Source organism: Natrix helvetica, assembly GCF_964273705.1.
Source record: "Natrix helvetica genome assembly, chromosome: 5".
NCBI classification, from domain to species: Eukaryota; Metazoa; Chordata; class Lepidosauria; order Squamata; family Natricidae; genus Natrix; species Natrix helvetica.
The window spans coordinates 93,997,689-94,069,777 of NC_138551.1; the positions used below are offsets into that span (position 1 = coordinate 93,997,689).

A 72,089-nucleotide genomic window follows, 5' to 3' on the forward strand; every position below is an offset into this window, starting at 1 on the left:
TGAGATTTTACGCACATACACACACACACACATACACACCCTCTTTCTTTCTCTTTCTTCCTCTTTGCCTCCCTCCCTCTCTTTCTCTCTTTCCCTCTCTCTTTCTCTCTCTCTTTCTCTCTCTTTCCCTCCCCCCTCTCCCTCTCTTTCTCTCCTCCTCTCACTCTCTCATTCTCTCTATTTCTCTTTTTCTCTCTCTATTTCCCTCCCCCCCTCTCCCTCTCTTTCTTTCCTCCTCTCATTCTCTCATTCTCTCTCTTTCCCTCCCCTCTCTCCCTCTCTTTCTCTCCCCCCCTCTCTCATTCTCTCTCTCTCTCTCTCTCTCTCTCTCTTTCCCTCCATCTCTTTCCCTCCCTCCCTCTCTCCCTCCCTCACTCTCTCTCTCTCTCTCCTATAGATTCATTAGCTACTTAAAAGGTATTTTACACCAGTGAAGTTTTGGCTGCTAATTTATTCACCTGAGCTCTTAATGTTCTTAAGGGGGATATGGTTTAAAAATAAAAGAACTGTATGGTTATCTGGAACTGCTTTTTGGTAGTAGGGATGGCTTTTAATAAACTTTGATCTTGAAATAGCTTGTCTGTGCTTGATTGTTCCTATCGTGTTCTACTTAGGTTGGAGAGAGGATGTTTCAATGTCAGTGGCTGAGTCATTTGGAGCCAAGTATATGTCAAAGAGATTTGTCTCTTCCATCTGAGAAGATAAACTGTTTTATCTTCTCTTGGCTGGAGAGAATGCTCTTGAATGGAAGCTGAGTGCAAATAAAGGCCAATCGAGGCATTTCTTTCAAATGCACTAAAATTAGAATTACTCACTTGGATCATCCATCCATCTCAGGAGCTCTTAATTTCTCTTCTCATTTTCCTGGGTTTATTTAACTGGTGTGGCAAAAAGGCCAAATTCAACACCTTTGCAAAACTCAACCTCATGTCTTTCTCTGATCTGAGCTTACAGATAAATACATTCATGTTTTATTTATTTTATTTATATTACTTTTCATTTCCACCGTGAGATCTGGATTTTAGACAATCAGAATACTCATATTTGTTGTTATAGTCATCACAATAATATTAATAATATAACTATATATCAATATAATTACAATAATACATAACGTCTTCATCATTGAATTCTCGCCGCATTAACATTTTCTCTTTTTTATATCTCCTTTCTAACTTCTGTTTCTATTGTCTAACCATTGGTAAAATACATCCCACGTCAAAAAATATTGTTTCTTCTTTATCCTTAATAATGAGCATTAATCTGTCCATTTCTGTGCATTCTAACAATTTCTTAATTACACACTCATCTTGTATTTGCGCAACAATGGAAAAATGATGAAATACCGTCATGGTATTTCATCATTTTTCCATTGTTGCACAAATACAGTTCTAGCTGCAGTAAATATATGTAAAACCATATATATAGTCTTTTTATCGTACTTTTCCGGTAGAACGCCCAACAAAAATATCTCGGGTTTCAAATCAATATGCTGCTTTATCATTTTTTCCAACCAAGTATATATTTTCATCCATAGTTTTTTTTTAGCTTTTGGGCAGATCCAGCACATAGGATATTATGAGGTTCATTTCATTTCCAACATTGAGCAGATCTATTTTTATACATTTTAGCCAATCTTGCCGGTGCAAAGTGCTATCTATAAAACATTTTGTACAGATTCTCTTTATATGCAGTTGACAGATAAAGGCATTTTTGTGGGCCCCATTCCTAGAAAAAAAAATCTATGAAATGAGTAAATGGAATGGGAAGTTGGGTCTCTTTGTAATATCTAGAACATTGTTCTAGGTATTGGTATTGAACAGAGGAATCGGTTGGATCCTTTTCAATTTTCAACCATTTTTCACGACTCTTGCAGCATCCCCATGGTCGCATGATCAAAATTCAAGCACTTGGCAACTGACTCGTATTTACAACGGTTGCAGTGTCCCGGGGTTACGTGATCCCCTTTTGCGACCTTCTAACAAGCAGAGTCAACAGGGAAAGCCCAATTCGATTAACAACCATCTTACTAGCTGAAGAAGAACAGTGATTCACTTAACAACGGTGGCCAGAAAGGTTACAAAGTGGGTGACGCTCACTCAACAACTGTCTCGCTTAGCAACATAAATTTGGGCTTAATTGTGGTCATAAGTTGAGGCCTGCCTTTAAACAGAAGTTCTCATGCCAGAGAAGGTTGAACAGCCTTATCCTTTCTTTTCATTACAAAGTAAACTGCCTTTCCATAATCCAGATATAATTGTTTCTGGTGGCTCCTGTTATCTTCCTGATATTGCATCTTAGTCTCTTTTTTTCCTCTTTCTTATCTGCTGATAAAATACATTATTTTCTCCAAATTGTTAATGAACTAACTGCTTCGCTTATCTTCGGCTGCTTATCTGTCAGAAGAAAGGGGTCTTTTTCTGGAGGATAATGGGCAAAAAGAAAAAAATGCTATCTGAAGAACTAAAAAGTGAGGTCCTGCCAGGAATTCTTCAGAGGTGGAAGATTTCGATCTCGTTCATTGAAAATCCTAGATTTAGGAACAGGGCATTGCAAAATGATGGATGATGAGAAAAAAAAGCCAAAGGATCTTCAAAGAAATGGTAGAGTTTTCCCAGAATGGATGGGGAGTAAGCGAAGGGAGACACGTTGAGACGAAATATTTTAATTGCATAGATAAATGTTCCCCTCGCACATATGTGCTCATTGTTCCTGACTCTAGGGGTCAGTGCTCATCTCCGTTTCAAAGCCAAAGAGCCAGCGCTGTCCAAAGACGTCTCCGTGGTCATGTGGCCGGCATGACTAAATGCCGAAGGCTCACAGAACACTGTTACTTTCCCATCAAAGGTGGTTTCTATTTTTCTACTTGCATTTTTACGTGCTTTCGAACTGTTAGGTTGGCAGAAGCTGGGACAAGTAATGGGAGCTCACTTCGTTACGCAGCACTAGGGATTCGAACCGCCAAATTGCCGACCTTTCTGATCGACAAGCTCAGCATCTTAACCACTGAGCCACCGTGTCCCTCTTGAGCCACCGCATTCCTCTTTTAATGGCATAGTTCTGTGTAAAAAGATGAAGCATGATTAGCCCACAAGGATGCAAAATATTCAGGGAAAATTGTGCATCGAGAAAGAAGTCCAAATTGCTGTAGCAGAAATGAGGGTACTTTAAAGGGGCTGGAAGGGAAAGACACAAGCCACAAAGATAACTTTGTGCAAATGGACACTTCCTGCAAATCTACGTTTATTTATTTTTTGTACATGGATAAAACAGCCAGGCTATGTTTTTTGTTTTTGTTTAAGAAAATCATCCAAATCCATTCTGCAAAGACATGAGAAATCTGCATTAGAGGTGGTTTTTTCTCTCTCCAGAACTTAATAGATGTTAAATTATTCTGTCCATCATCTGGAGCAAAGTGGTGTTACAAGGGTGATTTCACATGGAAATATACCCTGGATTATTTTCTCAGCCTAAATCACTTCTAGTCATAGGCTGTTTTCTCTATGTGGCAGAACATTTGAGTCTCTCTTTTTTCTTCTTTTTCTTTTCTTTTTCTCCTCCTCCTCCTCCTCCTCCTCCTCCTCCTCCTCCTCCTCCTCCTCCAGAAATCTGCCCTGCATTAATGTATAGAATAGAATAGAATAGGATAGGATAGGATAGGATAGGATAACAGAGTTGGAAGGGACCTTGGAGATCTTCTAGTCCATCCCTCTCTCGCCTGTTCAATTCCCAAGGAAAATTTTCCCCAATTTGCTTCCTTTTGTAACTTAAAATGGTGTATTTGTAGCTGTTGGGGATTGATGCAAAATTAGGATACTGTATAGGTTAAACATCCATTCAAATCCATATGCCCAAAAGCACAGAATAAACTTTAAAGGTTAATAATGTCAAGGTGATAATTTATTACTTTAATAACATTTCTCCCTGGAGTTGGGAGAACATCTAGGCATAGAATAGAATGGAATAGAATAACAGAATTGGAAGGGGCCTTTGAGGTCTTCTAGTCCAACCCTCTGCTTAGGCAGGAAACCCTACATCACTTCAGACAAATGGTTATCCAACTTTTTTAAAAAAAACGTCCAATGTTGGAGCATTCACAACTTTTGGAGGCAAGTTGTTCCACTGATTCATTGTTCTGTCAGGAAATTTCTCCTTAGTTCTAAGTTGCTTCTCTCCATGATTAGTTTCCACCCATTGCTTCTTGTTCTAACATTAGGTAATTTGGAGAATAGCTTGACTCCCTCTTCTATGTGGCAACGCCTGAGATATTGGAACACTGCTATCATGTCTCCCCTAGATCGTCTTTTCATCAAACTAGACCTACCCAGTTCCTGCAACCATTCTTCATATGTTTTAGCCTCCAGTCCCCTAATCAACTTTGTTGCTCTTCTCTGCACTCTTTCTAGAGTCTCCACATCTTTTTTTACATTGTAGCAACCAAAACTGGATACAATATTCCAAGTGTGGCCTTACCAAGGCATTATAAAGTGGTATTAACACTTCACGTGATCTTGATTCTATCCCTCTATTTATGCAGCCTAGAACTGTGTTGGCTTTTTTGGCAGCTGCTGCACACGGCTGGCTCATATTTAAATGGTTGTCCAGTAGGACTCCAAGATCCCTTTCACAGTTATTACTATTGAGGAAGGTACCACCTATACTGAACCTGTGCATTTTGCTTTCCTTGCCTAAATGTAGAACCTTATTTTTTTCAACATTGAATTTCATTTTGTTAGATAGCGCCCAATGTCTTCACCCAGTTGAGTTCCATTATGAAAATGTGCTAGATTCAAATATTGAATGATTCAATTCTGAGTTTTATCAAAGACAGCATTGTAAAGAAATAGGACACTCACTCTGAAATGAATGGTTGTTAACAGAAGCAAAGCTAATAGTGTATAAAGCGTTAAAATAATACCACAGAAGTAGACTGATAGCATCTTTTCTGACTAAAACATTCATCAAAAGGCCGACAAGTTTGCAGCTCATGAAAGCTTATGCTTTTACGGTAGTAGCATTGGTTAATTGGAAAAAGTGCTACCAGGTACCTTCTGATCTTCGGCTATCTAACCTAAACCAAGATGCTTCTCCTCCTACATTGCATATAAAAAGACTCATCATTTGCCTAATTGGTTTAACAAAGTGAGAGGTCACATTTTCAGGTCAAGCAGGAAAGGCAAGTTGAAGAGAATGGGGTACTTAAGAAAGGGTGTGGGGAAAAATGGGGGGGAAAGGTGTCAGGAGTGAATGGTTGATCAGCAAATGTGGATTGAACAGAAAAGTGAATAGCCAGGAGAAATGAGTACATTAAGGTGGCTTTGTCATATAGAGATGATGTTTTAGCAATATTATTTCTCCTCCTCCTCCTCCTCCTCCTCCTCCTCCTCCTCCTCCTCCTCCTCCTCCTCTCTGTATACCCCACTCCCTTCTAGCACTGATGATGTTCCCTAGTTAGGTCATGAAATCTTTGCAAAAAAACAAGCAACCTCAGAGAGCACCAAGGACTCTCACAATTCTCCTCCTTCTCCTTCCCCTTCTTCTCCTTCTCCTCCTCTTCCTCCTCCTCCTCCTTTTGACAAGATTGACTAAAAAATTATTTCACCAGAGGGAAATCTATTCACCAGATTAATATACTATTTGGATAAAAGGATAAATAATTTCTGCACTGAACCAAGACAGATAGCCAGCATTTTAAAATGGGGGAAAAAACCCAAGAAAACCCACACCTTTTAAATCTCTTGTTTTGTTGCATTTACTTTGAAAATGGAACATGTGGTGTGTCTTACAACAATCATTAGACAATTATGGTCAAAAAGAGGGCTGTGAAAATATTTACAGACCCCTCACATCCTGGACATAAATAGCTTCAACTCCTACCTTCAGAACGATGCTATAGAGCACAACACACCAAGACAACTAGGCACAAGAACAGTCTCCCCCACCATGCCATCACTCTGCTAAACAACTAATTCCCTCAACACTGTCAAACTATTTATTAAGTCTGCATTACTATTACTATTAGTCTTCTCATCAGTCCTATCACCCATCTCCCCCCACTTATGACTGCAGGAGTGTAACTTTGTTGTTTGTATCCTTACAATTTATATTGATTGTTTCCTAATTGCTTATTTGTACCCTATGGCTACAATTAAGTGTTGTACCTTACGATTCGTGATGAATGTATCTTGTCTTTTATGTACACTGAGACCATATGCACCAAAGACAAATTCATTGTGTGTGTAATCACCCTTGGCCAATGAAGAATTCTATTCTATTCTATTCTATTCCATATTATGAAACATGTTGCTTGACTAAGTGTGGAACATGTCCAAGGGAATGATTTTATGTAGGGAGAGCTGTTTATTCTTCTGATGCTGATATGCATTTAGTTTCTGAAATATCTTTACAATTCTGCAAACAAGAAGATACAAAATGCGGAAGAAAGTGAACAAGACATTTCTGTATGGCTTTGATTTAATTAGGAATTTAAATCTTACTTACTCCTTTAAGGAGATTATATTTATTGATCTTTCTTATTTTTCTCCTCTTAGTTTTCTTTAATCATTGTAATGTTTATAGGAGTATATTTTAATTTACATTAAAGAGGGTTTTTTTCCGTGTATAGAATGGATACATCCTTTTTTGTCAGTTGCCTTTTACTATATCTTTTAGAAAAAGGAAGTAATTTTACTTCCATTTCTGTACCACTTTTTGTCCTCCCAGAAAAATAAAAAACAGCAAATTAAAAGACAAATATCTTTTACTGTTTTTATTGCCTTTTTTCTGCCGTTTACAAGCCATCTTTGAGTTGTTGGAAGTTGAGTGGCATAAAAGGTCAATAAAATTATTATTATATATAATGGACATTTACATCTGTGTTTTACAGTTTTTCTAAAGGCGGGATCCAGGGAGCAATAAAGGAGGAAAAGCAATCTATTCACATAAAAATGCCTTGTTTATTTATTTTATTAGTTTATCAAAATATAAAATGCAAAGAAAAATGAAAATAATACGAAAGTAAGAGAGGAAAGGAAAGAGAAAAAAAGTGAAGAGTAAAAGGGGGAAACATTGACTTTTGATTCTTTTTAGTGCAGTACAGTAAGTTAATAATGTATATCCTCAATATTTTACTTTTCTATGGTAATATATACTAGCTATTTCTATAACAACAAACCTATGTAATCACCAAAATCCAAAGTCAATGTTTCATTTTTTTCTCCTACATCAAAATTGCAAAGTCCAGAAGTAGTTTGGAAATAGCAACAATATTCTACTCTAATTTACTCTATATTCTATTCTAATTCCCTTATCTTTACTTTACTCTATATTCTACTCTATTCTGCATTCTATTCTACTCTATCTACCTTACCGTACCTTACTCTACTCTATTGTCTCCCCTCTCCTATTCTAAACTGATCTGTCTGTAATACCGAGTCCAACCAGGAGGGGGCTGCAGGGCGCAAACTACCAGCGATTGGGGGAAGTTAACCTGCCGGTTGCTATGGTTACCGCCGCCCCGCCCCGCCGCCGTTGTCACCAAGATAATCTTTCCCCTTGCGCGGAACGCAAATACGCGGGCCGCGGTTTCCGGATGGGACGCTCTAAAAGGGACGGACCGAACTAGGGATTTCCGGCCGGCGTTCCACGCGCAGAGAGCTAGTCCCTGGTAAGTTTGATCCGTGTCGGCGGCGCGTTGTCTGAACAAGGGTTGGGCTTGGGGGGAGTAGACGGGGTGGGGGCTGCGGTCATGGGAGGGCCCCCAGCTTTGAGAGAGCCTTGAGAAGTTCGTTGGCTTCGCGGGGGCGGAGGGGGGCTGTGAGGAATGGCTTTGAGCTGAGCCCCACGGTAGCCCTGGAAACGGGAAGGTGCTGTGGGGAAGGCAAGATGGGCCATGCCGAAAGGGAGGAGCGTTAATAGCAGGCTTTACCCCTCCTATCTTTCTCTCACAATGTATCTCTCTCCTTCTTCCTCTCTTTCTTTCTCTCTCTCTTCTGTGTCTGTCTGCTCTTTCGTTCTCTGTATCATCTTCTCTCTGTCCTTCTCCTCTCTCATTATCTATCTATTCTATCATCTCTCTCCCTTCTATGTCTACTCTTTCATTCTCTAATCAGTATCAGCCATGTCCAGTTCCTGCAACCGTTATAGCCTCCAGTCCCCTAATCATCCTGGTTGCTCTTCTCTGCACTTTTTCTAGAGTCTCCACATCTTTTTTTATAGTGTGGTAACCAAAATAGGGGCTCTCCCAAGTTATGCATTGAATGTGTAAAATTGTATAACTGGAGAAGTGACTTTGGAAAACATTTGAATAAAACACTCTGTTGCTTTGATCTTTCAGTTGGTGTAGGGCCATCTGTTGATTTATAAAAATTTACAGAACGAAAGATCTTTTCCACAAAGACAGAAGAGATTCAGAGTTCTATAAGCTGGGATGTATAAGTGACACACCTACTGCTTCCATGATGGCCTGTATCACATGTATAATGCTTTCTTTTCCTAACTTTACATCAGTTCCTCGGTGAAAAGGAAAGTCTTTTGCCTTATATGGTCACTGGATCCAAGGGGGAAAGATGGAGGAGAGCAACCAGAAACAACATCGCAAGAAACACAGCGGTCCCAAGGCTGGCAAGAAAAAGAAGCGTCATTTGAAAGATTTAGGGATCGAAGATGAAGAGGATGCCAGGAAGAGAAACCCCAAGGCCTTTGCTGTCCAGTCTGCAGCCCGCATGGCCAGATCCTTCCACAGGTCTCTCTATGACTAGATTTGCTCGGCTAACCCTGCCGCCATTATTGGCTCCAGACCAGGAGTATCCAACCTTGGCAACTTTAAGCATAGTAGACTTCAACTCCCAGAATTCCCCAACCAGCAAACCTGAAGTTGAAGTCCTCCAGGCTTAAAGTTGCCAAGGCTGGAGACTCCTGCTCCAGACAGTCTTCTATGGGGTGGGATGGCCCAATTGTATTACAGCAAATAAGATCTGTTTGGGTTGTTTGTAAAAAAATAAAAGCAGAAGGATAAAAATGAATATAAGTAAACACATATCCACAGTCTAGGGTAGGGATGGTGAACCTTTTCGGGACCGAGTGCCGAAAACGGAGTGCACCCACGCACTTGTAGGGGACACAACCAGGAGAATAAGCTGTCCAGTGGGCATGCGCGCACTGAGAAATGAACTTCTGGTTTTTGGCAAACACATGCACACTGGCCAGCTTCTCTTCTGTTTACTGAAGTGTATGTGTGTGCGATGATCAGCTGGCTGATGCGCATGTGCACAACGGAAACCAGCTGTTTTGGTTTCCAGCACTGCCGCATGTGCAAAAAACAGCTGATCGTCGTGCGCGCATGCGGGCCAGTGACTCCGTGTGCCACTTCAGGCATACATGCCACAAGTTCACCATCATGGGTATAGGGCGAAGCATAGGCAAGTGTATAGTTTACAGCACAATGAGAGAAATGAATTAAAATTGAGCAGATGAAGGCTTTCTGAAGAGATGGAGGCTCTCTTTAAGTTTGGGACGTATCCCTCTGATCCCCATAGCAATGTTCAGGGTCCCAAGAATACATCCTGTAATTTGGGGGAATGTGATCAGGCCCCAAGCTTTTCATTAGATGAAATGATGACTTCTGCCTGGCTAGAGGGATGCGGTGGCTCAGTGCTAAGATGCTGAGCTTGTTGATCGGAAAGGTCGGCAGTTTGGCAGTTCGAATCCCTAATGCCACATAACGGAGTGAGCTCCCGTTACTTATCCCAGCTTCTGTCAACCTAGCAGTTTGAAAGCATGTAAAAAATGCAAGTAGAAAAATAGGGACCACCTTTGGTGGGAAGGTAAAAGTGTTCCGTGCCCCTTCGGCGTTTAGTCATGCCAGCCACATGACCACGGAGACGTCTTCTGACAGCGCTGGCTCTTTGGCTTTGAAACAAAGATGAACCCTCCCCCCTAGAATCAGGAACGACTAGCACGTATGTGTGAGGGAACCTTTACCTTTATGTCCTGCCTGACTGAAGGATGGGATGTAAGAAAAAGCTAATTGCTGAGCAAAACAAACATCCAGTAATGCTGCTTTTTTCTATTTGTTTCTGCACTTCTGTATTCTCTGGAATAAGATCCATCTGAATGGCAGCTTGTTTCTGAAACTTTGCAATGTAAGAACGAGAGCCTTAGTTCCCCTCCGCAAGCTCACCATTCGAATCGAATCTTAGCTGTCTTTATTAAAACACTTTAATATGAATCAGCCATTATTTTCAATATTTGACTTTCCAGTTAGAGTATGTAGTATATTCTTTGCATGGATTGGATTGGATGGTGGGCGTTGCATATGAAAATGTTTGGAAACCCTCTCTTGGCCCTGGTAATAAGCCAGAGCCTACTACAGGTAGTTCTTGATTTACAACCGTTTGTTTAGTGACTGAAATTACAGCGGCACTGAAAAAAGTGACTTAGGACTGTTTTGCCCAGTCAGGTGATCAAAATTTGGCCACTTGGCAACTGACTCATATTTATGACGGTCGCAGTGTGATCCCCTTTTGTGACCTTCTCACAAGCAAAGTCAGGGGAAGCCAGATTCACTTAACCGGGTGACTAACTTAACAACTGCAGCGATTCACTTAACCACCGTGGCAAGGAAGGTCTTAAAATGAGGCAAAGCTCCCTTTAACAACCGTCTCTCTGAGCAATGGAAATGTCGGGCTCAGTTGCGGCCGTAAGTCAAGGATTACTGTGTTTTCACCTGAATGTAGTGGACATGATCACATGGTTTTGTTTTTAACTCCACTGCAACTCTTATCCTTAAAACAGGACACAGGATTTGAAAACCAAAAAGCATCACATCCCAGTGGTCGATCGCACTCCCTTGGAACCCCCTCCCGTGGTCGTAGTGGTGGTGGGCCCTCCCAAGGTTGGGAAAAGCACCTTGATAAGATGCCTCATTAAGAATTTCACAAGGCAGAAATTGGTTGAAATTCAAGGCCCTGTGACCATCGTATCAGGTAAAAAAACAAAAACTGACTTGTTCTGACCGAGGCTTCTCAAGAGCATGAGGCAAACTCCTTGTCCCCCCCAAAAAACCCTTTTATTAATAGACTGTGAATTCTGCTCATTCACATCCAGCAAAGTCTCCCAAGGAAGGATTTACAGTCACAGACCTTATCTGGCATAGAGAGCTGACAGGCCAATATCTGCAAAACTTGGCAAGGAGTCTCGGAGAGTCACAAACCAATTAAGCGAACTAATTATCTCCTGCAAATTCCCCTTTCACACCTCTTTTATTTCATCTGGGAGGGGCCATTCATTGTCCACCTGTGACCTTACTCCTAAGTCAACCCTGTTCTTTAACTGTTCCCTTCGTCTGGCAACTCTGTGCATGCGCACACTGGGAACAGGCTCCAGCTGTTCTTCTGCCTCACTGATGTCTGACTCTGAAGCCAGCTGATAACTGGCATACGGCTCTGGCCCCCTCTCTGCCTCTGACGCAGAGCCCTTATCAGAGCTTCCCCAGACTCCAGGACTGGCCCATGTTTCTCCCCAATCTCCTCACTGTCTGAATCTGCTGCCAGCTCTGCTGGCCTCAACACCACCTCTGTATTTGCACCCACCACTGCTCTCAGTTTCAGATGCTGACAATTTGGCTTTACTTTGAAAGAAAGATCAGTGCTGACAAGAGGCCTGCAGATTGTTTTCGGGTAAAAACCTTACCCCCAAAACATCTTCCTTCTTTCCCCTGTCCTTACCACTTTCTATAGAGGGACGATCGGGAACATCCTGTCCTATGGCATTATTGTCTGGTTTGGAAGAATTACTGCTTTGGACAGGAAGGTGATGACGAGAATGGTGAGGACAGCAGAAAAGATTATTGGTGGTTCACTCCCTTCTATCCAGGACACGGCATATAAGCGACTTGGCTATCCTTTTGTGTTGGAACTTATTCCATTTCCTACAGTTATTTTATATTTTATTTTTCCGTCTTTATCAATTTTACAAATAACTCAAGGCAACAGAGAGATGATAGGATAGATAGAGAGGACATGATAGAATAGATGAGAGAAAGATGATAGAATAGATGAAACAGAGAGATGACAGAATAGATGATAGAATAGATAGATGAGAGAGACACAGACACAGAGATGATAGAATAGATGATAGAATAGATAGATGAGGCACAGAGAGATGATATAATAGATGAGAGAAGGAGAGAGATGATATAATAGATATGAGAGAGAGAGATGATAGAATAGATGAGAGAGATGATAGAATAGATGAGATGATAGAATAGATGATAGAATAGATGAGAGAGGATAGAATAGATGAGAGAGAGAGAGAGAGAGAGAGAGAGAGAGAGAGAGACTTTTCATGGCTTTTATGACTAAGGTAGGATTTGAACTCAGGGTTGCCAGCTTTCTAGCCTGGTACCTTAACTACTAGGCCAAACTAGATCTCTAATTGGCTCACTTTATCTAGATATATCATCTTGCATATAACCATTTTTTAAAATGTTAGATTGCAATTTTTTAAAAAAGCAGCTTTGTATTTTTAAACAAAGTCTCCCTTCTTCTGTTTCTTGCCTTTGGCGGCCAGGTAAAAAACGGCGGCTAACCATAATTGAATGTGGGTGCGATATTAATGCGATGATTGATCTTGCCAAAGTTGCTGATCTGGTAAGTTTTATGGGTATATCATGAGACAGAGATAGGCTTCCTCAAGATAAAAATCCGATTGAAGAAGCTTAACGTTAGTACAGGTGGACCTCGACTCTAACGGCACTGAAAAAAAGTGACTCACAACCATTTTTCACACTTATGACCGTTCAGCATCCCCATGGTCACGTGGTTTACTTTTGGATACTTGACAACTGACTCACGTTTATGATGGTTGCAATGTCCTGGGGTCACTGATCTGCTTTTGCAACCTTCAGAGAAGCGATGTTAATGCGGATGGGGAACCCAAATTCATTTAACAACCATTTTACTAATTTGAGAACTGCAGGGATTCACTTAGCAAACGTGGCAAGAAAAATTGTAAAAGGGAGCAAAATTAACAAATTTCTCAGCATAAATTTTGGGGTCAATTGTGGTCGTAAGTTAAGGACGACCTGTATATTAACTTTCTGACAAGCAAAGTCAAGGGGAAAACCAGATTCAATTAACAACCGGGTGACTAACTTATCAACTTCAGTGATTCACTTAACAACTGAGGCAAGAAAGGTCGTGAAATGGGGCACTCCACAAATGTCTCACATAACAACAGAAATTTTGGTTGTGGTTGTAAATCAAGGACCGCCTGTATATGATTTTGGACAGTTTCTAAAGTCTAAGAGTTGTGGCTACTTTGTTGTAAAATACATTAAGAAATGGTTTGCACCCTAACCTTTTGGCCTAGGAAGAAGACACCTTTTAATTCAATATGGTTGTTTTTTTTTAGTCCATAACAGTGAACCCCAATTGCATGTTCTTCTTTGTTTCTTTCCACGTTCTTCTAGTAGTCAGAACAAATGATTTGCCATAATAAATATCAGTTTATTTTAGTCACATAATTTCATTAATAATGAGGTATATGTTGAAAGCCAGAACACAATGATTTGTTTTAATAACTACTGTGTTTCCATGAAAATTAGACAGGGTCTTATTTTCTTTGGACCCCCGAAATAACTGCTTGGCCTTACTTTTGGGGAGGTCTTATTATTTTTGAGGTACAGGAGGCAGCGAGGATGGTCACCTCATGGCTGCTGCTGTGTTGCAATATTTCCGGTGAGGGATTATTTTCGGGGGTGGGCTTATTCCAGCACATGCGCTCAAAAGCCCACTTGGGCTTATTATCCAGGGAGGTCTTATTTTTAGGGAAAAAGAGTAGGAAGGTCCGATAGAGTAAGGCCAGATCATTCTTTAAAGTTCAGAGGTCTCCCACCTTGGGAAGTTTTAAGACTTTTAGACTTCAACTCCCAGAACCCCTCAGCCAGCTGAAGAATTCTGGGAGTTGGAAATCACCAGTCGTAACATTGCCAAGGTTGGAGGCCCCAGACGTAAGTGATTTTTCCTTTTGGAAAGGCAAAGAACAGATTTTGTCCCTATCCCTTCTATGAACACATCTACAGTGCCAATCCTTTTTGGTGTAAGCAACGTTATGCTTACGGTGCTTAGGAAGCAAAAGAAATTAAAGATGTGAGGAAAAAAAGGGAATCTAATTTGATATAAGCATTGTTATGCAAAGCCCCCAAAAAGGTTTATAGGAAGCAAAAGAAATTAAAGATGGGAGGGGGAAATAATTTAAATTATACCAATGCATTCAATAGATAAGTGCATGAAAGTTGCCCTTTATAAGTGTTTACTTAGAGTTGGCATGTTTTAATGAGATTAAAAAGAAAGTGCAACAAGTTGGTTCCGGCCGCAGTCTATTTATTTATTTTCAATTTCCCTCTCAGGCTTTGATGCTGATCGATGCCAGTTTTGGTTTTGAAATGGAAACCTTTGAATTTCTGAACATTTGTCAGGTCCATGGCTTCCCCAAGATCATGGGTGTTCTTACACACCTGGACAGCTTCAAAAATAACAAGCAGCTCAAGAAGACCAAAAAGAGATTAAAGCATCGGTTCTGGACTGAGGTCTATCAGGTAGGACATGCGTCAACTTGCCTTCAATGACTGGGAAAATGAACAAAAAAAACCAAGAGGTGTTGTAACATTATAATTCCATTTTAAAATCACAGATCGACGGGTCCTGTTTTCACTAGTTTTCAGCTCGGTTTGATTTGAACCACTAGAGCAGGTTAGAAAGCAGGAGACTCAAGTTCAAATCCTGCCTTAGCCATGATAGCCAGCTGGATCAGCGGTCACCAACTGGTGGTCCGTGGATCACTGGTGGTTTGCCAGAAAATTTTGGTGGTCGGTAGAAAAATAATTTGCATTTTTTATATTGCACTAAATCAGAGGTCCTCAAACTACAGTCCCTGGGCTGGATACATACAATGAATGTTTGTGTTGCTGTAGACAGTCTCCCCTGTCTGGGTCTTTTTGTGTGCGTCGGGGGAGGGGGGTAGAAATTCAGACTTGGGGTCTGCTTCAGTCTCCTGGTGCTGGACTTTGGGCGAAGGCTGGAGGGAAGTGCCACTGGTAGCAAAGAGCCAGAGGACCTAGTGCATCATGGCCTAGAACTGGTTGACAATCTGAGCCTCCAGGCATCAGTACCTAGCCTTGTACTCCCGCAGGTCTTCCCTCTGCTTGGAAAGCCTATGATCGTAGTCCTCAGTGAGGTGAGCCTCCTTCTCGGTCAGATCCAATTTGAACTGAGGCAGCTGTTTTGCCAACTCTTTTTCATGGTGTCCTGTTAGGGCCCTAAAGAGCCCAGGCGGGCAGGCGAAGAGTGGCTGGGAGTGAGTGACACTGAGTGAGTGTCAAAGTGAGTGACACTGAGTTGGCCACACACACCCAGTCACATGACCACCTTGCCACGCCCACCCAGCTGGTCATTAGGCAAGATCATATTAGTGGTCTGCGGGATTTAAAATTATGAATTTAGTGGTCCCTGAGATCCAAAAGGTTTGGTGACCCCTGAGTTGGATGACCTTGGTTATGCTTTCTCAGCCCAACCCACCTCACAGGGTTGTTGTTGTAGGGAACTAAGAGCAGGAAGGTGTGTTGGACATGCTCCTTGCCTTGAGTTATTTGTAAATATAATAAAAGGCGGGAAATAAATAAATCTCATTCCATCGTTAGGTGTTTTTTTTTTGATAGCCAGGTTTTTTTTAGCAGATATTACAATGAGACATCATTGTTACTACATTATTATTACTAATGTTATGTAATATTATTACTAACTACACCCAGACAACACACTGTTTATATAGACATTGAAATTTTTGCTCTTTTTATATTTAATACAAATAAAAGCAATGCGAAAATTAAAAAGAGAGTTAAATAGATAGGACCTACAAGTAGAGATTGGTAGGACCTTGACTTACGACCACAATTGAGCCCAAAATTTATGTTGCTAAGTGAGACATTTGTTAAGCGAGTTTTGCCCCATTTTACAACTTTCCTTGCCAAAGTTGTTAAGTGAATCACTGCAGTTGTTAACTTAGTCATCCGGTTGTTAAGTGAATCTGGCTTCCCCGGGGACTTTGCTTGTCAGGAGGTCACGAAAGGGGATCACATGACCCTGGGACACTGCAACCGTCATAAATATGAATCAGTTGGCAAGCGTCTGAATTTTGATCAGGTGACCACAGGGATGCTGCAAAGTTCGTAACTCTGAAAAAGGGTCATAAGTCACATTTTTGAGTGACGTAATTTTGACTGGTCACTAAGCAAACTGTTGTAAGTTGAGGACTACCTGTATCTAGCTCCATGAAAGCAAAGATAAAAATTATAAACAGGTCCTCCCTATTTAGCAACCACAGTTGGGACAGTTGTTAGGCAAGATAGTTGCTAAGTGAAACCATGACTGTGCTTATGACCCAACTTCACTTTTCCTTTGCTTTACAGACTTGCAAAAGTTGTAAATAAAAGCCTAGGTCAGAAAGATATTTAAACCTCACTATTGTAACTGTGATCAGTCACTAAACAAGTCGGTCGCTAAATTAGGACTACTTGCATAGAATAAAATGTCCTGCAAAACTCGCATCGTTTTTGCCTATGTCCTTCTAACAATGTGACTTCTTTATTTGGGACAATACTGTGGTATGCGTGCATGTTTTCCTGCCATTCCCTCAGTTTCCATTGAGTTTTGAATTTTCATGTTAACAGAATAGAATAGAGTAGAATAGAATTAGGAATAGAATAGAATAAGGAATAGAATAGGAATAGGCATAGAATAGCATAGAATAGAATAGAATAGAATAGAATAGAATAAGGAATAGGAACAGGAACACAACACAACACAACACAACACAGAATTCTTTATAGGCCAAGTGTGATTGGACACACAAGGAATTTGTCTTTGGTGCATATGCTCTCAGTGTATATAAGGAGAATAAAATACACTCATCAAGAATCATAAGGTACAACATTTAATGATAGTTATAGCAGGTAATTAAACTACTCCTGCATTCAAGGAAAGAAATACCATTTCTGGAATTAAAAAAACAACAGTTAAAGACAGTGACTTGCTTAAATTGCAACTTAAGCATACCTGCGTTCTATGAATGTATTTAATTATTAAATTTAGGGTGCCAAATTATTCTACCTTTCCGGAATGGTGCACGGAGACTATCAAAAACAGGAAATCCACAATCTAGGGCGGTTTATCTCTGTGATGAAATTTCGTCCGCTGATTTGGCAGACAAGTCATCCCTATGTCTTGGTAGACAGGTAATTTATTTTATTCCACTTGACCTTCCTGGACTTTCCTCCCTCCCTTCTTTCCTTGTCCTTCCTTCCTTCCCCTTCCTCCCTCCATTTCTTTAATTTTTTTTCTTGTCTTCCTTTGCTTTCTTGATGTTCCTCCCTTCCTTGACTTTCCTTCCTTGGCTTCCCTCCCTCTTTTGCTAATAGCATGAAAATAGATTAAAAATGATTCCCGTCCTAGGGTCTAGCAAACTTGAGAGGATCTGGGCGAATGTAGATGAGCCTGAAGAAAAGCTCACTTTAAATGATAGGTCCTACAGCAAAGTATTCAAAGTTTCAGGTAGTTTGAGGGCGGCTAACCACCAAGAATGATATGTATTATAATTGTTATTTACTTATAGGCCACCCTTCTCACCTACTGTGCCAGTTTAGAGTACACAGAATGTTTTCCCTTTCCTTCTAAATATTCTAACCCTGATATTTTTATAATCTGCAGGATGGAAGATTTGACAAACCCAGAGGCAATCAGGGTTAATCCAAAGTGCGACCGGAAAGTTTCCCTTTATGGTTATCTAAGAGGAGCCCACTTGAAAAACAAAAGTCAAATACATATGGCTGGTGAGATAGAAAATTGGAAGGTTTTTTTCCCCCCTTTGCTACTATATTTTATTGGCAAATGACAGTGAAGTACTGTATTTTTCAGAATATAAGACACACTTCCCCCCCCCAAAAAAAGAGGGTGAAAATTTGGGTGCGCCTTATACACTGAATGTAGCCTCACCCACCTGCCGGCCCCCCACCCTTCAGCCTCCATGCATCCTCTCAAACGGAGCTGTCGGAGGGTGAAAAAGCAAGGCGCAGAGCCAAAATGGCAACCTGGAATAAGTGCTGCCTTGTTGGACCAGTTCCACGCTTCTCCTCCTGTACTCACTGGAGCACCCTGTGACTATCAGCTGCATTTTTAAAGCTGCATATTTGCTCCTATGATGCGTGTGCGAGCACTCACAACCAGCGAACCTGTTGCTAAAGTTCACCTCCGGGAAGAGCTGATTGGAGGTATTCTGGGAGGCCGATCCACCCGCCAATCAGCTGCTTGTGCTGAATCAGGTGAATGTGCTGAAGCTGACCAGGCTGTTTGCTAAGGATGCTAAGCCAGCTGAATACCGATGGATGCTAGTAGGCAGAGGTGGATTTTTTTTCTTCTTATTTTCCTCCCCAAAAATTAAGGTGCATTTTATACTCCGGAGCGTCTTATACTCTGAAAAATACGGTACTTTTAAGAGCCGTCAAGAGCTTCTTCCTCAGTGCCTGGGGAAGACTGCAAAGAGTCCTTTGAAAAGGGGCTTGTCCTGTTCCCAGTTAAGGTGGAAAATAGGGAGGTTGGACCGTGATTTGAAGGAAGGACTTTGAGCCAAACATGTCAACAAACCATCTCTCTGCGGTTCATGAAAGAAGCCCAACTATTTTCAGCCTTTCAGACAAAAAGAGAGAGATGTCACTGTTTTTTAAGAGTTGCATAAACCCGTGTCCTTTATCCTCAACAGCTTTAAAGTAGGTGAACTTCAGCTCCCAGAATTGCCCACTCAGCAAGTCCATATAACCTTTTAAAGTTGCTGAAGTTAGAAAACACTAGCCTAAAACATGAATGTGTGGATTCCTTAAAGCATTTGAGCTTTTCATGGAAGGCTGGTTAAGTTTGGCTGCTTGAAGAGATAGAGCGGGCCAATGCTCAGTTGAGATCCAAAGCCCTTCTGTATTTGGATGTAGGTGAAGCACCTAGATCAGGGGTCTCCAACCTTGGGAAATTTATGACTTGTGGACTTCAACTCCCAGAATTCCCCAGCCAGCACAAGTCATAAAGTTCCCAAGATTGGAAACCCGTGCCCTAGATGACAAGGTCTTAACTGTGGGGTTATCAGGAAGTGCCTTGTCTAAAACCAACATCAGGAAACCTGTTGTAATAAATATTTAATTTAACTAAAAAAAATTTGAGTAAAGTTTTTTTGATTTTTAAACATACACCAATATCAATATCATTGCATGGACTGTGGTGTCTGAGTATCGTTCATTTTGGTACAAAACCAATATTAATACATATAAACATTACTACGTTAATCAAACAAACATAGTCTAGTATTATTTTATATATATTGATATCAGCACATATTCCTTCATTTTTCAATTAATATTTACTACATCCTTCTAATAGTCATAACACTGTTCATGTGCATATCTAATATTTTTTCAAAATCTAATCTTAACCTCTAACATTCACTTTAAATATGTTATACAAAATCATGTATAACAACATTCCCCCTAATTCTATTTTTTAAAATCTATTTAATCTGTTCAAATTCTCAGTACAGTTATGATGATGATGATTGATGATGATGATGATGATGATGATGATGTTAATCTTTGGTGAGATTCACAGCCTTTGGGGCTGGTTGGTAGCTCAACAGCTCGAGTCCTAACCAAGGACCTAGGAACTGTTAAGGTAACGTCGGAGGATATAAGTTGTTCCAAGTAGGGTGGTTTTTTTATAGAATCAGAATGTTCAAGTCCGAAAAATTTAGAATTTCCAAATAGCGCGGTAGCCCTTTAGGTATTGCTCCAAGGCTCCAATTACAATCGGGACAACACTCGATTTCTTTTTCCACAATCACTCAACTTCAATTTGCAAGCTGGTACTTTGTGATTTTTTTCTTGTTGCTTATCTTCACCAGGTATTGCAATTTCAATGAACATTAATAATAATAATTTGGGCAAAGTTTTTTATTTTTAAACACACCGATATCATCAATATCATTGCATGGACAGTGGCATCTGAGTATTGTTCATTAATACAAATAAAAATTATTACATTAAACAAACGAACATAGTCTAGTGTTATATATATTAACATCAGCACGTATTCCTTCATTTTTCAATTAATATTTACTACATCCTTCTAATAGTCATAGTCTAGTGTTTTGCAATTTTTAGACCTCCATGTCAGATATTCATGTATGAAATCCAAAGCAAATTACAATAATAGCCGTGTTTCCCTGAAAAAAAGACCAGGTGTTATATTAATTTTTGCTCCAAAAGTCACACTAGGGTTTATTTTCCAGTTGGGTCTTACTTTTGGGGAAACAGGGTAACAGTTTTATAATTCCGTGTGTGTGTTATATAACTCAACAGATTATTTATGTTGTGAGGCAGGCTAAAGAAATGTTGGTAGCAGGGAGGCAAGGGTTGGAATTAAACTCATTTTGATCAACAATGAAGGTCCCATAGCTTTCTTCGCTTCAGTGATAAATCTTAACGTGTGATCTTTCATCTCTGAATCCATTTAAGATTGTGTGGACGTAATCTCGGTCCTTGTCATTTTGACGCCGGTGTGATCTCTTCCCCATCAGGTGTCGGGGATTTCACTATCAGCGATGTCAGCTTTCTGCCAGATCCTTGCGCCCTTCCTGAGCATCAAAAGAAACGAGGCTTAAATGAGAAGGAGAAATTGATTTACGCCCCGCTCTCGGGGGTTGGGGGCTTGTTGTACGACAAAGATGCTGTATATATTGACCTTGGGGGAAGCCACTCCCATCGGGGCAGAGAGGTATGGCTTTAGGCTCGGCGCTTAATTTTCTGTTTATGAATTGCTGTTAATTGTTGACGCATTTGTTGGGAAGCACTCAGCCTGGCAGGGAGGAGGGATCAAGCCCAGTGTTAGCCTGGAGTCAGTGATTAACCACAAGAGGGTGGGAACTTGACCACCCCTGAGTACCTTGGAGTCTCATCTATTTGTTCCCAAGGCAAGGATGGGAAGATTCCTGTATTATAGGCAGAAGACAATAAAGTAGTTAGCTTGCACTCTGCATGTGTAGCTCTGTGTCAAGATTGAAAAACGCTTAAGCTTCCTGTGACTATTATTGCTTTTCAACTTGCCAACGAACTGGGAGGGGGGAGGGAAAGGTGAGCTGGAATGCGGAGGCTACAATCTTCAACCGTGAGAGCCAAGGACACTTCTGTAGATGTCAGCCAAGAAGTGGAGTGTTCTCGAAACAAAAGGCTGATTCCCAATTGGACAATGGGAATCCCGTTCCATGGGAGCAAGGGAGGAAACTTGTATTTAACTATGCAGGGCTGTGCAGGAAAATTTAGAGTTGGTTTTGCTTTTCTTCAGTGCCGAAATGCCCTACTCAATAAAGTTTTGTTTTGGGGATTTTAAAGTTCCTGAAAAGTTCCTGCTTTTATTGGGTCCGTTAGTCGGACAGTTGACACACTGGCTGCTTGCACCTGACAGCAATTAGCAATAACATTTAGGTTTATATTCCACTGCATAGTGCTTTAGAGCCCCCTCTGAGTGGCTTACAAAGTAAAGCATTATTTGCATAATGCCCCCAACAACCTGGGTCCTCATTCTACTGACCTTAGAAGGATGAAAGGCTGAGTCAACCCTGAGCCTCATCAGGATCAAACTCCAGCCTGTGGGCAGATTTTGCCTACAAATTCTGCCATGGTGTTGCAGTGGTTAGAATGCAGTATTGCAGGCAAACTCTGCCCACTGCCACGAGTTCAATCCTGACTGGCTCAAGGTTGACTCAGCTTTCCATAATTTCTGAGATTGGTAAAATGAGGGTTGGAGTGGCTCAGTGGTTAGAGAGCAGTACTGCGGGCTCCTTCTGCTGACTGCCAGCTGACTGCAATTTGGCAGTTCAAACCTCACCAGGCTCAAGGTTGACTCAGCCTTCCATCCTTCTGAGGTGGGTAAAACGAGGACCTAAATTGTTGGCGGCAATGTGCTGACTCTTTAAACCATTTAGAGAGGGATGTAAAGCACCGTGAAGCAGTGTATAAGTCTTAAGTGCTATTGCTAATATTGCGTTTTAACCACTGCGCCATAAGGGCTCAATTACTTGATGTCTGTCCTCATTTTGTGTTGAAAAAAAAATGGCTTTAACTAATTCCCTATTTTTTGAACTAAGCTGGTGATAGCAGAGATTCTCAAGTTTAGATTGGCCTCTGTAGTTTTTGTCTAATATAGGACTTTGCCAATTGGTTGAAAAGCAGTTTTATTTTAATCTTTAAAAGTCTGGTTGGCCTTTGGGATGAAAGACTAAACAAAGCGGGAATGCCATTTTGCCCCTCTGGGCAGCCTTTTGCACTCCCTGAAATACTCAGTGATTATTGGCAGGCTGCTAAGACAGTGCTGTGATAAATACCTTAATTAAACAGACCTTAGAAAAGGGTCCTAGAAAAGTGGGACATGGTGGCTCAGTGGTTAAGACACTGAGCTTGTCGATCAAAAAGGTCTGCAGTTTGGCGGTTCGAATCCCTAGCTCCGCGTAACGGAGTGAGCTCCTGTTGTCTCAGCTTCTGCCAACCTAGCAGTTCGAAAGCACATAAAAAATGCAAGTAGAAAAATAGGGAGCACATTTGGTGGGAAGATAACAGTGTTCTGTGCACCTTCGGCGTTTGGTCATGCCGGCCACATGACCACGGAGACGTCTTTGGACAGCCCTGGCTCTTCGGCTTTGAAACGGAGATGAGCAACGCCTCCTAGAGTTGGGAATGACTAGTAATAATGATATGTGCAAGGGGAACCTTTACCTTTTTAGCAAAGGGTGACTGAAATGCTATTGATTTGTCAGGAGGAAGAAAGACCGAACCATGAGCTCATTCAGAGTCTCATCTCAGCACACTCCACCATTGATGCCAAGATGGCTTCCAGCAAAGTCTCTCTCTTCATGGACTCCAAGCCTTTAGACACGGAGGATGAGAGGTAAGCAAGTAGATTCACACACAATCTTTCAGAAGTCATGGGTGCGTTTTTAAGAAGAAACTGGACAACTGTCTCAAATGGTGTAGGGTCTCCTGCTTGAACAGGGGGTTGGGCTAGACTTCCCAGTCTCTTCCAGCCATAGTCTGAATTGAAAATTGAAAAGTTGTCGATTGTAGCAATAGCATTTAGACTTCTATACCACTTCACAGCACTCTCGAAGGGGTTTACAGAGTCAGCGCATTTCCCCCAACAATCTGGATTCTCATCCACGTCAGAAGGATGGAAGGCAGAGTCAGTTGCAGTACCGCTTAGACTTATATACTGCTTTACAGTGCTTTTACCCATCCCCTCTCAAAGCGGTTTACAGAGTCAGCCTATTGCCCCCAACAAACTGGGTCCTCGTTTTACCAACCTCGGAAGAATACGTCAATAGCAATAGACTTATATACAGCTTTATAGTGCTTTTTCAGCCCTCTCAACGCAGTATACAGACTCAACCTATTACTCCAACAACCTGGGTCCTCCTTTTAGCGGCATCGGAAGGATAAGTCAATAACAATAGACTTATATATCACTTTATAGTGCTTTAACAGCTCTCTCAAACCATTATACAGGGTCAGCCTATTGCTCCCAACAATCTGGGTCCTCGTTTTAGGGACCTCGGAAGGATGAGTCAATAGCAATAGACTTATATACCATTTTATAGTGCTTTAACAGCCCTCTCAAAGCAGAATACAGAGTCAGCCTATTGCCCTCAACAATCTGGGTCCTCATTTTACCGACTTCGAAAGGCTGAGTCAATAGCAACACAGTGGCCCTTAGACTTATAGACCGCTTCACAGTGCTTTTACACAGCCCCTCTCTAAGTGGTTTACAGAGTCAACCTATTGCGCCCAGCATCCAAGAAGCTTTTCCAGCTCTGACTGAACATCTTCGGAGCAAAAGCAGAAAGTCCAGTTGTCCCTTGAAAAAGCACCTTTGGGACAACCATGACTTGGATGACTGGGAATCCCCCACAAACAAATTAAGGAGGAACTTCTTAATCAGTGAGAACTGTTAATCAGTGGAACAGCTTGCCTCCAGAGATTGTGGGTGCTCCATCACTGGAGGCTTTTAAGAAAAGACTGGACAACCATTTGCCTGGAATAGTATAGGGTCTTCTGCTTGAGCAGAGGATTGGACTAGAAGACCCCCAAGGTCCATTCCAGCTCTATTCAGATAGATGATAGATAGATGATAGATAGATAGATAGATAGATGATAGATAGATAGATAGATAGATAGATAGATAGATAGATAGATAGATGACAGATAGATAGATAGATAGATAGATAGATAGATAGATAGATAGATAGATAGATGATAGATGATAGATAGATAGATAGATAGATGATAGATAGATAGATAGATGATAGATAGATAGATAGATAGATAGATAGATGATAGATAGATGATAGATAGATAGATAGATGATAGATAGATGATAGATAGATAGATCTCTGCTGCCTGGTATAGAAGAGATATAGGGAAGAGACGCACAAAGGATAAAGGATCTAGGGCAGTGATGGCGAACCTATGGCACGCGTGCCACAAGTGCCAGTTCACCTTTTTAAAAGCTATTTTTCGCCTTCCCCAGGCTCCAGAGGCTTTATAGGAGCCTGGGGAGGGCGAAAAGAGCCTCCCCCGCCCCCCCGGAGGCCCTCCAGAGGCTTCAGGAACCATCTGGAGGCTTCCATGATGCCTTCAGAGCGCTTAAAACCACCCTCCGAGCAAACCGGAAGTGACTTCCGGTTTGCTCGGAGGGTGGTTTTAAGCGTTCCAAAGGCTTCAGGGAAGCCTCCGGATGGTCCCTGAAGCCTCTGGAGGGCCCCCGGGGGGCAGGGGAGGCTCTTTTCGCCCTCCCCAGGCTCCTATAAAGCCTCTGGAGCCTGGGGAGGGCGAAAAAAGCATGTAAAAATGGCGGGGATCGCACGTTGCATTATGGGTGCGGCACGCCCGCACACGACCCCCCCGCGCTCCTCCCACTTGTGGCATGCGAGCCAAAAAAGGTTCGCCATCGCTGATCTAGGATGAACCAATGATATTATGCTGGCCAAGAATTTCCAACCATATCCTACAATATCCTACCATATCATACCACACGCAATAATACAATAATAATACAATAATACAATACAAGAGAGGATGCGTAACCTGCATGAATTAGTAACTCTATTTTGAATGCATTAGGTATCCCTACAATGTTGTAGGGGGAGGGGTGAATTTATTTATTTTGAAAACACCATTATTTTCCCTAAACTGCATTTGTAACTCTCTCAAACACAAGAAGAACAATGGTAACACTGACTTTTAAGGAGGGAAATAAATTGTGGAGTGTATGTAGGGTGAATTAAAATACAGGTGGTCCTCGTCCTATGACCACAATCGAGCCCAACACTTTTGTGGCGAAGCGAGACGTTTGTGAAGTGAGGCTCGCCCCCGTTTTAACGACCTTTCTCGCCACAGTTGCTAAGTGAATCCCTAAATATGAACCTGTTGCCACACCTCCAAGTTTTGATCACGTGACCATGGGGATGCTGCCACAGTCGTAAATGGAGAAAGCAGTCCTAAGTCACTTTTTTCAGTGCCGTTGTGTCTTCGAACGGTCACTAAACAAATCATTGTAACTCAAGGACTGCTTGTATTGCCAAGGGCTTTATGCTGACTTAATTCTTTTTATATATATATAAAAATACACATTAAAGCATTGGACACAGGGCAACCGTCCTGGCAATATAGGGTTTCCTGCCTAGGCAGGGGGTTGGACTAGAAGACCTCCAAGGTCCCTTCCAACTCTACTATTGTATTGTATTGTATTGTATGTCTTTGCCATACATACTAGAATATAAAGTTAAATATAACCACCATGCTTATTTGCAATTGGTCTCTTCAGTATTTACAAATATAAGGATATTGTATTTCCATCCATGTTGCTTTGTTCTTGTCTTACACATTTTCACTCTTATGGTTTCATACATAATTGTAATCTCCATTCTATAAATCTTAGTCATTGCTTATTTTGGGTCTTTCCTTTTTTGTTCCAACCATTGATAACATTTATCCCAGATCTTATAATATTCTAATTCGTCTTTGTTGCTCAATTCCCACGTCAATTTATCCATTTCAGCACAAATCAAATTTTCCTAATTACTCCCTCTTCTTGTAGAATTTCCCTATTTTTCCAGTTTTAGGCAAAGACCATTATTGTGGCTGTAATAATATGTATTTTAAGTAGGTTACCCGCTTGTTATGTTTATCATTTATGATTCCCAAAAGAAATAGTTCTGGTTTGAATTCTATTTCCTCTTCGGTTATCTCTATCAGCCACCTTTGAATTTTCTGCCAATATTCTTTTGTTTTTTGACACGACCACCACATATGATAGTACATGCCTGATTCATAATCACATTTCTAATAACTTGGCGCTAAATTTCTAAACATTTTGGCTTTTCTAGCGGGTGGGAGATGCCACCTATAAAACATTTTATATAAGTTTTCTTTATATGGTGTATGCTGACTTTATTCTTGAGAGGTTCATGAAGCTTTGCTAGACGCCTAACAGATGTTTTAATTTTCAGCGTTTTTGCCATGCCTAAAGAAGAAAAGGAAACAGACCCGCGAACTGGGAGGACGCGCCGGAAGGCAGTCTTTGAAAATGAAGACCAAAGTGATGATGATGATGATGATGATGATGAAGAGGAGGTGGAGGAGGAGGAGGAAGAAGAAGAGGGAATGTCTGTGGAGGAGGACATGGGAGAGAGGGACAATAATGAGGAAGGAGAAGATGATGACAATTTTCTACACCAGAATCTGGTTTCCAGATCTTCCAAGCGAAGCCGAAATGAAGCGGAGCCTGCGCTTCTAACAGAGTGGCCAGCCTTCGCTGACAGTGATGATGATCTTGAGATGAGTTTAGGGGAGGAAGAAGAAGATGACCTCGAAGAGACGGACGGAAGTGAAGAGGAAGAGGAGGCAATGCCTTCCAGATCTTCCGCCAGAAACCCAACTGGATTTAAGAAACCTTTATCGTGCGAAACAGACCACAATATGAGGAATGGAAGAAAGCTAGTTAAAAAAGCAGCCCGTAGCATATTGACTGAAAACGTGACTCTCAAAGAGGCATCAATATCAGATGTAGCTGGACCTTCATCTTCGGAAGAAGGTCCCTCGGAGGAGGAGGAGGACGATGACAACGACCTCAAAGGGTCAGACCAGGAAGAGACTCAACTACAAAGTGCTGATGTTAGGATACAAGATTCTGGGTTGATGAAGGATGAAGATGATGTGGAAGATCTCTTGAAAGAGGACGAAGACTATAAAGAGGCGTCTGATTTCTCTTCAGAAACAGTTGGTATGTACCTCTGAATCTCTCGAAATGTCACTCACAATGTTTTTATGGCGATATATTCGTTTCTTTTTGATAGCAATTTATCCAGGCATCTTACCTGTTTGCTCCACTGGTCAATTGCTTCAAACATTCACAGAAATATTCTGCAGTTGCACGTCTGTTGGTGGATATTTAATATTTTTCAATAGTTAAAGGTAAAGGTTCCCCTTGCACATATGTGCTAGTCATTCCCGACTCTAGTGGGCAGTGCTCATCTCCATTTCTAAGCCGAAGAAGAGCCAGCATTGTTCAAAGATGTCTCTGTGGCCATGTGGGCGGCATGACTAAATGCCAAAGGCACACGGAATGCTGTTACCTTCCCACCAAAGATGGTCCCTATTTTTCTGCTTGCATTTTTACATGTTTTCAAACTACTAGGTTGGCAGAAGCTGGGACAAGTAACAGGAGCTCACTCCATTACACGCCACTAGGGATTTGAACTGCCAAACTGTCGATCTTTCTGATCGACAAGCTCAGTGTCTTAGCCACTGAGTCACCGCGCCCCTCTATATTTCAGTAGTTACCTTAGCCTTTTCTAGCAAGGAAAGTGAGGTCGAGATCCTGTGCACAGTTACTTTGGTGTTAAGCCCAGTGAACGCAGTGGGGATCTCTGAGTAGTTACACACATTTGTTGTGCAGCTTGAATTAAGTAGACATGCACACATAAACATTCACCAAATGAAGTATTTATGCCTGGGCAATGTTTTTATGTAAGAAGTAGAGAAAACCATTGGCTGTTTTATCTGATTTAGATAAAGGAACAATCTTATTTTTTTCCCCTTCCTTTCAGGGGCTCTGAAATGGAAAGAAGGCCTCACCCAGAAGGCAGCCGAAACTTTTTTGAGACAGCAACAGGCTGCTCCGAACCTCCGCAAACTCGTTTATGGGCCAGGTAAAAATATATTGCCTGTATTAGAGAGAAGGGAGGGGAGGGAGGGAGGAAGGAACGCGAGGAAGGAAGAAAAGGAAGGAGGGAGGGAGTTCATGGAAGGGAGGGAGGAAAGTTAAGGGAGGGAGGGAGGTTAAGGAAGGAAGTTTAAGGAAGGGAGAGAAGGAGGAGGAAGGAACAAAGGAAGGTCAAGGAAGGAATGAAGGGAGGAAGGTCAAGGAAGGGAGAGAGGAAGGGAGGGAGGGAGCGAAGAAGGGACGGAGGGAGGTCAAGGAAGGGAGGGAAGGAGGAGTAAGGAATGAAGGGAAAGAGGAAGGGAGGGAGCAAAGAATTGACAGGGAGGTCAAGGAAGGAAGGGAAGAAGGAGGAAGGTCAAGGAAGAGAGGAAGGAAGGTAGATAAGTCAAGGAAGGAAGTGGGGGGAGGGAAGGAAGGAAGGAAGGAAAGAATGAAGGACCTTAGGCAAATGTCCAATTTCAAAGTTTGATGAGCTTGCCATAATCAGTTAACCATTAGTATGATGAAAGTGAGCAAGGAAAAAATCTAGCATTTCCCCTGCATGTAAACATTTTTCTATTTGAATTCTTAATTGCAATTCCTAACCAGGGGAAATGCCTTCTGAGTTTGGTTTAGCTTGGCAGAGGTCTTAAAGGCACTTGCATTCTTGGTCGAAATGCAGGCAGTGGAAAGAGGATAAAGGTGGAATTGGCAGTGGAGGACTTTGAGACTTGCAATAGTTAATTATTTTCAATATACTCACTTAGAGGGGAGTGTCTTTTGGGAGGTTTACTGGATTTAAAATGGTAAACCTCAACAATTATCTACCACAGTACTGCAGCCAAAACATAAACACAGGCCAGTTGCCTGTTTTGATCTAACTTCGTGGGTGCAGTGATGTCCATAAGTGCGAGGACTAGTTGCAAGCCACTTTTTTTCCAGCCCTGTCGCAACTTCAAAACAGCCATTAATTGAATGATTGGAAGTTGAGGATTACCTGTAAAGCATCCACAAAAACTTTAAATTGTAGCCCAAATTCTGCCTTGATTCTTCCTCAGTGACCGAGGAGGAGGAGGAGGAGGAGGAAGGAAAACAAGATGTGGAACTTGGTGGTTTGTTTCGTGTCAGTCGTCCTGACAAAGAATCGAAACGAAAGATTGATGCTTTGGATTGCTCCAAATTTCCCATGGAAGCCCCGCAGGACTGGGACTCGGACGAGGTACGGCTTCTTCTGATTTGTTGGGTTTTGGACTAATCTGGAAAAGCGATTTTCGGTTGCAGTTTACAGATTGTGAATCTGTAAAACAGGCACGTTAATTGAGACTTTAGAAAGAGTGCAGAGAAGAGCAACCAAGAGGATTAGGGGAGTGGAGGCTAAGACATAAGAATAATGTTTGCATGAACTGGGCATGGCTAGTCTAGTGAAGAGAAGGACCAGAGGAGACATGATAGCAGCATTGCAATATTTGGGGGGCTGCCACAGAGAGGAGGGAGTCAACCTATTCTCCAAAGCACCTGAAGGCCAGACAAGGAATGATGAAAACTAAACAAGGAGAGATTCAATTTAGAAATAAGGAGAAATTTTCTGGCAGTGAGAACTAATCAACCCATGGAACAGAAGTTGCCTTCGAAAGTTGTGGAAGCTTCATCACTGGAGGCTTTCAAGAAGAGACTGGATTGCCATCTGTCAGAAATGGTTTAGGATCCCCTGCTTGGGGTGGTGGTGGACTAGATGACCTACAAGGTCCCTTCCAACACTGTTATTCTGTTCTATTTTGCAGGTGATGGACAGCATCCGAGACTGTTTTGTGACCGGAAAGTGGGAAGCAGACAAAGATGCAGAAAAATTGTTAAAGGAAGATGGTAAATTAGAGAGTGTCCTTCCCTAATTATTTTCTTGGAAGCAACCGGGGGTGGGGGGTGGGGGTGGAAATAGTATTGTTTCTTCATACAAGGTAGTCCTTGACTTACGGCCAGTTGCTTAGCAACTGTTTGAAGTAATGATGGAGCCCCAGCCCCCCAACAGCTACTTACAATCCCGTTTTTTTATCAGCCCAATGCCCCATAGTTACGTGACTGCGGTTTATGATGGTTTGCTGGAAGCCAGCATTTAAAAGGTTATAGGATCAGGTCCTTTCACGGTGAACTGCTTTAGAACCACAAAGACTTAACGACCATAATGACCAGGCTCAATTATGGTTGTAACTCAAGGACTGTCACCCTTTCTATCAATAAAGTGGACATTCATGAACATCTATTCTATTCTATTTCTCTTTTCTCTCTCTCTCTCTCTCTCTGTATGTATGTATGTATGTATGTATGTATGTATGTATGTAGATAGACAGACACACACACGTGTACACATACACACACACCTCCCCGGATAATAAGCCCAATCAGGCTTTTGAGCACATGCACTAAAATAAGCCCTCTCCTGAAAATAAGTTCTCCCTGAAAATATTGTAACACAGCAGCAGCCATGAGTTTACCACACTCGCCGCCTCCTGCAACTCAAAAATAATAAGACTTTCCCGAAAATAAGGCCAAGTGCTTATTTCAGGGGGTCAAAAGAAAATAAGACCCTGTCTTATTTTCCGGGAAACACAGTATATAAAGAGTGAGTGAGTGTGTGTGTGTGTGTGTTCCAGCATAAATCTGGAACGCCTTGAGCAATTTCAACCAAACTTAAAATGGTTGTTTAAAAAACTCCTTAAAATGGCTTTTACTGTACAGTGGAGTGGAGTTGCCGTGGTGACAGCCTCACAGTACTCCACAAGGGGGCTCCCTCTGGTAAGGGGGAAAATCCAACATTAACAATTATGTTTGGTCCGGATATTTTCTCCCTATAAATAAACATCCAGGCAAAGCCAAGTTATCAGCTAGTTTTGAATAAAGCATGTCCTATCCCCAGGATATAGATGGGTCAGATGGCCATTTTAACGAAACTACAGGCAGCCCTTGACTTATCAACAGTTCATTTAGTGAACGTTCAACGACACTGAAAGAAGTGACTTATGACCACTTCAAACTTAAGACCGTTGCAGCATCCCTGTGGTCACGTGATCACAATTTAGACGCCAACTGACACCTTTATGACTGTCGCAGTGTCCTGGGGTCATGTGATTGCCCCCTTTTGCGACCGTCTGACAAGCACAGTCGACGGGGGAAGCCAGATTCGCTTAACAACCGTGCGACTAACCTAACCGCTGCAGCGATTCACTTAACAACCCTGGCAAGAAAGGTGGTGAAATGGGAGGGGAAAAAAAACTCTCTTTCACGAACATCTCACATAACAGAAATCTGGGGCTCAGTTGCAATCGTTGAGGACTAACTATATGGACGTCGGAAAGATGAATGATGGTTCTGATTTCTGCTTTTTATTTTTTCCAGAAGAAATCTACGGCGATTTTGAAGACCTCGAGACAGGAGCCAAGTATAAAGGCAGATCAGCTGATCCAGGAGACGAGGTTTGAGATGCTCTGATTATCTATGTCTGATTTCATTGATAAATGCTGTGTGATAGAATATAGAATAGCAGAGTTGGAAGGGATCTTGGAGGTCTTCTAGTCCAGCGGTCACCAACTGGTGAATTTTGGTGGTCTGCAGAAAAATTATTTGCATTTTTTATATTGCACTAAATCAGGGGTCCTCAAACTACGGCCCCTGGGATGGATACGTGCAATGAATGTTTGTGTTGCTGCAGAGAGTTTCCCCCTTTTTCTGTGGGTCGGAGGCGGGCAGAAATTCCGACTTAGGATCTGCTTCAGCCTCCTGGTGCGAGACTTTGGGCGAAAGCTGGTGGCGAAGAGCCGGAGGGCCTTGTTCCAGTGGGACTGCATCATGGCCTGGAACAGGCTGACCATCTCAGCCCGCTGAGACTCCAGGCACCGGTTCCTGGCCTTGCACCCACAGGTCCTCCCTCTGCTTGGAAAGCCTATGTTCATAGTCTTCAGTGAGGTGCTTCCGCTGAGCCTCCTTCTCGGTCAGATCCAATTTGAACTGAGCCAGCTGTTTTGCCAACTCTTTCTCATGGTGGCTGCTTAGCTCCAACAACTGCTTCCTGTTGGGGTCCTAAGGAGCCTGGGCAGGCTGGCGAGGAGTGGCTGGGAGGGGAGGGGCGAGTAGGGGCGAGGTGCCCCTCGACATGAGTGACAAGTTGGCCATGTCCACCTACTCACATGACCACCTTGCCACGCCCACCCAGACGGTCATTAGTCAGATCATATTAGTGTCCATGGGATTTAAAATTATGAATTTAGTGGTCCCTGAGGTCTGAAAGGTTGGTGGCCCCTGTCCTAGTCCAACCCCCTGCTTAGGGAGGAAACCCCATACCATTCCAAACAAATGGTTGCCCTAGCCCTTCTTAACCAATAATTAAAATCTCTCTGCCCCAGCAGCACTCAAGCTCTGAAAAAGTGTAAAACTTTCAAATTTAAATACAGCCCGTCCTGGACTTACAACAGGGAAGGCCACGAAAAAGTGACTTACGAACTATTTTCATGCTTAGTGACCTTTGGTTGTGTGATCAGTATTCAGACCTTTGGAACTGATTCATAGTTATGACAATCACAGTGTCCCAGGTTCACGGGATCACTTTTTACAACCTTCTGATAAACAAAGTCTGCAGTGATTCACTGAACAACTGTGGCAAGAAAGACTGTAATACGGGACAAAATTCACTTAGCAACTATTTCGTTTAGCAACGGAAATTTTGGGCTCTGTTGTGGTCGTATGTCGAGGACCACCTGCATTTACCTTCGAGTCACTGCCTGATAGGATGGAGGCTTATTGTTGTATGCTGGATTCCAACCCCTTCAGAGCAGAGCTGGTATTCAGCCGGTTCTCTCCAGTTCGGGCGAACCGGTATTGGCAGCTATGGGAGGCTCCGCCAACCCACCCCGACATAATGTGCGAGCACTGCGCATGCGCAGAAGGGGGTGCGCAGACGTGGCGCATGCGCTCACATTTGCGAACCGGTCGGGAAGGTAAATTAATCCCACCGCTGGTTCAGAGGCATTGCTGGGTGTAGAAGAAAGGGGAATCCATCAAGAATTTTTTTTTAAAAAAAATTATGTGCTGCAGATTTCATTGAGGGAAAAGAAAATTAAAAGCTTGAATGACTTGCATTATTATTATTATTATTATTATTATTATTATTATTATTATTATTATTATTATTATTATTATTATTATTATTATTATTATTATTATTATACAATTGTATCACAGCGGCCAGTTGATTCGCCGGATTTGGCATTGATTACTAGTCGGGCCCCACGCAGGGGCCTAGGACGTCATAACGTATTTTCGTAATATACGTGCAGATCCAAGCAGTGCAGCTTTTTGCATTTGACTGATGGTGATTTTGTCAAGTTTTAACTGTTTTAAATGTAATTCCAGTGCTTTTGGAATAGCCGATTACCACTGGAATTACCACTGCTGGTCTGTGCCATAATTGTTGAATTTCAATTTTTTAGTCCTGGTATTTCGCGATTTTTTTCATGTTCCTTCTCGTCGACCCTGCTATCACCTGGTATTGCGATGTCTATGATTGTAACCTTATTTTTTTCAACCAGTGTGATGTCTGGTGTGTTATGCGCCAGTATTTTGTCTGTTTGTATACGAAAATCCCATAGGATCTTGACCATCTGATTTTCGGTGACTTTTTCAGGCTTATGTTCCCACCAGTTTGTTGTTGTTTAAATATTATAATTTTTGCACAAGTTCCAGTGGATCATTTGTGCTACTGAATTGTGTCGCAATTTATAATCAGTCTGCACAATTTTTTTACAGCAGCTGAGTATGTGGTCAACAGTTTCATCAACTTCTTTGCAGAGTCTGCATTTGGCATCATCAGAGGATTTTTCAATTTTGGCCTTAATGGCATTTGTTCGGATAGCTTGTTTTATTATTATTGTTGTTGTTGTTATTATTATTATTATATGATACGATTGTATCACAGCGGCCAGTTGTTTCGCCGGATTTGGCATTGATTACTAGTCGGGCCCCACCCAGGGGGTTGTTGTTGTTGTTGTTGTTGTTGTTATTATTATTATTATTATTATTATATACTTTATTCATTAAAAATGAAACGCAGTCAACTGAATATTCAAAAAAGCATCACAAATACTATTGACTGGTGCTAATGGTTGATACAGTTTGCTGCCAGCATCCTAGGTATCAACCAAGTACCTTCTTAAAATATAAGATGTTCCGAGTAGCGCAGTTTTTTGCAGTTCCGCTGGTGTTATTGCAGGAAGCTGCAATTTGTTGATGTATCTTGTAAAAATTCTTGGACATGGTGCCAAGAGCCCTGGTGACAATGGGCATCACTGTTACATGCTTCATCCATAGCCATGTAGTTTCAATGACCAGGTTGCGATATTTCATTATTTTTTCTAGTTATTTTTCTTTGACTCTAGCATCTCCAGGAACAGCGATATCAATAAACTGCATGCTTCGGCCCTCTACAACGGTGATATCTGGCATGTTGTATTCCAAATGATGATCTGTTTGTATTTAAAAGTCCCACAAGATCTTCACCTTCTCGTTATTGTGATTGTTGTTGTTGTTGTTGTTATTATTATTATTATTTCATGCCATTAGGCAGCGAACGAAGAGGAAGAGGACAACGAGGGAAAGAACCCCAAAGCGGCGGCAGAGGAAGAGGAGCAGAAGAAGCGTATCGCGAAGAAACGTAAACTGAAAGAGATGTTTGATGCAGATTATGATGGGAACGCCACCTATTTTGACGATCTGAAAGAGGAGCTGCAGAATCAGGCTCAGGTAATCGGTTGAGGGGTTCAGAGGCCAGGATAATGGCCTGGCAACAGTTCTCCTTCAGACCTTGCAGAGTTAACTTTGGAAAAGGAGCTCAAATCAAAACTTGAATTAAGTAGAGCTGGCGTGAGACAAAAATGTCCCTTTGCTCTATCTTGACTTTCTCTGGTGCAAATAAAGGAGGAAGGGACATAAATGCTGTCAGGTTTATTATAGCAACAGCACATAGACTTTTATACCGCTTCACAGTGCTTTGAGCCAAGGTGGCACAGTGGTTAGAGTGCAGTACTGCAGGCTACTTCTACAAATTGTTGGGGGCAAGAAGCTGACTCTGTAAACTGCTTAGAGAGGGCTGTAAAACACAGTGACATGGTATATAGGTCTAAGAGCTACTGCTATTTACAGCCCTCTCTAAGCAGTTGACAGATCCAGCCTATTGCACCCAACAATCTGGGTCCTCGTTTTACCGAGCTTGGAAGGATGGGAGGCTGAGTCAACCTTGAGCCGGTCGGGATCGAACTCCTGACAACGGGCAGAATTAGTCTGCAATGCTGCATTCTAACCACTGTGCCAGCATGGCTCTATATTATAGCGTAAAGCAGTGGCTCTCAGTCTGGGGTCCCTGGACCCCTGGGGAGTGGGTGTCATAGGGGGGTCTGCTAAGGCTTGAAGAAATGTTATGATTTGACTTGAGTTAAGTCTTGGAGGGACCTTTGGCCACAAAAGGGAGTCCTTGGTGAAGAAAAGGTTGAGAGGCCACTGGAGTGAAGCATTATTATTTGAGGGCCAGTTTGGTATAGATAGGGACGTGGTGGCTAAGACGCTGAGCTTGTCGATCAGAAAGATCGGCAGTTTGGCGGTTTGAATCCCTAGCGCCGCATAACAGAGTGACCTCCTGTTACTTGTCCCAGCTTCTGCCAACTTAGCAGTTCCAAAACATGTAAAAATGCAAGGAGAAAAATAGGAACCACCTTTGGTGGGAAGTTAACAGCATTCTGTGCGCCTTCAGTGTTTAGTCATACCAGCCACATGAGCATGGAGATGTCTTTGGACAGCACTGGCGCTTCATCTTTGAAACAGAGATGAGCACCGTCCCCTAGAGACGGGAACGACTAGCACATATGGACGAGGGGAATCTTTACCTTTACCTTTGGTATAGTGGTTAAGGCACTAGACTTGAAACTGGGAGATTGGGAGTTCTAGTCTTGCCTCAGGTTGACCTTGGGCTAGTTACTTTTCTGAAAAGAAGGGGAGGGGAAGGGAAGGGAAAGGAAAGGAAAAGGAAAGGAAAGGAAAAGGAAAAGGAAAGGAAAGGAAAAGGAAGGAAAGGAAAAAGACAGGGAAGGATAGGAAAGGGAGGGAGGGAGTAAATTGAGTTCCAGTAATTCTTGTGGACTCTGTTTCTTGACGTGGCCTACCTGAAAGGGCTGCCTCTGCCTTCTCCATAATTCCTCAGTGAAAAGTGCAAGGGAGTGCTGTCACCATAACATATCCATTCTCCTGGCTGCATCAGATAAAGAAAATGTGATGGACATAACGTGTGTAAATTGTATGTCATTAATGTCTAGATTGCCATGAAGCGTTGGTTTGCATGGTAACCAAACAGCACAGTAAAAATACACACACAGGTACCCACAACTTAAACAAGGCAAACCATAAACCAGCACTTAGCATACCACAGAAGCACAGTTTTTCAGTTCACAAGAGCCATTCAACAGGATTGGCTCTGTGCCAACCAAAGGTCAGCTGTGGAATTGTCTTGATGGACCTCGGATTGAAAGAGACGAAATGTTGCGTTCCTTCTTCTATTCGCATTGCAGCTTAACAGGCTGGAGTTTGAAGATCAAGATGATGAAACCCGAATTCAGTACGAGGGATTTCGACCCGGCATGTATATCCGGATAGAACTGGAGAACGTCCCATGTGAACTGGTGCTGCATTTTGATCCATGTTATCCAATTGTCCTGGGCGGCCTCGGAAACACGGAAGGAAATGTGGGCTACGTGCAGGTATGTTAGGTTCTTGCATGCTTCTTAACCAGGGTAGAGAAAGGAAGGCAAACGTTTTCCCTGTCCACTTGTGTCCGACTCATCTCCGTTTCCTAATCAAGGGAGCCAGTGTTGCTCTTCCTCCTCCCTCCCTCCCTTCCTTCCTTCCTTCCTTCCGTGGTTAGAATGCAGTATTGCAGGCTGACTCTGCCCATTGCCAAGAGTTCGATACTGACCAGCTCAAGGGTGACTATCTATCCTTTCTGAGATAATAAAATGAGGACCCAGCTTGTTAGAGGCAGGATGCTGACTCTGTAAACTGCTCACCAACGGCTGTAAAGCACTAGGAAGCTGTATATAAGGCTAAGTGCTATTCCTTCCTTCCTTCCTTCCTTCCTTCTTTCTCAATGGTTAGAATGCAGTCTTGCAGGCAAGTCAAGGCAGTCAGTGCAATTTCTGCAGTGATTCACTGACCAACTGGCAAGAAGGACTGTAACACTGAGCAAAATTAAGTTAACAACTGTCTCATTTAGCAATGAAATTTTTTGGCTCCATTGTGGTTGTATGTCAAGGACTACCTGTATTTAACTTCGAGTCGCTGCCTCCCTCCCTCCCTCCCTTCCTTACCAGTGGTTAGAATGCAGTCTTGCAGGCAAACTCTGCTCTCTGCCATGAGTTTTCTCCTGACCAGCTCAAGGTTGACTCAGCCTCCCATCCTTCCAAGATCCGTAAAACAAGGACCCAGATTGTTGAGGGCAACAGGCTGACTCTGTAAACCGCTTAGAAACAGTGTAAAGCACTATGAAGCTGTATATAAGTCTAAGTGCTCGGGTATATTCTATGCATTATTGTTAAGTTGCTGCCAAGAGTTGTGTCCATTTCCTGAGGGTTTTGAAAGCTCAATCACACACATACTCCCACACACTAATTTGAATCAAGTCCCACTCTATGTCTTCCATACTTTTAATATTATGCAACTGAAAACTTCGTTCTCAACAAAGGGGAGGTAGGGATTGATGAAATGGCTTTGGAGACCAGAATGTTCCTTGTTTGTTTTTTAGATGCGGTTGAAGAAGCATCGCTGGTACAAGAAGATCCTTAAAACCCGCGACCCTCTGATTCTGTCTCTAGGCTGGAGGCGGTTCCAGACAATTCCGGTGTATTACATAGAAGACCACAATGGCCGTCACAGGCTGCTTAAGTATACACCACAACACATGCACTGCGGAGTAACTTTCTGGGGTAAGAGCGAACATCACGACTTTCAAATGTGGGAGGAGACACTGTGTAGGACTTCTAATCAGAATTGAGCTGGAAAGGACCTCGGAGGTCTTCTAGTCCAGTCCCCTGCTCAGGCAGGAGACCCCATACCATTCCAGACAAATGACTGTCCAATCTCTTCTAAAAAGCTTCCAGTGATTGAGTACCCATGATTTCTGAAAGCAAGTCATTCCACTTGTTAATTGTCCTCACTGTTAGGAAGTTTCTCCTTAATTCCAGGTTGCTTCTCTCCTTGATTAGTTTCCATCCATTGTTTCTTCTCCTGCCCCCCTGGTGCTTTGGAAAATAAATTGACCCCCTCTTCTTTGTGGCAGCCTCCCAAATACTGGAAGACTGCTATCATGTCCCCCCTAGTCCTTCTTTTCATTAAACTAGACATACCCAAATCCTGCAAAGGTTCTTCATGTTTTAGTCTCCAGGCCTTTGATCATCTTAGTTGCTCTTCTCTGCACTTTTCCCAAAGCCTTAACAACTTTTTTGTAATGTGGTGACCAAAACTGGATGCAGAATTCTAGGGGTGACCTTACTAAGGATTTACAAAGCGGTGCTAGTACTTCACATGATTTTGATTCTGTTTATATGGCAAGGAATCACTTGCCAAGCTGTTTTATTCTGGAGAGAAGCTGTTCCATTGATTAATTGTTCTCAATGTTAGGAAATTTCTTCTTACTTCTAGGTTGATCCTCTCCTTGATTAGTTCCCATCCAACCTCCTAAGATCATTGTAAGGATTGCTGATAATAAGAGATTTTCCCCTCACGGCAATATTTCATAAAAGCAGTGGTGGGATTCCCTTTTCTTTGTGGCAGCCTCCCAAATACTGGAAGACTGCTGTCATGTCACCCCTAGTCCTTTTCTCTAGACTACCCATACCCAATTCCTGCAACCGTTCTTCATATGTTTTAGTCTCCAGGCCTTTGATCGTCTTAGTTGCTCTTCTTCTGCACTTTTCCCAAAGCCATAACATCTTCTTTTGTAATGTAGTGACCAACTGGATGCAGTATTCCAGGGGTGACCTTACTAAGGATTTACCAATCGATGCTAGTACTTGACGTGCTTTTGATTCTGTTTATACAGCAAGGAAACATTTGCCAAAGCTGTTTTGTTGTGTTATAATAGTAAGAACAATTTGTTGTTAGTGGTTACTTCGATAAAGGACTTTGTGAAACACAGTGATGCTTTCAGTGTTAGTTAAGGCAAGACAGTTCTAAAGTTTGCTGCCTGTTTGCAAAGACACAAGATTCAGACCGCGCCCTAGTGACAGAATGTCAGAATTTGTTGCAGAAATCAAATTGTACACATTTATTTTTATAATCTCTTAAGGGAGGGCATTTTTATCATCTCTTAAGGGAGGGCATGGACATGTATAAACAAACAGATAAAGATATACTGTTACATCATGATGATTTCATTCAACCTTCTTTATAGGACCCATCACTCCACAAGGGACTGGGTGTTTGGCAGTCCAATCTGTGAGTGGTACAACGGTAAGTATGTTAGCACGGGTAGGTTTCCTACCCGCTTCCTACGATCGCTTCCTACGATCGCTTTATTTGTTGAAGATGAACCCAAATAGCTTCAACTTTGGCAGTTGGAAATTCTAACAAATGGCCCCATTCACAGCAGTAACCTTCTTCTTGTTTCATATCCGTCATCGGACATTGGCAATCATGTTGGCAATCCTTTTTTTGTCAACAGCCATACGAAAAAGTGCTGCTGAGTTTTGTCCAAGCCAGTCCCTAATATTTTGAAGCCATAATGTTCTTCTTCTGCCTGGACCTCTTTTGCCTTCAATCTTTCCTTGGAGGATTAAGTGAAGGATGCCGAATTTTCCTAGGTGTCGCATCACATGTCCAAAATATTCTAACTTTCTCTTTTTAATGGCTTTGATGATTTCCCTTGGCTTTCCTAGGCGGCTTATCACCACCTCACTTCTGATTTTGTCAACCCAGCTTCTACGTAACAGTCGCCTGTAAATCCACATTTCAAGTGCTTCTAGTCCAGTGATGGCTAGCCTTTTTGTTGTTGGATGCCAAAAATGTAAGCGTGCGTGCACAATATCCCATGCGCATGCCGGCACCCATAATGCAAAGTGCTCCCCCACATGCACATGCATGCGCAACCCCCCCACACTCCCCCCCCCTCCACACACACATGCCGCACTGCTCACCTCCAAACTGAGCTTGGTATTTCCTTGGGGAGGGGGGGGGGGAGGCCTCTGTAGCCTGGGGAAGGCAAAAAACAGGCCCAACAGGCCTACCAGAAGTTCAGGAAACTTTCCTGAAGCCTGGGGAGAGTGAAAACATCTGCCCCTGGAGGCCCTCCGGCAGCGGGAAATTGATTGTTTCCAAACTTCCGGTAGGCCTATTAAGCCCATTTTTCACCCTCCCCAGGCTCCGGAGGCTTTCCTGAAGCTTGAGGAGGGTGAAAACAGCCTTCCCCACATCCCTCTGGAAGGCAGAAAATCAGCTGGCCAGCACACGTATGCTTGCTGAAGCTTACAGCTTGCGCGCTGGCTGATATGGCTCTGCATGCCACCTGTGGCATAGGTTCATCATCATAGTTCTAGTCTCGTCAAGTGGTTTTCTGTCAGAGACCAACTCTCTTCTCCGTAGAGCAGGATACAAGAGATGTAACATCTGACAAGCCTGATTTTCAGTCTTAGATTATGTCCTGACTGAGGTAACATTAAGAAGAATCTATTCAAGTTGTTTTACTAAGCCCTGGCCCATACTGATTTTTTTTAAAAATGCCTATAAAAATGCTTTTTTCCCTCAAGAGTTTCCATGCAGGGAAAGAGAGCCCCCAAGGCTACTAAACTTTCTTTGTTTTTCCTTGAAGACGTTTCGCTTCTTCTCCAAGAAGCTTCTTCAGTTCTGACTGAATGGTGGAGGATCGAAGGGTTTCCATTGCTAGAAAAACCTCCATGTAGCCTCAACAACTCTCAGCGAGAGTACTAACGACCAGATGACTGCAAGGAATCTAAATCCTTCCATCCCTCCACCATTCAGTCAGAACTGAAGAAGCTTCCAGGATGAGAAGTGAAACATCTTCAAGGGAAAACCAAGAAAGTCCAGTTGCCTCTTGAAAAAAATGAAAAAAGCACCTTTGGGACAACCATGACCTGGACGACGGGGAATCCCCACAGAGATGCAGGGAAAGTAAACTAAAGAAACATAAGACTTTTCATAAAAAGAACTTCATACATCATAGATGGATTTCCGTTGTTTTATTTCAGCCTGATTTTCGGATAGCTGCAACTGGAGTTGTGCTGGACCTGGATAAGTCTATAAGGATTGTGAAGAAATTAAAGTTGATCGGTTTCCCTTTCAAAATTTTCAAGAATACAGCTTTCATTAAGGTACGAGTTTGAGCAGAAAATCTTTGCCATTTGGTCTTTGCAAGTCATGTGTTGTTCAGCTTTATTTATTTAAATTTATCAGAGCTACCCACCTTAGGAGACTCTGGCTATGAGTTCAAATCTTGGAGTGGTGTTTATGCAACGAATTTAAAAAAGACCAAAGTAAATTTGGGTACATTTGTGGTTTATTAGAGACATGCCTGTCTTCATTTGTGGCAGAAATGGCTCTCCCAAAGATACCTCTTAATAAGTTGCTGTTACTTAGTATGTAACAGAGGAAAGTGAGTTAGAAGAAACATTGGTTCTTTGACATTGAGCCATGGTGGCGCAGTATTTTGAGTGCGGTACTGCAGACTGCCTTCTGCTGATTGCTGGCTGCCTGCAATTTGGCAGTTCAAATCTCACCAGGCTCCAGGTTGACTCAGCCTTCCATCCTTCCAAGGTGGGTAAAATGAGGACTCAGATTCTTAGGGGCAATATGCTGACTCTGTAAACCGTTTAGAGAGGGCTGTAAAGCGGTATATAAGTGTAAGTGCTACTGCTGTTGCTATTAGTTTTATTCCTCTCTTGTTGATCTTCCTATATAGTAACCCTATTTCCTTTTTTGTAAATGCTGATCCTTTATTTCACAAGGTTGTCCTTTAGGATCGATAGATCTACCTACCTACCTACCTACCTACCTACCTACCTACCTACCTACCTATCTATTTATTGTATCTTTCTATCATCTATCATCTACTTGTCTGTCTGTCTGTCTGTCTCTATCTATCTATCTATCTATCTATCTACCTACCTACCTACCTACCTACCTACCTACCTACCTACCTACCTACCTACCTATCTATCTATTTATTGTATCTTTCTATCATCTATCATCTACTTGTCTGTCTGTCTGTCTCTATCTATCTATCTATCTATCTATCATCTATCTATCTATCTATCGTGGTATTGCAGGCTAACTCTCCCCACTGCTAGGAGCCAGATTGTTGGGGAAAATATGCTGACTCTGTAAACCACTTAGAGAGAGCTGGAAAGCACTGTAAAGCTGTATATAAGTCTAAGTGCTATTGCTATTACTATTGTTAATCCTGAGACACCATAAATAGAAATGTTCTTCCATGCCACGCAGGGGATGTTTAACTCGGTGCTGGAAGTGGCTAGGTTTGAGGGGGCAGCCATCCGTACGGTGAGCGGCATCCGAGGACAGATTAAGAAAGCCCTCAGGACCCCAGAGGGAGCCTTCCGAGCAACCTTTGAAGACAAGTTGCTGATGAGTGGTAAGTTGGCTTTTCTAGTTTTGCACATCTGAAACTGACTTATCGGAATCAGGAGGAAGAGCACTTCTGGGGCTGGAATGCATCTGTGACGGGGGAATTGGGAAGACAGAGAGTCAGCAGCTGTGACGAGGCATCCTTCACCTATCTGAGAATACAAGAACTACGAAGCCGTGGTTTAGCTCAGACAATTTTATGCTTAGATCTCCAAACAGGGAGCTGAATTAGTTTTCAGCTAGAGAGAGGGAAGGAGGGAGAGAAAGGAAGGAAAGAAGGAAGGGAGGGAGGGTGAGAGAGAAAGAAAGAGAGAAAAGAGGGAGGGTGAGAGAGAAAGAAAAAGAAAGCGAAAGAAAGAAAGAAAGAAAGAAAGAAAGAAAGAAAGAAAGAAAGAAAGAAAGAAAGAAAGAAGAGGGAAGAAAAAGAAACAAAGAGAAGGAAGGGAGGGAGAAAGAAAAAGGAAGAAGGAAAGAGAAGGAAGGGAGAAAGAAAGAGAAAGTAAGAGAAGGAAGGAAGGAAAGTAGGGAGGGAAAGCGAGAAAGAGGGAAGGAAGAAAACTTGCAAGAAACTTGCTCCCAAATACATAGAGCCCTTCTCTATTGTAAAAAATCTAGTGGTTTTAAACATGTTTAAACATGTTTTGTGGCTTTCTTTGGGGAGTTTTTTGGGGGGAGGGTGGGAAGGGGGGGCATTAACAGGAAGTAAAGATCCAGTGCTTATTGGAAATCCAGGTAGTCCTCATCTTACAACCACAATTGGGGACCTGAAATGTATGTTGCTAAGTGAAACATTTGTGAAGTCCGTCCCATTTTTGCAAGCTTTCTTGCCACAGTCGTTAAGCGAATCATTGCGTTTATTATGTTAGCGGCATGGTTGTTAAGGGAATCCGTCTTCTCCGTCAACTTGGCTTGTCAGAAAGTCGCGTGACCCTCCTGGACACCACGGCCATCATAAGTATGAACCACATGCCAAGCATCTGAATTTTAATCACATGACCTTGGGAGATGCTGGATGGATCCCCCATTCCATGCTCTTCCGCCGCCGCCTCCCCGCCCGAGCTCCCCTCAGCTCTTCCCCACCATGCACGGACAAAGGCAAAGCAGCCAGCAGCAGGGGAGAGGGGTGAGCCTGGCGGTGGCAGCTTCCCCATCCAGGTGGAGCACAATCAGAAGCGGAGGCAGGTCACCTTCCGCACAAACGGCTGTCATAATAAAGCTTTCCTATCGTATGAATGTAGGGAAGAGGGTGGTGGATCTTCAACCGGGCGTGCAGAAGGCAGCGGATCTGAAATGAAGGCGTTAAAGGCGGTGGAGATCATGGCAATTGCCTTACGCCCTCCGTGCAGTGCCCGCTTGGCCAACCGAATCCTGCCCCCTGTGCTTCGCAGGGCCGCTTTGGGAAGCAGCAAAGGTGTAGGGGGCTTGCTAGGAAGCCCCGCAGCGTGTTTATGAGATGGCAGCATCCAGAAGGACTAAAGTGCTGTGTCTCTATCGGGCTTGCTGCAAGAAAGCCAGGCTTTCAATGCCTACGGTTATAGGTCGGAAGACGGGGCATCTTGGGAGGGGAGCCTTCGGTGCCAAGTCTCTCGTCTGCCCCCATGAAAATCATACTCCACCCCACCCCCTCCAGTAAAATAGCACAGGGTGATAGGGTTTCTTTTAAATGGATAAAAAGATCGTTATCAAAATCCAAGTGGAAGTGAGGATCCACACCGCCTGGATCCACCTGAAAATGTGAGGCACAGAGGCAGTGATGGAGTGTGGCAATCCCCACAGCCTGGAACAGCTGATTGGGGGTATTCCACCTGCTGTTTGCTGCAAGGACACTAGCTAGATTAATACTGATGGATGCTGGTAGGCAGAGGCAGAAACTTTTTCTCTTGTTTTACTCCCCCAAAATTAAGCTGTGTCTTATACTCCGGTACATCTTATACTCCGAAAAATACGGGTAATTGTCTCCTGCAAACTCCCCTCCTCTTTTGCTTCTCTTTATTCCCTATGGGAGGGGCCATTCACCATCCACCTGTGGCTTTACTCATGAGTCGACCCCTGTTTCTTAGCTGTTCCCTTCTCCTGGCAACTCTGCGCATGTGCACACTGGGAACAGGCTCCAGTTGTTCTTCTGCCCCATTGATGTCCAACTACAAAGGCAGCTGATAACCATCAGACGGCCCTGGGCCCATCTCTGCCTCCAACACAGAGCCCTCATCAGAGCCTTCCCCAGACTCCAGGACTGGCCCATGTTCCTCCCCAACCTCCTCACTGAGTCTGTTGCCAGCTCTGCTGGTGGGCCACAACACATAGTTGTAAAATCCAGAGCTCTCCCAAACTGAGCAGTTAAGAGGAAAACCATTTTTTTACAAAAAAAAAAATTCCCAACCGTTTTCTCTTCCTTCAGACATTGTATTCATGCGAACGTGGTATCCTGTGTCTACCCCTGCCTTCTATAATCCGGTCACCTCTTTACTGAAGCCTCCAGGTGAGAAATCCTCCTGGATAGGAATGAAGACCACGGGCCAGCTGAGACACGAGAAGGGCATCAGGCTGAAGCAAAACAAGGATTCCCTCTATAAGGTAGGACGGTCTGGGTGAATGTTTGGGTGGCGGGTTTTTTTTTTAAAGTGATTTTTGTCTCTGGTGGGGTGGATTGGATACTGACCCCTTCCAAGCATCTGCGAGGTTTCTGCCACGTGGGTAGGGAGACTCTGAGTTGAGAAATCTAATTTTAGGTTGGGCATGTGTTCATTGTAGAGATTCCGGATGGGGTTTTCCCCCCCTTCATTTTATTGAGAAAATGATAGCTGGCCAGAGATAGGGAGGGGGGAGGGGACAGACAGACAGACAGACAGACAGACAGACAGAAGGTGATTAGAGAGATAAGGTGATTAGAAAGATTGATCAATCGATAGATACAATGATAGATTGATCAATGATAGATAGATAGATGATAGATAGATAGATAGATAGATAGATAGATAGATAGATAGATGATAGATGATAGATAGATAGATAGATAGATAGATGATAAATAGATAGATGATAGATAGATAGATAGATAGATAGATAGATAGATGATAGATAGATAGATAGATAGATAGATAGATAGATAGATGATAGATAGATAGATAGATAGATGATAGATAGATAGATATAGATAGATAAATAAGGTGATTAAAGAAATATAAGATGGCTAGATAGATAGATGGCTGGGAAAACAGAAAGCCTGATGGATTGCTAGATGGGTGGCTGGATAGACAGATGGGTGGCTAGGTAGATAGATATAGATAGAAGGATAGATCGATGGATGATAGATAGTGGACGTACAGACAGACAGATAGATACATAGTTGGACTAGTGGCTGAATGACTGGATGGATGGATGGATAAATAAACAAATACCGAGAAGGTCACTAGATGGCGTAATAGTAGAAAGAGGCATTAAAGGAAAGGGCAGAATTTTGCTGTTACAGGGGATGTTAGACATTTGTTTTAAACTTTTAAGCATATTCCAAGACTTCAATAATTATTTTTATGTATGGACTACTTAATTTTTTGTAGAATGATTTGAATTGGCTGGGGCCCACAGAAATTATTTTAGAGACTGCATGTAGGCTGTAGATTGCCGGTTGGTGGATTAAAGAAACTTATTGGCATTGGCAGTCATTTGTTTCAGTGCAAAATGAAGTGAGCTCACCGAAAGTAGCTCACAACAAAAAGGCAAGGGAATGCAAAATATTTGCCCTAAACTGAATTGTGTGTGTGTGTGTGTGTGTGTGTGTGTGTGTAATTGTGCAACTATTTGCATTTCAAATATGAAATATTCCACTGACATCATTCCTGAAAGCACCTGCAGCTTGAAACAAACAGGCTGTTTTGTTTTGATTGTTTTGCTCAAAGTAGGACATTCCGTCACATGTTGCGCCCAAAACGATTCCAAATGAAATGATTTGAATAGTCCCGGAAAAACAGGACTGACCCTTCCTTTCCTTTTCTCCCCTTTCTTAGCCAATAATGCGGTCGAAGAAACATTTCAACAAGCTGCATATTCCCAAAGCTCTTCAGAAAGCCTTGCCGTTTAAGAGTAAGCCCAAGTTCCAAGAAAGGAAAAAGAAAGTCACCAAGGATCAGTGGAGACCAGCTGTCATCAGGGAACCGCATGAAAGGAAGGTGAGAACTTTTATGGCCTTTATAAGCAGCTCTGCTCCTCTCATCAATTTCACCCAGAACAGTCGTGAGCATCCCAGTGGGTATTACAAAGATGCTTTCCCAGTTAAATTGATGGAAGGTTTGCCATGGGCTCCTTTTAGAGGTGGATTTGATCCTACACAGCTTCCTTTTGATCCACATCTTTGGTCCACATTCCACTAAGCATAATTGGAAGAAGGTCTGTGTTACGTGCAGCTGGTCCTTGACTTGCAACAGTTTATTAGAGTTTGCGGCTTTCATTCAGCACACAAGTAAATACTCATGCAGCTCTTTCAACATAGTAGCAAGTACAAGGATAAGAAGTTAGAAGCAGAACTCAGAATCAGAAGCACTAGAATCTATAAGTACATAATTTATATTTATACAGAACACTTAAGCTAAGCCACGCCCAGGCTCCAAACCGTCTCCCATGGCTCACAACAGATCCTGTTTCTTAGTCACAAAACAGTTCCCATTGGCTGACTTGTTGTTATGGCTATTCCAGCTCATAATTTCTTATACACCGACACAATTCACTTAGTAATGGTTTGTAGTTACAGCAGCACTGGAAAAAAAAGTGGGGGGACATTTTCCAACCCTTAACGATCCTTCCAGCATCCCCGTGGTCACACGATCAAAATTCAGATTCTTGGCAAGTGACTCAAACTTATGATGGTTGCAGTGTCCCCGGAGGGAAGGGGTGTCACACAATCCCCTTTTGTGACCTTCTGACAAGCAAAGTCAATGGGGAAAGCCAGATACACTTAAATGTCAGTTTGTTGCAGCAATCACATCCAGAAAGCACGCACAGGTAACTGATTCAGCAGGATTCATTAACTTCTCTTTATATATCATATAACACACGAAGTAAATATATAATACCAAAAGCAGGTTTTCCAATGTGGTAGTAAATGCAAGCAAACACAGGCAGAGGAGAGAACAGTTTCAATTTCGATTCAGAGCAGCAGACCAGTTTAGAGCTCAACACAAGGTCAGAGCGGCACAGCTAAGCCACGCCCAAGCTCCAAACTGTTTCAGCTCCCATTGGCTAACCTTGTTACTAAGCCCTATTCCAGTTCATGAATATATCTCACTGACACTTAACAACGGTGTTACTGTCTGAACACCTGCAGTGATTCACTTAATCCCTGTGGCCGAAAATGTCGTAAAATATGGCACAACTCATTTAACAAGCATCTCTCTTAGCGACATGAATTTTGGGCTCAGTTTTGGCCATACGTCCAGGGCTATTGGCGTTTACGCAATCCTTCAAATTTATGGGGAAGTTTTCTTCTTAAGAAGCTTCCTCGCTTTTTCAAGGCTTGAAATAGCAACTGCACCAGCTCCCAAGTTGTGTTCTACTCAGGTTGTAAACTCTGCCCTAGCCGTAAATGCTTTTTAAAAATCCGTGCAATAAGCCCCAGGTACACTCTCAGCTCTGATGAACTCTTTATCAGTGTCTACAGGTAGTAAATACAGCAACAAGGTTTATTGCTTTGAGTAGCTTTCCAATGTTGGATGAAATGACTTTTTATCAGACAGAATGGTAGGTAGTTAAATACAGATTTATCAGCCGCCAACATTGTTCGTGTTACCTTTTAATAGTTTCCTGATCCAAGGATGAAGAAAAATAAGAGTATATTAACGCCTGAGCTAATCATAGCAACTACCTTGGTGATTGTGGGCACAATAAAAGGAATTAAGCCAGCTTTTCTGAGACCTTTGAAAAAGGTGTAGGAAGCTTCTTTGCTAATGCTGGATGCTAAGGATACAGAGTTGACAATTCCTACAATTTAAACCCCAGCACGTGGTCATGTTCAGAGGTGGTATTCTACCTGTTCTGGTTGATTCGCCCAAACTGGTGGCAGAAATAGCGGGTGGCCCCACCAACTCTCTCCAGCTGTATGGCATCCCATTTAGGCCACTTTTTCCGCCAAAAGCACATGCACGGAAGGCTGTGCACCAGGGGTGGGTTCCGGCAGTCGCTACTGCTGGTTCGCTCATGGATGTGCTGCACACATGTGCGCTTGATGTGCGCCCATGCGCAGTACAGTAAAAATGGCACATGTCCAGAAGCAAAAAAAAAAAAAAAAGATGGCGGCTCCTACGGTGCTGCCCAGAGTACTAGTTTGGGGGTGTGGCAGGCCTGGGTCGCTGCCGGTTCCAGCGACCCAGGCTGCCAAACCACTACCGGCACTACCAGTTCAGCTGAACCAGTAGGAACCCACCACGGCTGTGCACATGCGCAAAGATGCACGCTCACATTTGCGAACCGGTAGGGAAGGGAAGTCAAAACCACCTGTGGTCATGTTGTGTCTAGAATTCCTTTTGTGTTGTGTTTCCCAATTTGGTCAACTTTGTGTACCTTCTTGTGTTAAGGTCGCCGCGCTTCTCTCGGCTCTGGGCACGGTGCACAACCACAAGGCGCAGAAGAACAAGGTGCAGCACCGCCAGCAGGTCAAAGTGCACCAGAAAGAGAAAGAGAAAGAGGAAGAGGCGAAGCTGAAGAGGCAGAAGGAAGCCAGGAAGAAGCTTTTCCGGATTCTCGGACAGAAGGAGAAGAAGAAGCAGAAGTCAAGCCTGAAGAGCTCTGTTGAGAAAGAGTAAGAAGCAGCGACACGCAAAAGCCGGATGAGAAGCCGTCTTCCAAACGGGGGCCTCCAAAACACCAAAGCCGTTCTGGTTTGGAGGACTGCATTCTGGAAAACTGGTGGGACCACTGCCATTGCTTCTAGATGGGTCTGGAGGAGAGAACAGAGCCTTCAGAGAAGGTTCTACTAACAGCCCAAGAGAGTTTCCCACCTATCTACCAATGCCTTTCTAATAACACCTGTCAGTAAGGATTGAGGCACTAAATTCTTGGATGACTAATGAACAAAGATCTAAAAATATTCCAGCTTGGTTCTGGATTTGGAAAGGCAATTGATCATATCCGAAAAGAGCTATACCGTTTAAAACTGTCTTTGATGATGTTTATTTGATACAATGTTGAAATAATCATAAATATATTTTATATTTTAGTTGGGGAAATGACCGATGTATGGTTTTTGCGGGCAATCCGAAAGGGTTTTTAACTTGTTTCTGGTGGAGCGGGAAATGCTTCGCCGAGGCTATGATCTTAGTGTTGCTTGAAAAACTCAGCTCGTTGAAAGTTGAGCCAGTTGACCCATTAAAAGGTAATTTCAACGGAGAATCTGGAGCTGTAGAAAAAAGATCATGTTACGCGGTGATATTGATCCATTCCAAGAAAGGAAGCAGCAGCCTTCATATGCAGGTTAGTCCCTGACTTAACAACCATTTGTTTAGTGACTGTTCAATGTTACAACGGCACTAACACACACACACACACACACCATTTATTACTGTTTTTCACACTAAACAGCCGTTGCAGCATCCCCATGGTCATGTGATCAAAATTTTGACACTTGGCAACTGGCGTACATCGGACTTGCTATACTTTATAAGCCATTGAAGGGGATTTTTTAAAAAAATCCTGAATTTGGAGACGCCTTCACATGAGTGGCTTCAATCGTAGGTTTTTCTGAACATTTTAAAATAAATATTGCTATTGCTTCTCCTTCAATTCAGGCAATCCAGATCTGCCTAATTTTGGAGGTAAAAGTAAACATTCCCCTCGCACATATGTGCTAGTCATTCCCGACTCTAGGGGGCGGTGCTCATCTCTGTTTCAAAGCTGAAAAGGCAGTGCTGTCTGAAGATGTCTCCGTGGTCATGTGGCCGACATGACTCAACATCGAAGGCGCATGGAACGCTGTTTGCAGATGGTACAACAAAATTGAGTTACATTGAAAGGAACTACATCATACTGATCTGATAACAGCAATTGTACATTGAAAAGATGGGTGTTTCCCGGGTATTTTATCAGGTAAGATGCCATGAGATGGGTACCATGAGTAGAAGATACAGTGTAGTAGTCCCAAAGGTTCTTTTTCAAGAGGCAACTGGACTTTCTTTGTTTTTCCTTGGAAGACATTTCGCTTCTCATCCCAGAAGCTTCTTCAGTTCTGACTGACTGCAGGATTTAGATGCCCATGCAGTGATCTGGTCGTTAGCACTCTCTCTGAGAGTTGTTGAGGCTACTTGGAGGTTTTTCTAGGAATCTAAATCCTTCCATCTTCCACCATTCAGTCAGAACTGAAGAAGCTTCTTGGATAAGAAGCGAAACGTCTTCAAGGAAGAACAAAGAAAGTCCAGTTGCCTTTTGGAAAAAGCACAACATGGGACAACCATGATCTGGATGACTGAGAATCTTCGTAGACATGCAGTATAGTAGGATGGGAGCTGTAGTTTATGTAGTCCCTTGTCCATAGGGGCACAATCTCCGCTCGTATGGAATTTTTTTTTCTACCGGGCCTCCAAAACAGCTGTGGGAAGTTCATTGCAGCATGCTAAAGTTAGCGCCCTTTGGAATTTGAGGAGAGTTATATGGTGGTTAAGTCTTCTATTTTGAGTCAAAAGCCATGGAAATATAGGAGTGAAAGATGAAAGCAGGCCTGTCATTGGTCAGTTCCAGTTTCAAGTGATACAACTCTTCTGAGTTTTGTTAGATGGTACCTTGTAGGTCATCTAGTCCAACCCAGGAGACCCTATACCATTTCTGACAGATGGCAGTCCAGTCTCTTCCTGAAAGCTTCCAGTGATGAAGCTCCCACAACTTCTGAGGGTAAGTTGTTCCATTGGTTGATTGTTCTCACTGTCAGAAAATTTCTCCTTATTTTCAGGTTGAATATCAGTCAGCTTCCATCCATTATTCCTTGTCTGGCCTTCGGGTGCGTTGGAAAATAGCTTGATCCCCCTCCTCTCTGTGGCAGCCCCTCAAATATTGGAATACTGCTATCATGTCTCCCCTGGTCCTTCTCTTCACTAGATTAGCCATGCTAAGTATTTGCAACCATTCATCGTATGTTTTAGCCTCCAGCCTCCAAATTATCTTGGTTGTTCTTCTCTGTACTCTTTCTAGAGACTTAGAAAAGGTAAATTGGACTCTCAGGTGCAATGATCACTCACACTCAAAAGTCTTGGCCATTTATCTAGAACAGGGGTCCCCAACCCCTAGTCCATCAACTGTCCATGGCATGCCAGAAACCGGGCGACGCAAGCAAGTGAAGACCCATCTGTGGGATACAGGCAGCCCATGAAACCACACCCCCTCTGGTCCATGAAAAAAACCTCTCCACACAACCAGTCCCTGGTGCCCAAAAAGTTGGAGGTCAATGATCTAGAACACGTTCTAGATCTAGAACAAGTTAAATCAATCAATGGAGATTTGAAGTTAGATAATTGGCTTGTCTTAACAGAATATGAGCGTTAGAAGGAAGCAGCTCAGAACATCTCCATTGTCCCAAGACCTGTTCAAAAAACCCAGTTTTAACAGGATAACAGGTGGAAGAGACCTCGGAGGTCATCTAATCCAACCCCCTCCTCAGGCAGGAGACCCCCATACCATTCCAGACAAATGACTCCAATCTCTTCTAAAAAGCTCCCAGTGATTGAGTATGATTTCTGAAGGCAAGCCATTCCACTGGTTAATTGTCCTCACTGTTAGGAAGTTTCTCCTTAATTCCAGGTTGCTTCTCTCCTTGATTAGTTTCCATCCATTGTTTCTTCTGCCCCCCTGGTGCTTTGGAAAATAAATTGACCCCCTCTCCTTTGTGGCAGCCTCCCAAATACTGGAAGACTGCTATCGTGTCCCCCCTAGTCCTTCTTTTCATTAAACTAGACATACCCAAATCCCGCAAAGGTTCTTCATATGTTTTAGTCTCCAGGCCTTTGATCATCTTAGTTGCTCTTCTCTGCACTTTTCCCAAAGCCTTAACAACTTTTTTGTAATGTGGTGACCAAAACTGAATGCAGTATTCTAGGGGTGACCTTACTAAGGATTTACAAAGTGGTGCTAGTACTTCACGTGATTTTGATTCTGTTTATATGGCAAGGAATCACTTGCCAAGCTGTTTTATTCTGGAGACAAGCTGTTCCACTGATTCATTGTTCTCACTGTTAGGCAATTTCTTCTTCTAGGTTGCTCCTCCTTGATTAGTTCCCATCCAACCTCCTAAGATCATTGTAAGGATTGCTGATAATAAGAGATTTTTCCCTCACGGCAATATTTCATAAAAGCAGTGGTGGGATTCAAATAATTTAACAACTGGTTCTCTGTCCTAATGTCCAGCTGGGTAGGTGGTGCTCAGTGGTCATGTGACGGTGGGCGGGGCTAATTCAACATCACTCATGTCGACGGGCGCTTTGCCTTAGTGGTTACAATGTAACAAGGGTTAACTGGAGAGGCAGTTTTTGTAAGCAGGGCAATCAAGATTAGGCTAGAAACAACACCAGAATGTCTCCTTCCTGCCTTCCTTACAGGATTAGTCCTGTAAAGTGTAAAAAAACAAAAGGAGATTTCTTCCAACAACCGGTTCTCCGAACTGCTTAGAAAGTTAACAACCGGTTCTCCCAAATAGGTGCGAACTGGCTGAATCTCACCACTGCATAAAAGCCAACATGCAGTGCCAGGGAGGTGTGCTGGCCAATTTAGCAAGCCAATTTCCTGTAATAGTTCATTTCGCCCTTCGAGTCCAAAGAGGCAACCTTCGCTCCTTCTTGAGCAAGAATTAAGACACAACAATCATTGCAAATTAAGATGGACCACCAACCCATGTAAGATGCTGTTTTGTTTCAGGGAATGGCAGATATATTTTCTCCCCTAGGAGGGTGTCAACGTCTCAGAGAGATGGAGGGGGGGGGGGTAATCCCGACAGCCTTAACAGATGTGTGTGGAGAGACGGGCCTCGCATCATTTTCTTTGAGCACAAAATGACATGTCATGAAACTGTCAGGATTCATCCCTAATTTGACAGTCTGTCAGTCGGTGCAGAAGGCAGCTTGAGAGAGAAGTATCTCAGGCATGTCGTAAAATCTTCCCCGTGTGTTTTTGATTTGGAGCTTGCGAAGGGAAGAAAAAAAAAGAAACTGGCTTTTGCTGATAAGGTTCCTTGTTATTGTAGAAATGGCTAGCCTAGATTAGCATGAAAGAGTACAAAGTTCAGGCCACGATGCTATTATCCTGTTTTACTGCACTAAAAAGGATCAACATTTTTTCCCCATCTTTACCCTACATTTTCCCCCATGTCTCATAATATATGTGGGTGCACACATAATTTTGCATTTATTTATTTATTTATTCTGTAATGGTTTTGTAGTGCATATTGGAGGTGGTAACCCTTTTGAGACCTGCATGCAAGGAATGTACATTAATGCATGCCGATTAATGTACATTCAAAGTAACAACAACAGCCCTTAGGTTTATATACCATTTTGCACTGCTTTACAGCCCTCTCTAAGCAGTTTACAGAGTCAGCTGTTGGGGTTCCAAGTAAAAACCCCCAACATACGAAGACTCCGAGGCTTGAGTTTCCTCAAAGTTCCATTTTATTAGAGATGTCATATTGGGCACCTCTGGGAAAACCCAAATCTGAAAGTTTCCAGGTTTTCCCCACCCAAAAGAAAGTCAAAGTCCTTGCCCACATGTCCATCACATGGACAATCAAGCACCATCTAAAACTGGAGATGCCTCCCAGTCACACCATCACACTGCACTTTTATGCACTTTTTAACATGCATTAACATTTTAATATGCACTTTTAACATGCAGAAAGGCACATCGCTTTACTCAACTGCTCTATCAAGCCTGTCCCAGTTTGGGCATTTAGGAAAGAAAGACCCTTGACTCCATTTGCAGTGTAAGAGATGCTTTTACTAAAACCAAGTGGTTGCAGCATAAGCAAAGCTGGATCTGAAGTATTCCTGCGTAAACCCAGTAACTTTCTCCTCTCCCAGCCCCTCCCTCCCTCTCTTCTTTGGTCACCTTGTTAGTGTCCAATAAGGGTCAAAAGTTGTTTTGATAACAGTTCTAAAATTTGGTGCCTCTTCAATGTGGGTTTGCACTCCATTCCCATGCCTGTGCCCTTTGATTGTTTAACTGTTGTCTCTGGTTGGCACTTTTGGTTCCTGTCATTCCCTTCCCCCTCCCTATATCTTCCCCTCCCCCCTATATTTTAAGGCAGGCTGCCATCAAAGGCGAAGCAGGGTTGCAGCGATGCGATGACGGATCTGACATGCATGTCCTTCCTATTTTGAAGTTGCAGGTAACCGTTGTTGGAGATTTCCCTGAATCCAGGCAAAATCTTCGAATTACCAATGACCTGACTGATGTAACCCATTTACCTGTAATTCTTTTGGAAACTACATGGAAGAGATATCTGTCAGAGTGCGCACAGTGTAACTATGTGAGACAATCCAGGAGCAAATGCTATAAACAGAGGTTTGTATTTAAATAGAGGTTTTATCTACAAAGAATATATACATACATGTACTTTAGTCAGACCTCAAGCAAACAGCAATTACAGCTCAGAAGCACACACAAAGAGAGAAAGATTCGCCCCAACAGGGCCTCTTTTTATTATAGGCTTTTAAAGTGATAGCAACCCAAAAACCTTACTGACTCATTCCCAGTATTACATCATCGTAGCAGCTGGCCAGCTCTTAAATCATTACCCTGACACTATCTTATGGGTTGACTTTTTATTTCCTTACTTTGGTATTATTCGGTGGTTTCCTGTCTAAATACGAACATTTTAAGTTTTGGAGAACAGCCAAGGTTGGTTAGATGCTGCCACCAGGATGGATATTTGCACGCATACCCATAATCAAAATTAATATCTGCTCCTGTGCCACCACCAAAGATTTAATTTAGAGACTTGAGAGGGAGGGCTGGTGCCTGAGAAAGATCTCTCTTGACTCTCACTAATGACATTTGAACAATTAAATGTCTGCAACATCTGAGTCAATGCGAAGATAAAACAGAGACTGTGTTTTCCATCAAGATATACCGGCTAACAAAAGAGACCGAACAGAAACATAAGCTTTTGGAATGCTAATGAATACCTTAACTGCCAAAATAATAATTAATTTGGGTTTTAGAATCTTGCATTTGTTGCTTTTGAAATTATTGACTGTCCGTGTTACTGCAAGAAGAGAAAATGTTGAATAGAGTTGGAAGGGACCTGGGAGGTCTTCTAGTCCAACCCTCTGCTCAAGCAAGAGGCCCCATTTCAGATAAATGGTTGTCCATTCCCTTTGCCTTCCACCAACACTGATTTTATAAAATCCCACCATATATCATAATTATAATTATTTGCTTTGATCATCCCTTTTTAAAATTTAATTTCTGTTAATTTATCATTTGTTGCCACATTTCAAATTTCATTACACCACTCATTTCTTTGAATATCCCAATTTTGCCCCCTATATTTAGTCATCGCTAATCTAGCTGCCATTATCAAATTTACAATCAATTCCTTGTTTGTTTCATTTATATCCCGTTTTTCCACCAGCAACAGTAATGCATCCTAGGTGACATATCTAAATTTACATTCAAGAGTGCTCAATGTTTGTCTAACAGTGTCAACCACTATTTCTAAAAAGTACCTATTTTGAAATTGTCTGTTTCTAACCTATCTATTTTTTCTTCTGTGAACTGAAATATCAGAACTATTATTCAATAGTGTGTATGTGTGTGTATGTATATATATGTGTATATATGTATATATATATGGGAGGGAGCTCACTCCTCCCTCTTTCTGTCCTTCGGCTCATCACAGAAAACCATCCAGGCAGAAACCCATATATTTGGGCATACCAGGGGTTGTAACACAAATACATACCTATTTCCCCTGGCTTAGCTGATAAAGGAGGAGAGCTGTGGTGTAGTGGCTAATAAATCTGCCTAATATGTAACACATCCCAGGTTCAAATCCCAGTAAGGGTATGGCTAGCTGATAAGAGCTAAATAGTTTGAAATGGATCCATACTAGTCTCCCTTTATTTATTTATCAGCACAAATACAACACAAATATAAAAAGACAACATTAAAAATAAAAATATGGGTTTCTGCCTGGATGGTTTTCTGTGATGAGCCAAAGGACAGAAAGAGGGAGGAGTGAGCTCCCTCCCATATTTGGGCATACCAGGGGTTGTAACACAAATACATACATATACATATATACATACACACATATATACATACAGTATACAGTATGTATGTATGTATGTGTATGTGTGTGTATGTATATATATAAAACAAACATAAAAACAAAATGTTCAATAATTACTCAACTACATAACCTATACCTTCCCTTCTCAAAGTCCTTGTGAGGGATAAGTAGCTGAAGCAGTTTTCACCTGAAGAGGGCAGTTTGACCATATCAGTTTTAAGGATTTAGAAACTTGACTGTTATTTTCCGACTCCCTCCTCTTATCTTCAGATAAGTGTTAAAATGTACACATTAATTTCTGGATGTCGATCCTCTCACTGCTACCATGGTGTGTTCCATCTGGCTGAATTAAGACAAGACAAATAAGAGATCAGATCAGATAACCTTTACTGTCACTTTTTCCCCCTGTGAAAATGGAGGTTAAATACATTTTAGGTTTTTAAACTTTTAAAATACATTTTTAAATACATTTTAAATATGTTTTTAAATACATTTTAGGTTTTTAAACTGTCCTAAGAATGTGGTGGTTCTTTTAAGAATCAGGGCTGAATTTGTTTTGATTGCCTTTTGGGTCGTTTATGGTTCTTCCATGTTTCCATGCGTATACATACTGTGAATTTCATGGACTTTATAGCTTTGTATACAGGTGTGGGGAAAAAGCCAAGTAGAACCGTAAGGATAAAAACTGCATCTGTTTGCATATGGATGTGCTTTATTAACTCTCTTGGCATCTTAACATTTTAAAGTACAGTAGGTAATTCCTACCACTTAACATCTATAGAATTCTAGTCATTTGTAGCAAGGATTTACGGAGCAAGATTAAATATTTCTGTATAATTTATGAAGGATCACTTAATCCCAGTTCAGCGTGTTCTTTCCACCTGGTTATTAATCTCTTTTTCCCTTACGTCCATCTCATGTTTACTTTTGCAGAGGCATTGATGTACTCTGAAGTGCAGCTTCCTACATCTCTTGTAAAACACACAACAGAAGTACTGTGACCTTTTCCGAAGACATTTGCAGAGCAGGGTCCTCGCCCTTAAGAGCAGAGCAAATCTGCACATTTTATCAGGCGGGGAAAAACAAATGGCTCCTAATAATAGAAAGCTATTGCTTGGAGCTGTTAATTTAGCTTCCGACAGAGTTGCAGCAAAGAATTCCCGGCTGCAATAGGGAGGAAGCTGAAAATGAATTAAAAAAAAAAAAAAAAAACCAGGAAGAAGCAACCTTTTCATATGGCAATCCTATATGTTAGAATAATTTTATTGTCACTTATTGGCATACGTTAAAATGAAATTTCGTTGCATACAGCTCTCAAAGGGTCACCACCCCTATGGCACAGTACATAAACATGACAAAATAGATAGATAGATGATAGATAGATAGATAGATGATAGATGATAGATAGATAGATAGATAGATAGATAGATAGATAGATAGATGATGATAGATAGATAGATAGATAGATAGATAGATAGATGATAGATAGATAGATAGATAAGATAGATAGATAGATAGATAAGATAGATAGATAGATAGATAGATTGATGATAGATAGATAGATAGATAGATAGATAGATAGATAGATAGATAGATAGATAGATAGATAGATAGATATGCATATACCCACATATATTATATGACACAGACATACATCATAGTCTAGTTCGGATGTATACATGTACACGGCGAGAGAAACATATCTTGCGAGTTTACCAGACGGATGGCATAAAGGAACAAAGCTGTTACAGAATCTGGGAGTCCTGCTGGAAATACTTTGAAACCTCCTCCCAGAGGGGAGCAACAGAAACAGACCGTGAAGTGGGTGTGTGAGGTCTCTAACAATGCTTTGAGCTCTAAGCACAGAACACTTATAAGCAGCATCCCGAATAATGGAAAGCGAGCTTCCTATAATCTTCTCCGCTGTCCTCACCACTCTCTGTAGGGACTTTCTTATCTGAGGCACTGCGGCCACCAAACCAAACAGGGATGGTTTGTTAAAATGCTCTCAATTGTGCCCCTGAAAAGTGCTCAGGACAATAGTTTTAGAGATATAAAATAGATAATATTTTGTCAGCTAGTCAAAATACACAGAGCAGACATACAACCAAGCTGCATAGTTCTTAAAACTGTTACAGGAGAGATATGTCCAGGACATCATTGATACAGATAGTCCTCAACAACAGTTCGTTTAGTAACCGTTCAAAGTTACAGCGGCACTGACTAAAGTGACTTATGACTGTTTTTCACACTTAACAACAGTTGTAGCATCTCCAAGATCATGTGATGAAAGTTCAGATGCTTGACTATTGGCTTACACTTACGACAGTTGCGTTGTCCTGGGGGGTCACATAATTCACTTTTGCGACCTTCTGACCAGCAAAGACAATGGGCATGCATTCTTCCCAGTGAGCATAGGCATCCTTCACCATCAAGCTCAGAGAGCACCATCTCCTCCTCTCCATAAACCCTTCTCTCTTCTAGCACTGATGATGTTACCTAGTTTGGTAACAAAATGTCTACAAAAAACCCACCAACCTCCAAGGTTCAACCTTGAGCCACGAATATTCTCTTCTGTCAGTACAGTTATAAGTGTGAGAACTGGTCATAAGTCACTTTTTTCCAGTATGTTTATAACTTCAAATGGTGGCTAAACAACGTGAGTTGATGACTAACAGAACAACAGAGTTGGAAGTAACCTTGGAGGTCCTCTAGTCCAACCCCCTGCTCAGGCAGGAAATCCTATACCATTTCAGACAAATGGCTGTCCAATCTCTTCTTAAAAACCTTCAGTGATGGAGCACCCACAGCTTCTGAAGGCAGCCCGTTTTACCAGTTAATTTTTCTTACTCTCAGGAATTTTCTCCTTAGTTCTAAGTTGCTTAATTGGTTTCCATCCATTGCTTCTTGTCCTGCCTTCAGGTGCTTTGAAGAATAGCTTGACCTAATGGTGAAGTCTAATTTTTTTCCCTACCTGTTCTGTGGGCATGGTTTGATGGGGTCATGTGACTGGGTGGGCGTGGCTATGTAGTTATGTAACTGGGGGATCAAAAGAGAGAAACTAACCGTGTCCTGCAGGAGCAGGGTTGGACTAGATGACCTCCAGGTCCGTTCCAGCCCTGGATTATCCTCTGAAGCTGTGTCTAGTGCCAGATTTGTAGTCCTTCCTTCCTCTCCTTTTTCTCTCCCTCCCACCCTCTCTCTCTCTCTCTCTCTCTCTCTCTCTCTCTCTCTCTCTCTCTCTCTCTCTCTTAGCCCCCTCCTCGTTTTTGGCCTAGCAGGCCTCAGGGAAGCCTGCTGGGAGCAAAAATGGACCCCCGTGTTTCTAGAGAACCTGTAGTAAAAGCAAATGCTTAAAAAGTAAAAAAGTAAAAGTTCTGAAGATCAGCTGTACGACATGTGATCATGGGAACTTTTTTGAAAACTTTTTTTAGTATTTTTGACTACCGGTTCTGCGAACCAGTAGCATTTTTTACTAGCGATTCAGGATGAACCGGCCCAAACCGGTAGCATTCACCCCTGGGTTGACCCTCTCTTCTTTGGAGCAGCCCCTGAAAATATTGGAACATTACTATCATGTCTCCCATAGTTCCCTCTTTTCATTAAACTAGACATACCCGGTTCCTGCAACCGTTCTTCATATGTTTTGGCCTCCAGTCCCCTAATTATCTTTGTGGCTCTTTTCTGCACTCTTAATATTATTAGACTCCCTGTATGTTGTGCGATGTGGCTTCGCTATATGGGAGAGGCTCTGAATAGGGATTCTTCTCTTGACTCCACATTTTTCAAAGAGGAAGAGTATTGTCCTTTGGGGGCCCCAGATAACAGAGAGGAAAACTTCAGGCATGCAGCAAGTGCTATCAGGAAAGAAGTGCTGATTAGAAAAGATGGAAGAACTAAGATTTAGATTCACTGCTTGAGGAAACTGGGCAAATCATATCGTCTCGACCGACTGCATCTCCATCCCATGTCCGAACCCAATTAAAACCAACCCATTAAGACAGCCACCCACCCTCTCTCCCTTGCTGCACCTGAGAGAACAGCTGTCAAAATGAACTTCCTAGAGGACGTAAGGAGTGACAAACTACTGGAATGGTGACTTTGTTGGCAAAAATTGTGCAGCCAGGAAGGAAGCTGCTGGAGGGAATCGTGTAGTTCTTTTAAGGGCTTTTATTTTAATTTATTGTCCCAAAGGTGCTTCCCTCCCTCCCCCTCCTCCAAGAAGCAACCTGACAATCTGGTTTTTCTTTGAAGACATTTCACTTCTCATCCTAGAAGCTTCTTCTGCTCTGACTGGATGGTGAGGAAATGGAAGGATTTATATTCCTTGCAGACAGCTGGTCATTTGCATTCTTTGAGAGAGCCACTTACAGCAACAAAGCCAGCACTTCACACCCACCCACCAAGATTTATAGAAAGACGACAGCTCCGACCACGCCTTACTCGCACAAGGACGAAGCCGAAAACACCAGCCTGAAGATGGCGAGTGGGACCTTGCCGAAACGTTGACAAGATACTCTCAATCTTACATGGGAAAAGACCTGAATACACCAAAACCTACATACCTGTACCCATGAAACAATGCACACACACACACACACACACACACACACACAGCCAGTTCTATCCACTTCAGGCGAACCAGTGGTGGTGTTGGCGGGAAGCTCCGCCCACACGCCCGGACGTTGTCATGTCCTGTTTTTGATGCTCTGTGCATGCGGAGAAGGTCTTGCACATGTGCAGAGGTGCTGCGTGCATTCATATTTGCAAATCAGTAGTGAAGGTAAGTTGATTTCACCCCTGGTTATATCCAGGAAATATGTTTTAAGATTTCAGCTTTCGTAAATCATCACGCTAAGTGATGGGTAGTTATAATTTTACTTCCATCCCAGATTCTGGAATGGAAAGATATATACTTTGATACTAGATCTCCAATGAAGTAGATTATTTGAATGAAATCAGCATTTCCTGAACTGAATAAAATGTAACCTGTTCATCACATGGGATTTGAAAGTTCTTGTAATGTTCATCTGAGGTCAGGCAGGAGTCAGGACACCATTGTGCAAACTTGTCCCTCTGCTAAATATATATACATGTGTGTGTGTATGTATGTATGTATGTATGTATATATATTAATCTTAGAAACAAATCATGACATTTGACAAATTGACAAGTGAACATCGTTGCAATTGGGCATTTAAAAAGGATAATTTGAAAATGTTTAGATGTAGAGGTTCATAATCCTGAAGGTACCACATTCCTGATCCAAGGCATATACTACATTCATTGTACCTTCACCTTTTCTGGAATATTTTGCTTCTCTGCAATCTAATTGTTTCTCTTATTGAGTCTCCATATGGCCATCACTGACTGATTATATGCAGTCCTGTAGTTGTTGACTCTTAGTGGACACATAAGAATTTAGGGGGAATTGTCTCCAACCTGTTTCTCTAGGTCAGGGCTGTCAAACCCACCTGGAGGTTTGTTTGTGTCTTCAGGGTCACCTGCGTGGTGCAAACGGGTGTGAAGCCTTCTTGGAACTGCTGCAAGGGCTATGTTGTGGAGCTGTGCTTTCCACCCTGTGTCCCTTCACAGGCGCAGGGACCTTGCATGTCATCTAGTCCAACCCCCTGCCCAAGCAGGAGACCCCATATCTGCCTCTACCTAGGATTGAACTCACAACCTCCTGATTGTGAGGTAAGAGCTCCACCTTCCACAGGGCAGAAACATCCTGCAGAAAGCACAGCTCTACAACACAGCTCCTTTCAACAGTTCCAAGAAGGCTCCGCACCCATTTGCACCACTCAGGTGACCCTGAGTACACAAATAAACCTCCAGGTGGCCTCCATGACTCTCTAAAAGGATGCAAATGATCAGCTGTCTGCAAGGAATATAAATCCTTCCATTCCTCACTATCCAGTCAGAGCAGAAGAAGCTTCTAGGATGAGAAGTGAAACGTCTTCAAAGAAAAACCAGAAAGTCCAGTTGCCTCTTGGGGAGGGGGGGGGGAAGCATCTTTGGGACAAACATGATCCGGAGGACTGAGAATCTCCATAGACATTTTAATTGATTGTAATGAAGACCACTTTGGTCACGAAAGACTCTAGGAAAGATTTCTGAAAATTTCAAAAAAGAAGAGCGATGCTTGGGTCCAGCTGCGGCAACCATGCCGTTTAGTTCCACTGAATATGAATCAGCCCCTCTGCGACTGAATAAACAATCAAATTGGAGATCGGTCGCGCACAGTAGTTCTCTGTCCGTTTTAAAGCTGTTTCATTTCTTTTGGCTTATAACCTCCTGCAGGTTGCTGATCGGGCTGCAGCAAGAGGCAGATTGTGTGCTACCAACCTCAAAATTTCTGAGCTAACCAGAGCGTTAAAGGGAACGGCCTTCAGAAATTAAAAGAGAACATGCCGTTTCTACAGATTGAAGGCCTTTGCTTCCACCTCTGCAGAATACGGGAACAAGGTTGGAAGAGATCTTGGAGGTCTTCTAGTCCACCCCGCTTCTCAAGCAGGAGACCCTATACCAGTCATGGCTGAACTTTTGGTCGTCACGTGTCAAAAGCGTGCATGCCCCCGCACCCATAATGCAATGCGTGTGTGACACCACCACCCCATGCTCCTCCCTCCCCTGCATATGCATGCGTGACTCCCCCCCCCATGCCCCATTTTGGGCCTAGTAGGCCTCCCTGCAGCCTCCTGGGACCAAAAATGGGCCATGAGGGAAGTGCCCCCCAGGCTTTCCCCACATGCGTATGGCACCCCCCCTGTCCCTGCATCTCCCACATGTGCCCTGCCCCTGTGCATATGCGGCAAAGACCTGAAAACCAGCTGGCCGGCAGGAGGTGTGCACTCATGGGCAGTGGAGCTGGGCCGACGGCTCGAGTGCCCGCAGAGAGAGGGTTCTGCATGCCTCCTGTGGCATGCATGCCATAGGTTTGCCATCACAGCCAGTGGTGGGATTCAAATTTTTTACTGTGGGAGTGGCTTGGTGGGCATGACAGGGGAAGGATGCTGTAAAATCTCCATTCCCTCCCCACTCCAGGGGAAGGATACTGCAAAATCCCCATTCCTTCCTCAGCTGGGACTCGGGAGGCAGAGAATAGATGGGGGCGAGCCCAGTCAGAGGTGGTATTTACTGGTTCTCCAAACTACTCAAAATTTCCGCTACCGGTTCTCCAGAACTGATTCAGAACCTGCTGAATCCCACTTCTGATCACGGGCATATACTATTCGGGACAAATGGCAGTCCAGTCCCTTCTTGAAAGCCTCCAGTGATGGAGCACCCACAATTTCTGAAGGCAACTTCCATTCCACTGGTTAATTTTTCTCACTGTCAGGAAATTTCTCCTGAATTCTTAAGGTTGGATCTCTCCTTCATAAGCTCCCATCCAAAACTTATTGTCTTGTCCTCAGGTGCTTTAGGAGCATCAGTTGAGCCCTTGTTCTCTTTGACCAACCCTCAAATATTGAAAGATTGTGATATCACCAGCATTATTAGATCGTGCTAACAGAAGAAAATGGAACAACACTTTTGCTGTACTGAACTATTTAGGGAAGGAAAGAATTCTACCCCAATATTTGTTTTTCTTCACTTTGATTTTTAGGGAAGGCTGTTGCTATCCACTCTGCTTTCGGAAGGAGAAAACAGAATAAATCTCCTCATTTCGTTGACAACAGCCAAGGGACTGGAAGTTAGCACTTATTTCAAAGCTAGTAACTGAGTGGCTGAATTTGCACAGGACTCAAGGTGAATATTTTAGGGGGGAAACTAGAAGTTAACGTGTTTTAAGACCGTTGTGCAAATCCATCCACTCTGAAGCTTTCACCTCTTGTGGAAGAACAGCGTGCCTGGAGCCAGCAATTTGCAACCTTATAAGAGAGTTATAAAAATGCCTCTTTCCTCGGAGTTTCCTATTAAGGAGAGAAAGAAATGGGATTTTTTTTCTACCTCGTGCACCAAATAATCTGGGGTTGTTGTTGTTGTTTACCACGAGTTCTTGGATAGGAAAGTCTTGTGGATTCCATCTGCCCTTGGTGGGGATTGCAAGGAACCAACTCCTGGAAGGAGACGGAAGAACATTCTGGGCGATGCCCAGAGATAGAATAGATAGAAGATAAAATATGACCAAGCAACCGTTCTCTTTGATTTCACACTGTTTTCACCGTCAGGCAGTGTTGTCAGGCAACATTAACTCCAAAGATAATTGAATGCTATCAACCTCATGCCATTCCACTGGGGAGGCCCATGCTTCAAATTTAAATTACATTCGGAAATAATCCATCCTTTCCCCCCACCCCCACCCCTAACATTCGGGAAGAAATCGATGGGGAGTCAGTAAAAAAAAGTGGATTTTGTGCCTTGTTCCAACTTGCCGTATCTGGGCTGCCATTAGAGAGGACAGCAACCAGACACACAAACTCAGCCACTTCCAGCATTCTAATAAAGATAATTTTTGCTTAGCGACCAAAAGTCGAAGTTACAATGAAACACTCCCCTCCGCCCCCCAAAAATGTTATTTATGATTTATCCTCAAAGTTATGATTGCTTCGCACCATCCCACAGTCACACGATCGCTTTTTGGACAGACAACTTGTATTTTACAACTGGTTGCAATTCCCGTTGTCGAAGGCTCTGCAATTGGTATCATTTTGTTGCTGTTGTTGGTGGTTTCCATTAAAAATTGTATCTATTGATAGCCGTGATGTTATACAGTTCCTGCAACTGTTCCTTGTATGTTTGAGCCTCCAGCTCCCTAACCATTTGTCTTGCTCTTCTCTGCACTCTTTCCAAGGCCTCAGTATATTTTTTGTGTCAGGGTGACCAGAACCAGTTGCAATATTCCAAGTATGGTCTTAACAAGGCATTGTAAAGCGGTATTATCACTTGTCATCTTGATGCTATCTCTCTGTTGATGCAACCCATTGGCTTCTTTTGGCAGCTGCAGCACACTGCTGGCTCATCCTTAAACGGTGATCCACCCGAACACTCAGATCCCTTTCAAAGTAACATAAAGTAACTCTTTCAGTAACTGGCATTTCATCCGCCAAAGTGAAAGACAAATAACATATACACTACTTACACATTGCTAGTCTTATACAATTATTTTTGACCAACATACTCGTTCAAATACATATATCATATCTCATTTCAGGTCTACTTAGTCTAATTTTTCTGTGTTCCGACTCCCATCTTGTGTTTCCAGTCATTGTTAAAATCTATTCCATGTGTCAAAATATTCTGTCTCTCCTTTGTTTTTTAATTCTAATGTTAGGGTATCCATTTCTGCACATGTTAATATTTTCCTTATTATCTCCGTTTCTGAAGGGGTATTTTCACTTTTCCATTGCTGTGCATACACCATTCTCCCTGCTGTTAGGATGTGAAGTATTAGGTATATTGACTCTTTGCTATAGCCTTCTGTAATAATACCTAATAGAAATAATTCTATATGTTGTCCAACCATTTTTTCTAGGCATATCTGAATTTGTAACCAAAATCTCCTTGCTTTTTCACAGTCCACCACAGGTGGGATTATGTGCATGGTGATTGTTTACATTTCCAACATTTTGGGGATATATTGCTAAACATTTTAGCCAATCTTGCCGGGGGAAGATGCCACCTGTAGAACATTACCCTGTTTCCCCGAAAATAAGACCTCCCCGAATAATAACCCCAATTGGACTTATGAGCACATACGCTAAAATAAGCCCTCCCCTGAAAATAAGCCCTCCCTGAAAATATTGCAACACATTAGTAGCCAGGAGGTGACCACGCTCGCTACCTCCTGCACCTCAAAAATAATAAGACCTCCCCGAAAATAAGGCCAAATGCTTATTTCAGGGATCAAAAGAAAATAAGACAGGGTCTTATTTTCAGGGAAACACGGTATATAAAGATTCTCTTTGTACAATGTGGCTAATGTCAATTTACCATTTCTTTCCCAGAGATTCTTTTACTCTCTTGATGGCATCGTATACTTTCCTTTGTTTTCTAATCCATGTGCAGGTCTTTCTGCCTTGTCTTGTGATGCTGAGCGTGGCTCTTTCTGTGGCTCTTTGCGCCACTTGTAGCTACAAAAGTACACATGCCCTTATATTCTGTTTCTCTTGGTGGAAACTGCTTCCTAGACATCTGTGCATTTCCCTCTGCTTTCTAAAAGGGGGGCCAGCGTGGTCTATTGGCGGAGAACCAATTTTTACATTTGTGCCTCTAAAGGAAACCTTGGACAGATGTGGTCTTGAGAGACCTGAGCCTGACATGTATGGGCTTCAGATGCTGAGATTCAGTGCTGGTTCAATAATGAACTAGCCGGGTGCTCCTGGCTAGTCATAGACCTCAGGAAGATGGTGACAGCTTTCTTGTGGCTTGCTCTCAACAGCTGGTAGTCAAAAGAATGCTAGCTCATGAATAAAGCTGCATGGAGCCGTCATGGATTATCACCATTTCCTATTCTTCTTTAAGGGACACGGTGGCTCAGTGCCTAAGACACTAAGCTTGTCTATCAGAAAGGTCGGCAGTTCGGCGGTTCGAATCCCTAGTGCTCTATAACGGAGTGAGCTCCCGTTACTTGTCCCAGCTTCTGCCAACCTAGCAGTTTGAAAGCACGTAAAAATGCAAGTAGAAAAATAGGGACCACCTTTGGTGGGAAGGTAACAGCATTCTGTGCGCCTTCAGCATTTAGTTATGCAGGCCACATGACCATGGAGACATCTTCAGACAGCGCTGGCTCTTCGGCTTTGAAATGGAGATGAACACCGCTCCCTAGAGTCGGGAATGACTAGCATCTATGTGCGAGGGGAACTTTATCTTTATTCCTCTTTTGTCAAATCCTTGTTTAAAGGTTGTTCTAAGCCAGACACCATAACAGGTTCTTGAAATCAGCACCCTTTGCAAAAGGAGGGCTGCATCCTGTGGGATCTTTTCCCACCTTAGCTCAGAAATGGCTGACAATCATAATTATCATGACTAGCATCCTAAACGTTGGATATTAGAAGAGAAAAAGGTATTCATATGGAAGTATTCAATGACCTCCTGTGAGTGGAGAAGGCCGAAGGAAGTTTTGGGCGTTTTCACGCATGGAATACTGCATCCAGTTTTGGTCACCATATTATAAAAAAGATGTTGAGACTCTGGAAAGAGTGCAGAGAAGAGCAGCCAAGGTGATTAGGGGACTGGAGGCTAAGATATGAAGAGCGGTTGCAAGTACTCACTATGGCTAATTTAGTAATGAGCCGTGGTGACGCAGTGATTAGAGTGCAGTGCTGCAGGCTACTTCTGCTGATCACCAGCAGTTTGGCAGTTCAAATCTTACCAGGCTCAAGGTTGACTCAGCCTTCCATCCTTCCGAGGTGGGTAAAATGAGGACCCAGATTGTTGGGGGCAATAGGCTGACTCTGTAAACTGCTTAGAGAGGGCTGTAAAAGCACTGAGAAGCAGTATATAAGTCTAAGTGCTATTGCTAGTGAAGAGAAGGACTAGGGGGTGACATGACGTCTATCTTTCAATATCTAAGGGGCTGCTACAAGGAAGAATGAGTCAAGTTATTCTCTAAAGCACCTGAGGGTAGGACAAGAAGCAACAGATGGACACTAATCAAGGAGAGAAGTAACCTAGATCTAAGGAGACATTTCCTGAGAGTTAGAACAATTAATCTGTGGAACAACTTGCCTCCAGAAGTTGTGAATACTCCAACACTGGAAGTTTTTAAGAAGATGTTGGATAACCCTTTGTCTGAAGTGGTGTAGGGTTTCCTGCCTAAGCGGGGGGATGGACTAGAAGATCTCCAAGGTCCCTTCCAACTCTGTTATTCTGTATTCAATGTCCCTCACCACTGCTGGGAAGCTCGTTTTTCATAGAGTCCTTAAGAAACTGGAACAGTCTGTCTTTTTCCCAGCAGAGGGATTTATTGAGAGTACTATTTCAATTCAATTTGGAAATTACACTTCCTGCATCTCTGAAATTAAGTTGCTACTCACATCAAAACATTTGTTATGACAGCTACTGTGATGGCTGTTTTTTGTCTTTAATCTAACCTTCATCTTGAAGGAAAGTTCTTTATAACCTTTTATTTTGGTACCTCCTAATAAGGGTGCTCAGTGGCTAAGATGTTAAGCTTGTCGATCAGAAAGGTCAGGAGTTCGGCGTTTCGAATCCCTAGCACCACGTAATGGAGGGAGCTCCCGTTACTTGTCCCAGTGTCTGCCAACCTAGCAGTTCAAAAACATGTAAAAATGCAAGTAGAAAAATAAGGAGCACCTTTGGTGGGAAGGTAACAATGTTCCATGCACCTTTGGTGTTTAGTCATGCCGGCTATATGATCACGGAGACTTCTTCGGACTGGACTGGCTCTTTGGCTTTGAAACGGAGATGAGCACTGCCCCCTAGAGTTGGGAACAACTAGCACATATGTGCAAGGGGAACCTTTACCTTACCTTTACCTAATAAGGATGCAAACTTGTATCTTAAAAACAAAATAGAACATGATGTGAGGTGACATATACATATACATAAAATTGGCTTTCTTTGTCTTCTAATTTCCTTAGAAACATAGAATGCTTTTTAGAAGAGACCTTTGAAATAATCTCTCCTAACCTTTTGGACCTCTGTACAAGTCACATTGCCTGATTTGCCTGAATAATTAGTGGTAATTGTTAGATATTAGCATATATCGAGATAAGTCTCCCCTCTGGTCCGCTACTACAGCGGGAAACAGGTATCCCTCTGATTGGTCGAGGGGCGTACCCGATCCCTATAAAAGGGGAACCCTCCGACCTCAGAAAAAGCTGGATCACTACTACTACTAATAAAGAGCTGTTAAGTTACTTCGTGTCCGCAGTCTGTCTCTCGTTGCCCAGATCTAACATTGGCGACGAGGATGGGATTGAGAGACAGATAGGACGAAGAACGCTACCTCCAGAATCTCCGGATTTGATCCAGCCCAGGAATTCGGCAGTAATTCCGGCAGCCATCTCAGGTCACCGCAGCGCAGCAAATTCAAACTGAGAAGATGGCGATGCATGCTCCCCCCGCTCCTTTCGACCCAGCAAACGACGAATGGGAAGCTTTCATGATTCGTTTCGAGTGTTTCCTCGAAGCGAACGAATACACGGGGATCACCGATGCGAGGAAGAAAAACATCTTCCTCGGCTACTGCGGAAAGGAAGTCTTCAATACGGCCAGAGACCTCACCTCGCCTACTCCAATACAGGCAGTATCGTGGACGACGTTGCAACAGACTCTGCAAACTCATTACGCGCCAAAACCTTCCCGCCATGTCTGCCGCAAGGAATTCAACATGAGGACCCAGAAGGCGGGAGAATCCATCAATCAATATGTTGCAGCCCTACGAAAAGCAGCAACTCACTGCGAATACAGGGATCTGGAAGAGCACATCTTAGAGCAGCTCATCTGTGGGTTAAGAGACATTTCTTGGCAAAAGAAGCTGTTGGCAAACCCGAATTTAACCCTACAGACAGCGTTAAACGAAGCAAGAGCGTCAGAGTCAGCGGAGAAATCATCAGTGACCATACAACGAGGGGCCAACGTAAACCAGCCAGCACCAAGACAAACCAGAGTTCACTACGAGGACACAAGCCCCGACTTCGAGAATCCCGAGTTCGAGGACAGTCACCTGATGCAGAGCAGTCACTTGAGGCCTGGGGGGAGACCCGGATCCCGTTTGCCGCCCTGCGCAAGCTGCGGAGGGAATCACCCCAGGTCTACTTGTAGGTTCAGGAACGTTGTTTGTTCGCACTGCAACAAACTTGGGCACATCGCACGAGTGTGCCGGAGCGGAGTCCCTGCCTCAAGGCAGCCACCCATGTACCGCCAACAGAAGCCCAACCCAGGGGCTTGGCGAAATCAAAAAGGGCGCCCAGAGAGAAATCCACAAGTGTTTACCCAGAGAGAATATTTCCAAAGAGCTGAACGAGCGTATCCCCAGAGAGATTACTCACAAGGAGTTGAGCGAGCGTATCCCCAGAGAGAATACACACAAAGAGCTGAAAGAGCGTTCTATCAAGACGCTCAACGAGAGTATTTTCAGGATGTTGACGATGAGATAGAGTTGACCCAGAGAGAAGAGTTGCGAACGTATCTCACCACAATACATCAGGTCCGCCCTAAGCGGCCAAAAAGGCTGAGAGTCACAGTCCTCTTGGAGGGCTCACCCTGCGAGCTAGAAGTTGACACAGGATCGACCCTGATGATCATTTCATGGGCATCCATGAAACAGGCTATCCCTAGCCTCAGAAAGAGCCAACTACGCGCTCCAGACATCCTGCTACGAGACTACCAGGGGAACCAAGTCCCCATCGTGGGCCAAGGCACATTCCACATCCGTTTCAAGGACATCGAAGCCCAGCTGCCCGTGACCATCGCCAGCGCGCCATTGCAGAACCTTCTGGGGCTTGATTGGTTTGAAGCCCTGGGGTTAGAAGTCACCGGAATCAACGCCGTGAGAAACAGCAGCGCTGAACAGATTTTTAAGGAGTTCGAGGATGTGTTCAGCCCCGGTCTTGGTAAGTATGTGGGTAAACCAATATCATTCAATTTAGACCCCAAAGTGGCGCCAATCCGACTTAAACCGAGACGAGTGCCTTTTGCACTCCGCCCAAAAATAGATAAGGAAATAGATAAGTTAGTGGAGCAAGGAATCCTTGAGCCGGTAGATCACGCGCGCTGGGAAACGCCCATCGTGACCCCAGTCAAACCAGACGGATCAGTCCGCATCTGCGCGGACTATAAATGCACAATTAATGTCGCGCTACAACAGAGCGCATATCCTGTGCCTGTAGTACAGCACTTAT

At 42.8% G+C, this 72,089-nt stretch overlaps 1 protein-coding gene across 2 annotated transcripts; it reads left to right on the forward strand.

Moving 5' to 3' along the window:
- The first annotated feature begins 7,561 nt into the window (after positions 1-7,561).
- On the forward strand, positions 7,562-50,226 carry BMS1 (BMS1 ribosome biogenesis factor). Of its 2 annotated transcripts, none has more exons than XM_081953740.1 (23): positions 7,562-7,666; positions 8,509-8,743; positions 10,795-10,985; positions 12,571-12,650; positions 14,411-14,599; positions 17,151-17,293; positions 17,766-17,887; positions 20,671-20,867; positions 22,903-23,033; positions 26,650-27,422; positions 28,249-28,350; positions 29,402-29,562; positions 30,125-30,206; positions 31,734-31,810; positions 34,950-35,129; positions 36,944-37,132; positions 38,173-38,353; positions 39,820-39,878; positions 41,630-41,752; positions 42,882-43,029; positions 45,421-45,596; positions 47,027-47,188; positions 49,586-50,226. In XM_081953740.1, the coding sequence occupies exons 2-23, from the start codon at positions 8,568-8,570 to the stop codon at positions 49,811-49,813; spliced, it is 3,870 nt and encodes a 1,289-aa protein (XP_081809866.1). In that variant the 5' UTR covers positions 7,562-7,666; positions 8,509-8,567; the 3' UTR covers positions 49,814-50,226. The 2 variants fall into 2 exon arrangements, with proteins under 2 accessions (XP_081809866.1, XP_081809867.1); XM_081953741.1 differs by having other exon boundaries at positions 31,737-31,810.
- The last annotated feature ends 21,863 nt before the right edge of the window (positions 50,227-72,089 follow it).

Coding starts and splice junctions, on each gene's coding strand:
- BMS1 (XM_081953740.1), top strand. CDS start 8,568: ATGGAGGAGAGCAACCAGAAACAACATCGCAAGAAACACAGCGGTCCC. Junction 17,294..17,765: donor CCCTATGTCTTGGTAGACAG/GTAATTTATTTT, acceptor TATAATCTGCAG/GATGGAAGATTTGACAAACC. Junction 41,753..42,881: donor AGAATACAGCTTTCATTAAG/GTACGAGTTTGA, acceptor CATGCCACGCAG/GGGATGTTTAACTCGGTGCT.